At 44.1% G+C, this 65,178-nt stretch overlaps 2 protein-coding genes and 1 pseudogene across 2 annotated transcripts; 1 reads left to right on the forward strand and 2 right to left on the reverse strand.

Annotated features, from left to right (window-relative positions):
- Nucleotides 1-17,113: 17,113 nt before the first annotated feature.
- Nucleotides 17,114-20,984, reverse strand: LOC134395789 (vomeronasal type-2 receptor 26-like; annotated as a pseudogene).
- An 11,077-nt stretch (nt 20,985-32,061) lies between these two features.
- Nucleotides 32,062-34,040, reverse strand: LOC134396394 (zinc finger protein OZF-like). The gene has a single exon (XM_063122877.1). It carries the CDS (start codon nt 33,911-33,913, stop codon nt 32,354-32,356), a length of 1,560 nt encoding a protein of 519 aa, XP_062978947.1. The 5' UTR covers nt 33,914-34,040; the 3' UTR covers nt 32,062-32,353.
- Nucleotides 34,041-46,285: 12,245 nt separating this feature from the next.
- Nucleotides 46,286-60,726, forward strand: LOC134395790 (zinc finger protein 850-like). Its single transcript, XM_063121951.1, has 3 exons — nt 46,286-47,583; nt 57,194-57,245; nt 59,195-60,726. Exons 1-3 carry the CDS (start codon nt 46,369-46,371, stop codon nt 60,517-60,519), a joined length of 2,592 nt encoding a protein of 863 aa, XP_062978021.1. The 5' UTR covers nt 46,286-46,368; the 3' UTR covers nt 60,520-60,726.
- The last annotated feature ends 4,452 nt before the right edge of the window (nt 60,727-65,178 follow it).

Consider the following 65,178-nt stretch of genomic DNA (forward strand, 5'->3'; position numbering starts at 1 on the left):
AAAGTACAAAAAAATATATAGCCAGACAACGTATGTCTAAAGCCAACTTTTATATGTTTTCCTTGAAAGGGACCAGGAGGAATCCTTGAATGCTACAAATGGGAGTAATTTAGAATGTTTAGAGCAACAACAGTGTCTTAGCCATCAATCCTATGGTGCATTCAAATGGGGGGGAGGGGATCCAAGAAATACAGGCAGAAATTCAACTGGGAAAGGAGGTATTCCCATTTATATATGATATGGGGTAAGGCAGGTGAACATCTGCCTGCATTGATAGGAGCTGGGAAGGGTCCTTGGGCCCACCTAAATGGAGTAAGGGACATTATTCAGGGCAACAATCTTGAATGGGCCTTGAGTCATGGAGAGCGATGAAAGATGGGACAACTTCACTTGCCTCCAGGAAATACAGGCAGAAATTCTCCTGGGAAAGCTGGCAGGCTGCTCAAAAGAATGAAAAGAAGCAGCCCCTACATGGTTTGCCACCTCTGCATACATCCCACAGCCCCTTCTTCATATTTCCGCATGGTTTACTTGCTTTGGGAGAAGGAGAATTTCATGTGAACTTTCTGGCTCCTTAGAGAGACCCTTATTCCAACATTTCACTTCTTCTTGGTGCTTGATTGAAAAGTATATTTTCTTAACTTTTTTTTTTGTAAACCACAGATACGCACACACACACACACACATACACACACACATGCAAATATATATATATATATATATATATATATATATATATATATATATATATAATAAAATTCAACAAATGATTAGAATGCAACAGAACAATTATCAACCAGAAGCATCCTTCATCCTTTGCTCAAGACTAAGATCTCACAAGGGCAAACATTTATAAACAAACTCTCTGTTCATAATTATTTATTTATTTTATTTTTAAATGTTATTTATTGAAGCTTGTTTCTCTGCCTACTTCATCAAGTTGGTTGAAGGGAAAAGTTTCAGACCTGCAATTCTCATCATGTTGAGCACTTAAATGGCTTTTCTTCCAAAAGAGTTTAATTAAGGCTTGTAAACATTTCTTACTGTCTACACCTGAAATACCAGCAGAGGTATTTGTCCAGAGGAGGGCAACCAGGACGAGCAGGGGTCTGGAAAGAAAGCCCTATGAAGAGAGACTGAAAGAACTGGGCATGTTTAACTTGGAGAAGAGAAGATTGAGGGGAGACATGAGAGCACTCTTCAAATACCTAAAAGGTTGTCCCACAGAGGAGGGCCAGGATCTCTTCTCGATCCTTCCAGAGTGCAGGACACGGAATAACGGGCTCAAGTTAAAGGAAGCCAGATTCCAGCTGGACATCAGGAAAAACTTCCTGACTGTTAGAGCAGTACAACAATGGAACCAGTTAGGGGTGTGCATGGACCCCCCACTCCGCTTCACTTTCAGATCCGCCATTTTTCGGATCGGGCCGCTCCGCCGCGCCCCCACTCCGCCTATGCCCACTCCGCTCCGCTCCCTGCTGGAACCACGGGCTCAATTGAAGACGCTGATGGACCACGGACGGAGGCAGGTAAGGGAGAGGAGGGGGGGGGTTTACCAGGCCCTGCTGCTGTAGCTGCATGGGCGACAGCGACAGTGGCAGGGCCCGGTAAACCCCACTTACCTTTCCGGCGGAGCTCCGGATCGAGGCGAAGGATCCGCCTTCACCTCGATCCTCTTCGCCACGCTCCGCCGGCCCCCCAATCCTCTTCGCCTCCGCCTTAAGGGCAGGCGAAGCCCCCCGCTCTGCTTCTAATTTGCCGGTCCGATTAGAAGCGGAGCACATCCCTAGAACCAGTTACCTAGGGAGGTTGTGCGCTCTCTCACACTAGAGGCCTTCAAGAGGCAGCTGGGCAACCATCTGTCAGGGATGCTTTAGGGTGGATTCGTGCATTGAGCAGGGGGTTGAACTCAATGGCCTTGTAGTTCTCTTCCAACTCTGCTACTCTATGATTCTGTTATATGGGAGGATCGAAGAAAAGATCTTGGATATTTTAAATTTTTTAAAAAATGCACTTATCTAGAAATTGAGAAAAAATATTAACATTGATCACCATAATAACTGAACTAGAACTTTAAAGAAATCCTTCAATGCTTAAATAAATGCATAAATAAATAAAATATGTTTTTACCCACATTGTGAAACCAGCTGGGCCATTTCACAGCATCCTGGTCAATGGTGAAGGTGATGTCTGAGGATCCCTTTCTCTCCAGACTCCCAACGGTCCCTGAATGGATGGACTTATTGGGAAGCATCACATAGTTCACGATGTCAAAGTCAGCTGCCAGGTCATCATTTTCGTCCAAGTGCACTCCCATCCTGGAGGTATTGTAAAACTGAACATTTCCCAGGAAAGGGTGAAGCTACAATGGCAAAGGAAATTATCAGCATGGAGCACTTGATTGTGCAATTGTGACCCAAGACTACTCGCTGGCGCACATGACTTTTAGACCAGGGTGGGCAGAAAGTAGCTCTCCAGATATTTGGGATTTCAACCATTGGCCATACTGGCTGGGGCTTCTGGGAGTTGTAGTTCAAACATTGGGACATCTGCTCACGTGTCTTTTATACATGATATAGATATGTGGTGGTGGGTTTTTTTTAGAAAAAATGCTTTCTGGTTCAGCGTACACTTAACGATGATGACGATAATAATAATAATAATAATAATAATAATAATAATAATAGTAATAATATCATCTATTTCTCACCCACCTCTCCATTTTGATTGAGGCAGGGAACAACAGTAAATATAAAATACATAAAACAGAATTAAGAACATCATATACATTGTTAAAACATCCTAAAAACCTTCTAAAAACATCCTAAAATTCCCCTGGGTAGGCCTGCCAGAAGAGATCAGTCTTGATAGCTTTCTTGAATGCTAGTAGACTGTCAAGTTTATGAGTTTCCTCCGGCAGGCCATTCCATACTTGTGGTCTAATGCTACAGACCCTGTAACATTCTAGATACTGAAAGACCTAGTTGAATTGAAGTTATCGATGCAATTTTATATCCTTAAAAAACAACATCCCCTCAACGATCAGAATGGGGTGCAGGTCTTTTCAAGCAGCAGATTCTGGGTACTGTTATAGGGACAGAAATGCTCAGTTGTGCATAATATTCTCGGTTCATGAGAACATCAGAAGAGCCTGGCTGGATCAGACCAAGGGTCCATCTTGTCCATCATTCTGTTCACAAAGTGGCCAACCAGCTGTCAACTTGGAACCCACAAGCAGGACCTGGGTGCAACAGCACCCTCCCACCCAAGTTCCCCAGCAAATGGTGTATGTAGGCTTTTATACTATTAATGGGACTAATTCTGCCAGACACCTCCCTTGGGAGCTGTGCCAAATGGCCAGAAAGTTTGCAGCAAAATCAGCACAGGGGGAAAAGTGCTTCTGCTATGGGGTGGTATATAAATGTAATAAATAAATAAATAAATAAATAAATAAATAAATAAATAAGACTAGGCTGAGCATTGAACATTCATTCCTCCCACCTCCCCTACAAACACACATTCATTCCTTAAATTTAGGTGTCGCTTCACCCTGCAAAAGCAGTCGGCAGGCAACTTATACAAAAATCCCTAATCATTGTAGCAAAGTTCGTTGTCCAAATAGGTAGGACAGTAGATATGTCTTTCCCTGGAAAGAAATTGGCAACCAGTCTAGCTGAGTCAGAACCAGTTAAAAACAGCACAGACACCCTTTTTTGGGTGGACACCATTTCAATCCGGGCTTGCATTGAACCTCTGTTAAAGCTCTTGCAGAAAAGAGGAAAGTGGTTGATAGGAACCAGATGTCAGCAGAACCAGATAGACAGAAGAAGTCGGGGGACAGAGCAAGTGAGGGGATGGATCCTATCTCATCTCCCTACTGATTCCAACAGATTCTTTTAAGGCTAACTACAAAAGTAATGATCACATAGCTGAATATCCTTAGGAGACCAGGCCTCAACCAGTATGGGGGTTGGACCACACAAACTAAAGACAACCAAGCTCATACTTAAATCTCAGTCTCATCTGCTCTTTGTTGGAGCAACATATAGAAAACCCTATTTGGATTTCTGTCCCAGCACCACTTGGTGTTTTCCACTGAGTCGATTTCTTCCCATGCCTGATTGTAATTTGCAATGGAGCCACCTTCATGGAAAGAAAGAATACCTGCCACGGCTGGAGCTTTTTGCCTTCCTCTCTGCCTCCACCCTCCAAAGCCATCCGCTTGGATCTGGACGTGTACGCCGCATTTAAGGCATGTGCTAAGGCTTGGACAGTGTGGTAAATGCTGTGGGTATCTTGGGAAAGGCTCGCATCAAGGAGATGCTGAGGGAAACCTTCTAGATTCTCTTTCACTGTGAACTGGCTCCGGCCTTTCACAGATAATGCATGCTTTGAATATGCAGGATAAAATCTTTTATTTGGACCTGAATCCATCCCAGAAGCAACCAGAAATGGCCTAAGAAGAAATTGTGAAAATGGCATATTCTTACGTTTTCTTTGGTTCTCCATTTTTATTAAAAATGATAAATAACCATGCATTTCAGGGTCCACTAGAGACCTCTCAAAACACATGGTCAAACTACTGTAAAGCAAAGCTGTTGTGATCCAAACTTTCCCTGAAATTGGTTGAAAGACTTGGTTTACTATGCCTTGCATAAATGATACATCCACGTAGCACTGAGCTGCCCCATAGTAAACAAACACATGGACTTTGATGATGGAAAATGTGTTCTTGTGTAGCCGCTTTTGCAACAAGTCACCTGAAAAGTCAGCTGACCATATGATGGTTTCTGAGAAAACCACACAAACGCCACTCTTGATGAGCACAGGTGTCAAGGTGTTTAGGAACCTTTCTCCATTGTCAGTGTCTGAAGCAAAGAGACCAATCCACGTCCACCTGTAATGAAGGAGCAATTTAACAATCCCCAGGTAATCGGGTTCTTCCTTTGGGACCCACCGGTAGAGAAGAGGGAACAGGGTTTTGTCAAGACCATGATGAATGGAAGCATAATTGACCTGGTAGGAAAGGAAGAGATGTAGGAGTTGTTTTGCTTTCAGGTCAATGGTGAGATAAAATATATTCATTGAAAAGTTTTAATAATTTTAAAACTGCCTGTCATTCTGATCAGCAGTATTACTGTACAGGGAGAGCAATATAGCACAGTCCCTCTAAACTGAGAGCTTCAGCTATTGGGCAGTATAGAAATGCAATCAATCAATCAATCAATCAACTCTAACCTGAACCACAAACCCACATCCTCAGAGGATTCTAAACCCTTGTTCTCATTTTTGAATGAATAACTTTTTATTGTTTCGCAAACATTTCTAACATAAAAACATTACATGAAATAAAGACATCTGGGGGGAGGGGGGCAGGAATAACCCCTTGTTCTCAGAAGAGGTTCCAGAGTTAATATGTCAGGGAGAAGATTTGGTCACTGAAAGTCATCACAAGGCTTCCGCCTCTCCAGGACCCAGTTTTCCAGAAATAACCCAGACCCCTGAATCCAGAGGAGGCTGTACGGCCATCGTCAGACTCAGAGAACTCAGACCATGAGGTCACTAATTTATTTATTTATTTATTTATTTAATTACATTTATATACCGCCCCACAGCCGAAGCCCTCTGGCCGGTTTACAACAATGTAACACAGTGACTCCCAAATCCTACTTACAGCTCAGTTTTAATTTGGTGATTGTTGGAGCTACGTAGAAACAACCCTGGTTGACCTCCTGCCTCCTGCCCAAAGCAGATATTTCCATGTTGCTAATCTATCTATCCTGCCCCAACTTACACAACAGATCCTTCCTAAATATTGAACTCACAGTTGAACAAGGCAACAACAAAGCCCTTCATTATTAGTTTTATGCCACCTTTACTGGGACTCAGGGTGGATACAAGATTAAAATATATACAATTAACACATATGAATATTAATTTACAAAATTTAAAAGAGAATTAAACCCTCTATAATATTAAAATATTTAAGAAATCTAAAAAAAAGCAAGTAACAATTAAGAGAGTTTCCCTCATTGTCTTAAAGGATGCAGTAAAACATCTTCAATGTAATGCTCTGATGACTCACTTGTGGGGACATTATTCCCACACAAAACCACCATCCCTTCTTCTGGGGATCCTAGGGGGTTCTCTACACATTCTTCCTTGACACTGGAATGAGGACTGGGTGACCATTACTGAAATCATAGAATCATAGAATCACAGAATAGCAGAGCTGGAAGGGGCCTGCAAGGCCATCGAGTCCAACCCCCTGCTCAATGCAGGAATCCACCCTAAAGCATCCCTGACAGATGGTTGTCCAGCTGCCTCTTGAAGGCCTCTAGTGTGGGAGAGCCCACAACCTCCCTAGGTAACTGGTTCCATTGTCGTACTGCTATAACAGTCGGGAAGTTTTTCCTGATGTCCAGCTGGAATCTGGCTTCCTTTAACTTGAGTCCGTTATTCCGTGTCCTGCAGTCTGGGAGGATCGAGAAGAGATCCTGGCCCTCCTCTGTGTGACAACCTTTCAAGTATTTGAAGAGTGCTATCATGTCTCTCCTCAATCTCCTCTTCTCCAGGCTAAACATGCCCAGTTGTTTCAGAGGTGCTTCTCCTCTTCACGAACTCTGGCATGTTCTCTGGCCAAACTGTGATTTGTTGCAGACTTCATTCTTACCTGGGGGATTTTGTAGATGCCCAACATATTTGAAATATGAATGGAGGTGTCTGTGTCAGCTCCTTCAGTAAAAACCAGCAGCTGACTCCCTCGTCCACAGTTGTAGTTGGGAACATTTGCCAGCCCAGGAGAGAGCAGGTCTAGCAAGGCGTCGTAAGTCATTCTGGGATTGCAATAGTTCTCGTTGATGTTGTAGCCCAGGGTGACATTGGGTAGGAGCCTGGGATTCTGATTGATCTCTTGAATGGCAACCAGGAAAGACAAGAGATTCCAGTATGCACTTTGGTCTCCCATCCTGCAACAAGAAGTACTTCATAAGGTCATTGCCCATTTTAAAACTTTTACACCAACTTTAAAATCACTATACTATTATTATTATTATTATTATTATTATTATTATTATTTATTTATTTATTTATTTATATCGCACCATCAATGTACATGGTGCTGTGTAATTGTCAGCCAGCTTTACTGGCTGACAATTACTGCTTTATAACACCAGCCTTATGCTGTGCAATCACTGCAAATTGCAAGCGAAGGACTCTGAAGTTTTCCATCTTATAATCTGTTTTTATTGTGAAGTACTCCCATCCATCCTGCTTTAATTGTGCTTCAAAGGCAAAACTCTCACTGTATTTTGCTCCTAGTTTTCGAGCCTACCATCTGTTGTTTTCCAAGCGGCCACTGGGGCGCAGGAGCAGGATTTGAAGAAAAATTAAACAAATACTCACTTCTGTGTAAGCTTTAAAGATAAAGACATCAAAATTGGCACAGTAATAGATATTGAGGAGAGCTTTAAGCATATCAAATTTGAAATGGATTGGGTCATTCCATTGATTTGTTTTAATTAGGGTGACCATATTTTGGAAACCAAAAAGGAGGACAACATGGCCGCCCCCAAGGGGGTGTGTCCAGTACCAAGGGGGCGTGCCCACCCGAACATAGCCTTGGACACATGTCTGATTTTACAGCACACATATAAGACAAATCTGTTCTACATAACATCTTAATGTTAAAATCACTGAAATAAAGAACAAGTGAGAGATTCAATATATCTGAAATTAACTTCACTCACTCCTGCTTTTGTAGGTTTTGCTGTACTTTGAAGCTTTTGCTATACTCTCTGTGTTACATTCTCCCCTTCCCTCAAATATCTTTTCTGACTGTATCTTCACTCATTGCAAGCTGCTGCTGTTGTTAACAGGGTTTGCTACTGGCCCCAGATCTGTTTCAAATTTGGTATGGCTAAAGCTCTACCTAAAAGCTATCATGGTGCCAACTTTCAGCTCTTTATCTTTAAAAATGACAGTTTAAAAAATAATAATTTTAAAACCTCATTTTAAAAAAAATTCCTAAAAAATCAACGGATGAACGGATCTGTTTCAAATTTGGTATGGCTAAAGCTCTACCTAAATCTTATCATGGTACAAAGTTTCATCTCTTTATCTTTAAAAATGATGATTTTAAAAATAATAATTTTAAAACCTCAATTTAAAAAAAATTCCTAAAAAATCATTGGATGAATGGAGCTGTTTCAAATTTGGTGTGGCTAAAGCCCTTCCTAAGAGCTACCATTGTGGCAAGTTTCATGTCTTTATCTTAAAAAATGACAGAGTTAAAAGCATTTTTGTTAATTCCCATTAGAGCTGCTCTTTGAAAAAAAAATCCGGATTTCCCCTCCCCCTCCCAGATTTGCCATCAAAACCCGGTCATATGGCCACTCTATTTTAATTATTCTTTTTACATTTCCCCCCTTAAATGCATTTCCTGGTATTCAAAGGATCTAGGCGCCCAGTAGCAGCAGCAACAACAACAGCAACAGCTTTGTGCTGCAGGGGACAATTCGAGGGAAACAGGATGAAGCTTTTAGTTTCGTGGGTGAAGTATAAAGTAGGGGTGTGCACGGACCCCCTGATCCGCTTCTCTTCCAGATCCGCAACTTCCGGATCGGGTCCGCTCCATTCTGCTCTGCTCCGCTCTGCCTATAGTCCACTCCAGTTCGCTACGAAGCTCCGGATTCGGATCGGAGCTCCGCTTTCCCCCCCATAGGCTTGCATTGAAATCCAAAAAAGTCTACAACTTTTTTTCTGTTAAGGTTAGAAACCTCAAGTTTGGCACCATGACACCTCATGGACGTATGCACACGCATGCCAAGACTCAAGCAAATCCAAGCATCCCCTGATTTTCGGGAAATTTTTGAAAATCGGACACCCCATTTTCAGACATGGACTGTACTCCGACATTTTGACAGATAAAAACTTGGAAGCAGGCACCCTCACAGGTGCCATCTAGATCCACATTCATGGCAAGTTTCAAGCAAATCCCATCATCCCCTGATTTTTGGTGGGGCTTTAACCTCTAACGCATCACCCGTAACCCCAATTCACACCCCTTTTGATATCTCTGTCAATTTTCACGTTAGAAACCTCAAACTCAGCACCATGATAGCTTATCCATGTATACACATGCATGCCAAGACTCAAGCTAATCCAAGCCTCCCCTGATTTTGGGGGAAATTTTGAAAACCAGACACCCCATTTTCAAACCTGGGATTTGCTCTGACACTTTGACAGATATTTTTTTTGAAGTGGGCTCCCTCACAGATGCCATCTAGATCCACATTCATGGAAAGTTTCAAGCAAATCCCATCATCCCCTGATTTTTGGCGGGGCTTTAACCTTTTAACTCACCCCAAATCAAGTCCCATGCTAGAACTACGTCAATTTTCATGTTAGAAACCTCAAGTTTGGCACCATGACACCTCATGGATGTATACACATGCATGCCAAGAATCAAGCCAATCCAAGCCTCCCCTGATTTGGGGGGAATTTTTGAAAATCAGACACCCCAGTATCTCAGGGATTTGAAGCTGCAGACAGCTCAATGGGGGCATTTCAAAGGAAATCCCAACATGCCATGAATTGAGGAGTAGATAAACCTATATGAATCTTCTTCCACACTTGAAAAATTGATTTGGAACTTCAAAATGTCTAAGTGAGCGCAGGAAGGACTTATCCCCTGAGTCAAAGCAACACACACACAAACCATCCCTGCAAGGTGGGCAGGGGAGGAGGGAGAGAAGGCAGGCAGGCAGCAGACATTTCTGGGGGCACAAGGAAGTGAGCCAAGGATAGTTTCAAAGCCAGTAATGCAAACCATCCCTGTGAGGCGGGAGCAGCACAGAGAGATGCCTTTTCTTTTGCATCCCATAACTAGGAGGCTAGGAGGATAAGAGTAAAGCTTTGTGATCCTTGCTTCAGAATTGATTGATTGCACTGTGATCACAGCCATTATTAAACAACAACAACAATAGTACCGTTAATAATAGCAGTACTAATTAATATTAATAGCAATAATAATAACAACAACAACAACAACAATAAGGAGTTGAACCACAATGAAAGCCTGCCTGACTTCACTGAAGAGGAAAAGCCAGGAGAGCTTGGGCTATAGGGGTGTAAATATAAAATGGAATAAATAAATAAATAAATAAATAAATAAATAAACAAAGGAGGGGTGGAATCAAAAGCAGCAGTGTTGCTGAATAAACAACAAGAATTTTTTTTAAAAAGTCTATGTCTGTCTTTTACCAGTAAGAGGAAAGTGGATGTGCCCAGGGGGAGGGGGATATGCCAATTTTTGACTGGCCCTAAGTAAGTACCAGTCTTAAGAAGCTACCTGCCACTTCAACTCATGACAGGCATTAGCTTCAGTCTCTCCACTGGGTTACTCTTTGGAGGGCTCTGATGACCCTCCAGGGTGGGAGAGTGTGTGCACTGGGCACGTCCACATGCCCTAGGGGACCTCATCCCCTTGCACCACATCTATTCAGTTGTTCACCAAGGTTAGGGTGGGTAGCAGTGCTGTGTTTCCTATCTGTTATTTATTTGCTTAGTATATGATTTCAGGTTGTGTTTGTGCATTTGGTGGGGCTACTGTTTTAAAAAACACTGGGAAAAGTCCATTCAGACAAAGAAAGAGAAGTTTCCCAGTATCCCAAGTTACTAGTATCCCATTTTGCCTATCCCCTCCTCCAACTTTGGGATCATGTGATCATTAATCTGCCTCTCAGCACTTCAAAAAGGTACCTCTCCCGCTTTTTTTACCCGATTTTTTAAAAAAATATAGCAAGCAAACCGCACCATGCAGAGAGCAAAGAGTAGGCTCAAAATGACCCCCAGCCATGACTCTCTAAACACTAGAACTTTCTGAAAGATAGCTTTAAAAACAACACAGTTATCCCCTATTCTTTTCTGCAATGCAATCCTATGGGCAAAATGATCCAAAATGGCGGGCGGAGCACTACGTGAAAAGAGAAGCGCTTCTCCTATGGCCGCTTCTCTTCACCGTGCTTCTAAGTAGGGGTGTGATCCGCTCCGATTAGGAGCGTAGAAGCAGTAGCGGATTGGCCTGCTCCGCCTTACCCAGAGGCGGAGTAGGAGCGGACCGCGGACCCCAAGAAGCAAGGCGAAGAGAAGCGACCATTTTTCAGAGCTCCTAGTTCAGGCGGAGCGCTCCGGTCGCCATCTTGAAAACATTTCGCCATAGGATTGCATTGCGGCAAATAATCGCGGATAACTACGTTCTTTTTGAAGCTATTGTTCTGTAAATTCTTGTGCTCAGAGAGTCGTGGATGGGGGTCATTTTGAGACCACTCTCACCTCTCTGCATCGTGCGGGTCGCGTGCTATATTTTTTTGAAAATTGGGTCAACCGCGCGGCTCAAACGGCGTTTTCGGCTTTTCGCCCATAGGATTGCATTGAGGGAAAGACTCGGGCATAACTGGGTTGGTTTTTAAGCTATCGTTCTGAAAATTCTTGTGCACAGAGAGTCGTGGATGGGGGTCATTTTGAGACTACTCTCAACTTTCTGCGTCGTGCGGGTCGCGCGCTAGAAGTTTTTAAAAAATCGGCGGGAAAAATACCTTTTTCAAAGGGCTGAGGGGCAGAGTCAGCTCCCGGTGATCACATGATCCCAAAGTTAGAGGAGGGCATAGGCAAAACGGGTAACTTGGGATTCTGGGAAACTTCTCTTTCTTCATCTGAACGGGCTTTTCCCAGTGTTTTTTAAAACAGTAGCCCCACCAAATGCACAAACACAACCTGAAATCATATACTAAGCCAAGAATAAGAGATAGAAACACAGCACTGCTACCCACCCTAACTTTGGGGAACAACTGAAAAGATGTGGTGCAAGGGGATGAGCTCCCCTAGGGCATCTCATCGTGGACGTGCCCCCACTCTCTCCTGCACTGGAAGGCCATCAGAGCCTTCCAAAGAGAGTAAAACGGTGGAGCAATGCCTATCATGAGTCGAAGTGAGCGTTCATTTCTTAGTGGTGGAGCGATGCCTATTATGAGTTGAAGTGAGCGTTTACTTCTTAATCTCAGAGCTGTTGGTGGCTGTCTTGAATTGAACTGGCAGCTGCTTCCCCCTCCCCCGGGCACATCCCCCTATTGCTGATAAAAGACAGATATAGCCTTTTTTAAAAAAAATCTTCTTGCTGTTTATTGAGCAACACTGCTGCTTTTAATTCCACCCCTCCTTTGTTTATTTATTGATTTATTCCATTTTATATGCATTACTGGCTTATCCTTGGCTCACTTCCTTATGCCCCCAGAAATGCCAGCTGCATGCCTGCCTGCCTTCCCTCCCTCCTCCCCTGCCCACCTCGCAGGGATGTTGTGTGTGTGTGGCTTTGACTCAGGGGAGAAGTCCTTCCTGCGCTCAATTGGAGTTTTGGAAGTTCCAAATTTTGCAGGTTTAAGCCCCGCCAAAAAACAGGGGATGATGGGACTGCCTTGAGTCTCGGCGTATGTATCCCTGGATAAGCTGTCATGGTGGTGAGTTTGAGGTTTTTTTTTAACGTGCAAAATTGACGGAGCTATGGAAAGGGGTGTTTGATTTTCATAAATTCCCCAAAAATCAGGGGATGATGGGACTGCCTTGAGTCTCAGCGTGCGTATGTATCCCTGGATAAGCTTTCATGGTGGCATGTTTGAGGTTTCTAACGTGCAAATTGACGGAGCTATGGAAAGGGGTGTGAATGCGGTGCCCGATTTTCAAAAATTCCCCAAAAATCAGGGGATGATGGGATTGCTTTGAAACTTGGCGTACGTGTGTATACCCCCATGAGGTGTCATGGTGCCAAACATGAGGTTTCTAACTTGAACAGAAAAAAAGTTGTATAATTTTTTAGCTTTCAATGCAAGCCTATGGGGGGGAAAAAACAGAGCTCCGATCTGGATCCGGAGCTCTGAGCGGAGCGGAGCGGAAGTGGGCGGAGCGGGGGCGGGGCGGAGCGGCCCGATCCGGAAAATGGCGGATCTGCAAGTGAAGCGGAGCGGGGGGTCCGTGCACACCCCTACTTCTAAGGGTCCGCGGTCCGCTTCTACTCCACCTCTGGGCAAGGCGGAGCAGGCCAATTCGCTTCTGATTCTCCGATTTTAATCGGAGCAGAGCACATCCCTAGTATAAAGTGTTGGTTATTACCTTTAAAGCCCTACATGGTTTGGGTCCAGGTTACAATCTCCTCGATCCTCCCAGAGTGCAGGACACGGAATAACGGGCTCAAGTTAAAGGAAGCCAGATTCCAGCTGGACATCAGGAAAAACTTCCTGACTGTTAGAGCAGTACGATAATGGAATCAGTTACCTAGGGAGGTTGTGGGCTCTCCCACAATAGAGTCATTCAAGAGGCAGCTGGACAACCATCTGTCAGGGATGCTTTAGGGTGGATTCCTGCATTGAGCAGGGGGTTGGACTCGATGGCCTTGTAGGCCCCTTCCAACTCTGCTATTCTATGATTCCATGATTCTATGAATTCTGTTCTTATGTCACATGAATCGAATCTATTTAGTTGCCATCTATTTGATTCATCTGTTTTTTCTGGACAGTTCAGATCTTCTTGATCTGTTCTATCTTAGAAAATTAAACAAAACAATTATATTAAAATACTAATAAGCACCTTATTAAACATCCTAGCCAAGTTCACAATATATGGGTGTAGGTTTGTAAATACAATTCTTTTTTTTTAATTTTACCCAGAAAGCAAAGGAAGAACAATGAAAAGGGGAAATAATTGTTTCATGCACCAGAGGAAGTTTTGAGTCTTCTCATTACTAATAAAACAGAATAACCAAATATGAGTCTTTCATAATGATACTGGATGGTGGAACCAATTTTCTTGTATCTGGACTTGTTCTTATAAGGTTAATAGCACATCACCTGGATGAAGTCACATTTTTACTATGCTCTTTTTTTTTCTTTAAAAAGGTATGTTGGTTTCTTTAAACTTTTTGCCTGAACCGGACATCTCTAATTCTCGTCTCCTATTATCACAATGTAAATGATTGTCAATCAATAAAGTCTTTGATGCTTGGAATATTCACATCTTCTCTCTATGAGCAAAGGATTCTGAGTCATCAACGTTGTGCTTAGTACTTGAACATTTCTGCCAATTTTCTCTCAGTCAGACAGCCACGCTTTTCTAGATCTCTCTGTCATATATTTATTTATTTATTTATTTATTACATTTTTTATACCGCCCAATAGCCGAAGCTCTCTGGGCGGTTCACAAATATTCCCTGTCCTCCTTTTTATATGGTCACCCTATAGCTACATGTTGATCTTTTTTCATTAGAAACTAAAAATATAGGTTTAGCTCCCACAAATACAAAACAGAAAACAGCACCCTCACCCCAGTTTTGTCCCATTAGAGCAAACTGTCAGGAAATGCCACAGATCTCTAGTTTTATTAACTGGAGATGCACAGTTGTGCATCAGGAAAGTGAAGGATAGACATCCCTCCTCAAATGCAGAGGTGTGTGTGTGTGTGTGTGTGTGTGTGAGAGAGAGAGAGAGAGAGAGAGAGAGAGAGAGAGAGAGAGAATGAATGAATATGGGTGGATGGTTTCAGCTGGAAATTTTAAAATCAATTCCTAAAAATTCATCTAATGAAAGAGTGTGTGTACATGTGTGTCTATCACTCACCTCCCTAGACTCTTGGGCCTTAGCTAGACCTAAGGTTTATCCTGGGATCATCCTGGGGTCATCCCTGTTCATGTAAATAACACACAGGATATCCTGGGATAAGGCAGGGATGACCCCGGGATGATCCCGGGATAAACCTTAGGTCTAGCTAAGGCCTTGGTTAGCCAGCACCCCAATTCCTCCCTCCGGAGATCTTTATAGTTTTATAATATACATAAAAATAGCATAAGCAGTGTGGTGTAATGGCTGAAGTAACAGCATATGCTGAGTTTTTAACTGACTTGAGAATAATTGTCTTAAATGGATATTGAGTTTTTTATACTTTTGGTGGTTTCTAATTTTGTATATCTTTTTTTAATGTTCATTGTTTTTAACTTTTGTAAAAACGCCACAAAGCTCTGGCTATGGGGTGGTATATAAATGTAATAAACAAATAAATAAATAAATAAATAAGTGTTGGACTCGGAGTCAGGAGATCTGGGTTCTAGTCCCCACTCGGCCATGGAAACCTACTGGGTGACTCTGCGCCAGTCGCAGACTCTCAGCCCAACCCACCTCACAGGGTTGTTGTTGTGAGGATAAAATGGAGAGGAGGTGAATTATACACACCAACGTGGGTTCCTTAGAGGAAAAAAGGTGGGAAATAATAAAATAATAATAATAATAATAATAATAATAATAATAATAATAATAATAATGCAGTATTTATTCCTAAACATTCCAATCTCCAATCCCACAAAATGCACCTATTGCCTGTGCAAGGATCATTCATCATAATGGATAAACTAGAAGGCTAAGCCTCAGGTTGGCCCAAGTGCGCTTGAGGGTTTAAGACAGAACCTTTGCATTACCCCAGATTACACTAAGGCCATAGCTGGACCTAAGGTTTATCCCTGGATTGTCCAGGGGTCAAACCTGTTCATCTAGGTGACACACAGGGGATCCAGTGCTCAGGCAGGGGCGAACCCTGGATGATCCCAGGATAAACCTTAGGTCTAGCTGTGGCCTAAGAAAAGCTTTCCCCGTGACACTGTACTAACAAGCCCTGATAACCCCACCCTGACACATATTCAGTAACACTGCAAGCAAGAAAAATCCCTTCGAAGTGTCTATAAAAATATGTGACTGTACTGTTTTCTTCATTTTCTCTGCATTTTCTCTGTGGTGCCTGGTTCCAAGCAAGAAAGTTACTACTATTACTGCATTCAATCCATTGCAGCAAAATTACTTACACCTTCAGTGTGATTCGGGGAGGGTTGTGGAAATCAAGTCGTTCAAATTTAATGTGAATTGTAGATGTAACACCACTAATGAGGTGGTCTCCAGGCTTGTAATAATTCAGTACACCTGGTTTATCCCTTATCAAGTTCAGTGGGCACTTTGGCTTCAGCATCCGAGGAGCTGCACAGGGTGGAAGCAGCAGCAACAGCAGCAGCGGCAGCAGCGGCATAATTCTGGGTCTGCCTGCTATAGTCTCTGCAAATGTGACGGCTGATTTCAAATTGATAAGCAGTTAATTGGACAAAACCCAGAGTCCCTTGTTTGAGCAAAGATCCAGCAATTTCCCAAATACAAGGATGAAATCAAACCTCACAGCCGCATAGCCTCTGCCTGTGCGTAATCTCAGCAGAAAGGCTCAGTGGCACACCAGGTCTTCATATGCACCAGTCCTTTCCATCTTGTTTGAAGACATTAGCTCACGCTTCTCTCGATTCTGATGGTTATGTTATTGTTCTCAAAGTCAACCTTTAGGGAGCAAATCCCTCGAGATTTGGAAAGCTGAAGGAGAAACAACCACCACTATCATTTTGATAATAGGTCCATCAGCGCTCCAAGTTCGTGGAGTCTCTTGTGTGACTCCAGGTGCAAGGATGGAGAAAACAGGTTTGCAAGAATATACTGACACAGAAGGGTGGAAAAGTTGAGTTGGGCCTGCACTTTGTTGGAGAAACACCATGTTGGGAGCCATTCTTTTTGGGTGCAGATGACCACTTTATTTATTTATTTATTTATTTGACATTTCTATTCCACCCAATGGCTGAAGCTCCCTGGGCAGTTCACAACCAACACTGGGCTTATATTAGTGACCCCGGAGCATGTGAGAGAGATGGACAAACCTTACCTTGGTAGCTGCCCGTGGCCCTCCAACACTGTCGAGGTATTGATTAATTTTCCAGAGTGTGCGCTGACTGCGAAGTACTGGAAGCACACTGGTTGCTAGCTTTTAAGTCTTACTTGAGGAATAAATCAAGTACTCGCGTCTGCTTTATCAGTAAGAAACTTTTACTGACAATAGATAATTTCTTTACAAAATGGTCATAGAATATTTACAGCCTCTTCACCAAACAAAGATAATAACGGTAGCAACCTGACAGCAACTTAACAATAAAACCTGACAACAAGATGTCTTTAAACATGGACATCTTAAATACATTTTCCCCTTGGCTCAATTAACCAATTGTCTCTTTTACAAGTCTTGCAAGTAGACCAGAAAACTGCCGTGCTCCGGTCTGGACTCCTGCTGGCCGAGACAATTTTGCCAAGCGCACATTTAACTCCTTAAAGTCCTTTTCTTTCTTCTGTGGATAAAAATATCCCCAAGAGAGATGGGATGGCTGTTCCCTGGCATCATAGATCACTCATTTCGCTCGCTATAGCTGTGGACAACACCAATTTCTGGGCAGGTGAGGGGATCAGAGAAGATGTTTGCTCTCAGCAGGCGTGTTGGGGAAGTGTACAACTTTCCTTCCCTGCATACAGAGCTGTGTCTGGGGGAAGAAAGCGTTTGCATGCATGACAAAGTGTGCGCGCTTGTAGGGCTGTCCGGGGAGTCCAAGACGGCATGGGATCCAGGTTCGGGGGACAGGAGGGATGGAGAATAAGCCTACCATTGCATCTTGGGGCCAATAGCTTGCAGTCCATGCTGGAATCCATGCTGGGAGCAGATTCCAAAAATGAAAAGGACATTGGCAAAATCCGATGGCACCTCCTGTTTTCCTCCTTCGACGGTTCTATATCGCTTACCTTTACAGAAGGCCGCTGTTCTGCTGAAATCACAACCTGACAGATGTAGGGCAGTTTTTACACATGTTCAAAATCAGGGATATGGAAAACAGAACGCCAGAAGAGCCATTCTGGACCAGACCAAGAGTCCGTCTAGTCCAGCATTCTGTTCACACGGTGGCCGACCAGTGGCCCACGTGAAACCCCAAGCAGGACATGAGTGCAAAACCACTATCCCATCCAAGTTGCCCAGCAACTGCTCTCTGTAGGCTTACTGCCTCTGATACCAGAGAGAGCACAGAGCCAGCACAACTAGGAGCCGTTGACTCTTGGTAGCGCCCAGTTCTATAAAGTTGGCACTCCTGCATGCAGAAGCAAGAGTTATGCCAATTAGAGCAGAAGCTCTTAGATGAGCCCTGTTCTTTTGGTTAAAATCCATCTTCCAACAATTGTCAGAGATTCTTTTGATGACATTGGCCGAGGAGGGCTCAGTCTCATGGATGCATAGAATGCAAGGGGTTGTAATGAATCTGGGATTTTCAGTACCCCTTCTCTTATCCCCCTCTTGTGCAAGCACTGAGTCATTACTGACTCTTGGAGGGACGCCAGCTTTCGCTGATGTTTTCTTGGAAGCCTTATAGCGGGGTGGTTTGCTGTTGCCTTCCCCAGTCGTGATTATCTTTCCCCCAGCTAACTAGGTACTCATTTTACCGACCTCGGGAGGATGGAAGGCTGAGTCGACCCGGGCCGGCTGCCTGAAACCAGCGTCTGCTGGGATCGAACTCAGGCCGTGGGGAGAGTTTCAGCTGCAGAAACTGCTGCTTTACCACTCTGCACCACACAAGGCTCATTCTCTTATCCCAGGGCCATGATAAAGCTAAAACCCTGCTATTGCAAAGATTAAAGGATATAGAGATGCAGGCTCAATCAGAAGAGCTTAAGTCCTGTAAAACTAACCCTTTCTATAATTCTTTAACACCATTTTATTTATCTCTACCAAGTTATCTGGTGGATATACCCAACATTAAATTGAGGATAATCTTTACACAGGCAAGACTAAATGTTCTCCCTTTAGCAGTTCAGCTAGGACGATATAAGAGATTACCAATTACAGATAGAGTATGTGGATGTAATGCAGTCTCTATCGAAGACTTAATTCATGTTTTGCTTGAATGCCCTGCTAAAATCGCTGAAGTGCTCCTCATCACATGCTAAAGTTTGTCATTTGTTATCAGATGCAAAAAAAATTGTTTCTTTTAGAGTGTCAAAATTTTAACTAAGTCTATGCAGGTAGGTTCTATACAAGGCACGAAGGGTTTGGGTAGTGACCCTTTTTATGATGCTCAATTATTTTTTATTGTAAACTGTTCTCTTTTATAACTTATGTATAGTGGCTAACTGCTTGTAACACAATAAATTGACTGAGTTCTCCTCCAGTATCCAACCCCCTTTTAAAGCCATCCAAATGGGTGGCCGATATGCGATGTGGAGGAGTTCTTACTTTCATTTTCTATTGGTAGGAGCAAATCACACATCACACTCCTTTCACTGCTGGTATCTTTGTATATCTAGATCTATGCTAGCTCTCAGCACCTCTAGCTAATAAGGGTCTTGAGAACCTGGAAATTCTTGTTCCTTCCCAAGATCCCACATCCTTCCCATTGCTGTTCTCAGAAGCAGAGTTGAGAAAGGTGAATCAAAGAGTCTGCTCCACCCTTGAACTGCAGCTCCTATGGGCTTTGGCCTTGCTGGCTGGGAATGGTGGGAGTTGCATTCCAACACCGCTGGAAGGCTCCTCCCTATCTGACAACCTGCAGCAGAGGTTCTACCAAATGAAACTGAAAGAGCAGGACAGGTGGGAGCAGGATGAGTTCAAGACTGAATAAGTGTTCACAATGCATTGGGGGAGCTTTGAAGCATGTTCAGTAGCACTCTCTGACTGTTTCAGTTGTTCATGAGAAATTCAAATGGATAAGCAGCGGAATTCCATTTCACATGTTAAGTACCCGGTCAGTGTCCAACCATACACAATTACAAGCTTACATTTGTGGCACTAGAGGAATCAGTGGTTGCTTCCAATGGGACACTCCCCGCTACTCATGGCAGGAGCAAGAAAGACATGTGGGCATTCAGAGACTCAACAGGAGCACCGACAAACAATTTGGGGACTAAAGATGGAAGAAGAGGCTTTGGAGCAACTGGTATACAGAGGAATGACACCTCTGTTTCTGGAGGGGGGAAATTACAAGCCACCCATGAAATTAAAAGGGCCTGTGACCATCCCAGGGTCACCATGCATTCACCTCAGTCAGATGTGACCAAATGCTTTTGCGATATGTATGTCGAGAAGAGAGACTTGATGTTATTATGGTTACAGCTTGAGACAAGTAGTTTGTATTTGTGAAAGCCAAGGTGGTTCCAGATAACCAAACTGAAACGAATGTAGTCAAAATCAAATGCCATCTTCTGTTTTCATCCTTAGATGTTCCTTTGCATTCATTTCAGGCCTGAATATAATAATGTAGCACTTGGGAAGAAAGATGCAGCCCAATAACCCAGCACTGGAGGCCAAGATGGAGAAGACCTGCACAGCTTCCATGTATTTCCCCTTGGTGCTCAGGTAGGTGGGCACAAAGGAGACCCAGACACTGCAGAAGACCAGCATGCTGAAAGTGATCAGCTTGGCTTCATTGAAGGCCCCAGGCAGCTTCCTGGCTAGGAAAGCCACCGTGAAGCTGATGGCAGCCAGGAAGCCCATGTAGCCAAGGGCAGCATAGAACAAGGAAGCAGACCCTTCATTACATTGTAGTAGGATCTCTCCAGGCTGGGAGTTCTTGTCTGAGTCAGGATATGGGGAGAGATGCTCAGCCAGATGGTAGAAATAATATCTTGGACGCTGGAACAGGAAAGGACAATAGCATTGGTCAAACTCTTCCCCAGCCATCCCCTCACCCTGTTCCCTGGCTTCGTGGCCGGGAAGGCCAACACCACAGTGATCGTTTTGGCCATCAGAGAAGAGACGGCAACTGAGAAGATGATGCTGAAGGCTGTTTGTCGGAGGAGGCAGGTCGCTTTCCTTGGCCGGCCAATGAAGAGGAAGGAGGACAAGAAGGAAAGCAGGAGAGATATGAGGAGAACGTAGGAGAGGTCCCGGTTGTTGGCTTTGACTATGGGAGTTTCTAGGAATTTAATGAAGATTCCTAAGACCAAACCTGTAGTTACAGATAAGAATAGGGCACAGGAAACCAGGATAATCCCCAAAGTTTCTTCATAGGAGAGGAAGGTTATAATTTTGGGGACACATTCATTCCGGTCCATGTTGGGATGACGATCTTCTGGACATGCAGTGCAAAGTTCTGCATCGGTGGGGGGGGAGAAAGAGTGATGTCCAGCGTCATTAAAAAACAAACATTTTCTTTTTGTGATGAAAAATGCAGGTGTTGTGGGGTGGAGTCACTGTGGCATTACACCCCACAAGTCAATTCCAAATGTATGTCTGCAGTTTGTAAGTCTGTGGTTTTTAGAATGTTGGCCTGAGTGGGCGGAGTTAGAATGTCTTGGGAGGGGGGAGGAGTGATATATAAGGGAATGATTGAGGGGATGGAGAGTTCTTGTTCTTGTTCTTGTGCTTTTCAGGAAAGCTTTTATTATTTGTTAGGGACTCTTAGAGTCTGTAGTGCTCTCTGTATTTATGGTACTTAAGTTCTGGGAAATTTGAGGGTCAGTGTAGTGAGTGGTGTCTTTAGAGTGTGGTGTGCACGTAGTGGAAGTATATCAATCAATACTGAGAATAAAGAAAGCTCAAGCGTGATTGTGTGAGAAAAAGGAAAGCCCGAATGTGAATGAGTGACCGGATTGTATGAAAGGTTTCAAAAAGGTTTTTAAATGTTGTTATTTGAAACAAAGCTTATGAACTTTTAAAAATAAATTTTGATTGTTTGTTTTAAAACTACCACAAAAATCCCACGTGTCTGTTTGGCGTTTATCATCTTAAGTTTACACATTCAGCACCCACTCTGACAATCATTCACCTAAGCAGATATAACTCACAGCACATTATTATATATATTAAAATCCATTCTCCATTTTAAACCCCTTTCTCCACTTAGTTTGGAGGAAGGTGGGTTTTATCCCTTGCCTCAGGCGTACCAAGTGGTGGTGCTTGGCTTGAGCAGGGAGTAGCCTCGGCCGGGTCTGGTGTTCAGAGCCTGTGTCGCCCCATAAGAAGTGGTGGCAGACGTGAGGTCTGGTGTTCAGAGCCTGTGTTGTGGCAGTCACCTAAGCCAATGATGGTGGAAAGTTCAGGAACTATCTCGGTGTAGTAGGAATGTGAAGCTGTGAGAAGAAGGAGAAACGAATTCTCAGGATGCTGAAGTTTATTATGGTTTTAATTTTTGTGAACCACCCAGAGAGCTTTGGCTATTGGGCGGTATAAAAATATAATAAAATAAATAGATAAATAAATAAATAAATTCATTCTTCATCTACAATGGCTTCTGAGGTTCGTCTGAGGCCCAGCATTGGGCAAAAGGCAGGATATAATAATAATAATAATAATAATAATAATAATAATAATAATAATAGAGGAGATGTACAGGAGGCTTTGTATCATGTCATTGCCTAAGGGAACGGGCATACGCACAACACTAGGCACGTCTTCTGACTTCTGCAGGGAGGTAGCAACCCTTCTTGCTCACGAGAAACAGCCCTCCTACCAGGTCTTCTTTGCGCATGAAGGGACCCTTTTCTGGGAGCGACAGCTTTCCTGGCAAAGGCGAGTCCTCCAACAGAGACTGTTTAGGCATAAGCTTTGTGCCTTCTGATCCTCCTGTCTACATGTTACTTGCATTTGTTTATATTTCTATGCCTGAGAGGGGGGGCATTCAGAAGACACCTTAAACCAGGGCTTTAACCATGGTGATTAAGCCAGAAAGCTGTGCTTTGTTTAGAAGACAGTTTAAACCACGGCTTTAACAATGATAAATAAAGCTTTTTGCCTCATTCACCGTGGTTAAAGGCATGGTTTAAGGTGTTTTCTGAATGGGCCCACAGTGTGTGTGCATGTACAATTGTTGGAATCCCCACCTCAGCCATCAGTATCTCTCCCTCCCATCCTGATCATCAGCCCAGGGAAGCCTTCCCCAACTTGGAGCCATTCAGGTTGGGAGAGGCTGGTCCAGGCTACCTGCGTGATCGCCTTCTCCCTTACAATCCGCCCCGCACACTCAGGTCCTCTGGGAAGAATCTACTTCAGTCAGCAAAGACTAGGCTGACAACCATAACCCAGAGGACCTTCTCTTCTGCTGCTCCCGGAATGTGGAATAGACTGCTGGAGGAGACTCGTCAGCTTGACAGTCTTTTAGCATTCAAGAAGGCTGTCAAGACTGAGCTCTTCCGGCAGGCCCATCCAGTAGAATTTTAGGATATTTTAGTATGTTTTTAGGATGTTTTCAAACAATGTATACCGTGTTTTTAATCAGAATTTTATGTTGTTCCCTGCCTTGATCCAATCAGAGAAGCGGGTAAGAAATAAATTATTATTATTATTATTATTATTATTATTATTATTATTATTATTATTATTATTATTGGTCCTGCACTGCCTTATAGGCCCCTTCCAACTCTACTATTCTATGATTCTATTATCAATTAGCAGTTACCGTGATATAATAACATTGTGGTTTTTGTCATGGCAATAGGATGGAAACACTCTGGACCATCAAATAGCAACGATTCCAAAGTGCAATCCTATGCATCTTTAGAGAAGAAAAAGGCCTACAACTCCCAGAGTCCCCAGGCAGCTATGCTGGAGTTTTAGGATATATATTTTTTTGTGGTCAAAACATTCAAAGGATATTGGCGTTAAGTGATATGTGCCACAAATGTGTTGCAAAAGATGTTTACTGAAGAAAAGAGAGCAACCCTTCAAGATACGTCATGATTGAAGATCCGAAGGGAATCGTCAATGACCTCAGTTTCATTTATTTTTAAACCAGTTTGGTCCTTTTCAGCAAAAGCAGTCGCCGAAGGGACTTAGAAAGCATTAACACAGCAGACAGTTAAGAGAACAATCCTAAAAAATAAAATGAGCAGCAAAGTGTTGGATCAGGCGAGCTTTGAGGTTCATCCCACTTCTAAGAAGCAGCTGGAATTTTTTTAAAAAAGATTGTCTAATGAGAGAAGCAGTTAATAACATAAGAAGACCTAGGCAGGATCTACACTACTGCTTATAGTAGTTTATAATGGTTTTGACAACTGTTCAGGCCCAGGACACATTACAAATACCGTTTTCGTACCGTTTTTAAAGTGTTGTATTCTGCTTGGTGTAGGTCTGGCCCTGTTTTGGCTGATACAAAGGGTCCACCTAGTTCAGCATTCTTTTCATACTGTGGCCTTCTAGCTGCTCACAGAACACCCACAAGCAGGACATGATCATCTATAAAGAAGCTGAAAGCACTGGTCCCAATAAATCCTTCACTGGAAGAATTGATCTAGGGTGACCATATGAAAAGGAGGACAGGGCTCTTGCATCTTTAGAAAAGGGAATTTCAGCAGGTGTCATTTGTATATATGGAGAACCTGGTGAAATTCCCTCTTCATCACAGCAGTTAAAGCCATACTAGAGTGACCGGATTTAAAAGAGGGCAGGGCACCTGCAGCTTTAACTGTTGTGATGGAGACGGAATTTCACCAGGAAGGAATCTACACGTCGATTCGAAGGCGCACTCCAGACGCAGGCAAGCGCCCAGAAGCTCCACATGTAGACCATGCCTTTGAAAGGCAGGAAAAGACGCCTTTTCTATTCTCCTCAGTTCTCAACGGGGAGATTCCCAGCTGCTGTTGATCAGCTCAGGATTCTAATACTGAGCGCGCTTACACGTGAGTAAATCCTGTTGAACCCAATTGGGCTTCTGAGTAGACATGTATATAGGATTGCCTTGCTCGTGTCAGGTGTGTGTGGGGTCAAAAAAGAGGGGCATTTCCCTTAAAAGGCAGGAAATGTCGCTATTTTGGAGTTGTGATTGGCGACAGCATAAATTACCAGTTCTCCTGGTCGCTGCTGCTGCTGCCGCTCCCTCCCTCCCTCCCTCCCTCTCTCCCTCCCTCTCACACACACACGCTGTTCAACCAGCCACCGCCTCCCCTCCCACGCCCTGGTCTCTCCACAGTAACAGCAGAGCAGCAGCGTTGCAGGTGAAGAGACTGAAAGAACTGGGCATGTTTAGCCTGGAGAAGAGAAGATTGAGGGGAGACATGATAGCACTCTTCAAATACTTAAAAGGTTGTCACACAGAGGAGGGCCAGGATCTCTTCTCGATCCTCCCAGAGTGCAGGACACGGAATAACGGGCTCAAGTTAAAGGAAGCCAGATTCCAGCTGGACATCAGGAAAAACTTCCTGACTGTTAGAGCAGTGCGACGGTGGAATCAGCTACCTAGGGAGGTTGTGGGCTCTCCCACACTAGAGGCATTCAAGAGGCAGCTGGACAACCATCTGTCAGGGATGCTTTAGGGTGGATTCCTGCATTGAGCAGGGGGTTGGACTCGATGGCCTTGTAGGCCCCTTCCAACTCTGCTATTCTATGATTCTATGAATGTGAGGAGTTTCCCGGACGAGCAAGGCAATCCTATATACATGTCTACTCATTGGGTTCAACAGGATTTACTTGCGTGTAAGCGCACTCAGTATTAGAATCCTGAGCTGATCAAAAGCAGCTGGTTATCTCCCCGTTGAGAACTGAGGAGAATAGAAAAGGTGTCTTTTCCCGCCTCTCAAAGGCAGGGTCTACACGTGGAGCTTCGGGGCGCTTGCCTGCGTCTGGAGTGCCCCTTCAAATCGGCGTGTAGATCTGGCCCAGGTTCTCCACATATACAGATGACACCTGCTGAAATTCCCTTTTCAGTACAACTGTTAAAGATACAGGAGCCCTGTCCTCCTTTTCGTATCTAATCAGCCTAATCATACATTCCTAATCTTTGCTTTGTGTGATTTAGCCAGTAAAAGGACCTCTCATCACGTTCTAAGCCTGCCAAGTTTGCTTAGGAGTCTTTAGTGGGGGACTTTGTTAAAGGCCTTTTGGGATTGCAAGTAAACAATGTGTGCTGGATCACCCCTGTCCACAATCTTATTGACACTCTCAAGAACTCTAAAATGTTAAGAGTGACATGCCGCGTTGATTCTTTTTCAACCGTGCTTGTCCTTGCTTCATCTTTTATCACCGCTATTTGGCTCAGTTCCTCAGACGCCCTTCCTGTAATCGGTATTAAGCCTGCAGAAATAAAGCAATCTTTATTCACTGTCTAATGGATGACTGAGAAGAGATTCAATGACCACCTCCACATTGAGAAAAGTGACTGAGACATCCCTGGCTCAGGGATTTGTCTAGTGGGCTAGTAATTCAAGGCATAAAAGAGGCAGCTGGACAACCATCTGTCAGGGATGCTTTAGGATAGATTCCTGCATTGAGCAGGGGGTTGGACTCGATGGCCTTGTAGGCCCCTTCCAACTCTGCTATTCTAGGATTCTATGATAATATGTCTTACATTCTTAGGCAATAGCTGAGGTTGCTTTAATGGTAGGTGTGAAGGAAATCTGAGTTAATCAGTCTTATTATTTATTATTTATTTATTTATTTATTTATTTATTTATATAGCACCATCAATGTACATGGTGCTGTACAGAGTAAAACAGTAAATAGCAAGGCCCTGCCGCATAGGCTTACAATCTAATAAAATCATAATAAAACAATAAGGAGGGGAAGAGAATGCCAACAGGCACAGGGTAGGGTAAGCAGGCACAGGGTAGGGTAAAACTAACAGTGTAAAGTCTGCACAACTTTACACTGTCTTTCCCAAGGGTTCGCTCAGGGGTTCTCCAGTCCTGGGCTACCCCCCCTCTAAAACTCCTCGTTGTGGAACCGGCAGTTTCTCGAACAAAAAACACTCAGACACACTCGGCTAACCAAAGCAGGGTTTAATACGTAGACACGACAATTAACAAGTAAGGCTTTGGTCTGAAATAGTTACAAAAGAATAAAAGAAAGGGGGGAATCAAGGGAGGGGGGAAGGGAAGAGATGAGGTCGATTGGTAACAGATATCACTCACCACAATTCCAGCTAAAAAACATGCAACCACGCCACTAGCCCCCCCCCCCCACCTTTGGCCAAACCGTGGCAAGCTTTGTCTTAGAAAACCAGAGACTAAAACATAACAAAAGCTAACTTCTCTTAAGCACCTTAGCTGGGTTGCTCCTGACGTCCTTTGCCCTCAGGCCGAAGACCTTCTGAAGCCTAATCTAATTAGCTCTTTTATCCCTCTGTTCTCCTGCTGTACCACCCCTCCTCCCTGATGAGGGTGTTTGAACTTCTTCCCACACTAGGTCTAATTAGCTCAACTAAGAGATAGCATACAGGTGCGAGGCCTCTAACTGGCCTCGAGACTTCGGAGCAACTCCGGCCCCCGGAAGGCCTCACTCCCACTTTCCCACCACATACTAAGCTGGGTCCGGGCGCCAGCCGAGTCATAAACACACTCACCAGATGCCAGCCATAAGCTACATCAACTAACCTTTATCTACCCATCCTCACTATGATTTACTACCTAACAAGAAAACAGGTATAATTCAAAGCTCACAGCACTTCACACTCCTTAGTCCTTCACAGTAGGGTGACCCTATGGAAAGGAGGATAGGGCTCCTGTATCTTTAACAGTTGCATATAAAAGGGAGTTTCAGTAGGTGTCATTTGTATATATGTAGAACCTGGTGAAATTCCCTCTTCATCACAGCAGTTAAAGCTATACTAGAGTGACCAGATTTAAAAGAGTGCAGGGCACCTTCAGTTTTAACTGTTGTGATGAAGAGAGAATTTCACAATGTTCTCCATATATACAAATGACACCTGCTGAAATTCCCTTTTCAATACAGTTGTATAGAAAAGGGAATTTCAGCAGGTGTCATTTGTATGCAATTCCCTCTACATTGCAAGAATTAAAGTTCCAGGACCTAAACTAGAGTGACCAGATACAAAAGAGGGCAGGTCTCCTGCAGCTTTAACTGTTTTCATGAAGAGGGAATTTCACCAGGTGATGCATGCATACCAATGACATCTGCTGAAATTCCCCTTTCAATACAACTGTTAAAGATACAGGAGCTCTGTCCTCCTTTCCACAAAGTTAGGGTGACCCTATGAAACAGAGGGCAGGACTCCTGTATCTTGTTACGTGATGTGCTCTCATTAGACCTGTGTACAAACTTGCACACGTGCTAATGAGACTTACACCCGCTTATAAGGAATCTTTTGACATTGGCAACAGAGTTTCTGTGGCTAAGTAAGGCGATTCTTACTCAAGAAATTTACAGCACTGAAGGCCATAACACCACAATGGCACAGTTATTGAGGTTGAAACAAATACAAAGGCACAAGCTAGTTATTATTATTATTATTATTATTATTATTATTATTATTATTAATTTATATAGCACCATCAGTGTACATGGTGCTGTACAGAGTAAAATAGTAAATAGCAAGACCCTGCCGGGGAAATTAGCTGAGCAAGTTGAGGCTTAGAAGCATTTTCTAGACTGAAAAATAGACTTTTTGAGACTTAAGAGCATACACACAGAGACAGCAGGGGAAAGAATAGAGGGAATCTTTAAAGGCAATATACCTTTCCTTGGGCTGCAGCCCTTTCCTGTAGAACAGAACTGGGGAGCATTGCAACTCTTGGTTTTAGATGAAGAGGAAAAGAATACAGCGAGGCAAAGCACTCACACATGGCAGCTTGCTCTCGCAAGCTGGAATGTGTAGTATGCTCTTTGTTTCAGGTTCAAAAGAGAGCGAGCGAGCTAGCATGCCTCTTCTCCCAAACTTGAGGGGTTTTGTACGATCTTATCTAAAGATCCACTTGCTATGGGAACAAAAGAGGGTGATTTGGGATTATGGCTGTACTGGATGCAACCTGGTGTTCAGCAACAGGGCTGCATTAGCAAGTGTATGACCAAGTATGACTCTTGCCATCCAGCATTCATATTTTGCTTAGTTTCACCCCTACCTTTGTCTCTGGGGAATGCATTTGAAGAAGTCTATCAGGAAATAGTTACTTGACCCAGGCCTTTTGTGAATGCTATCATTAAAAGTGGAAGGCAAAAGGAAGAGGGGCCGACCAAAGGCAAGATGGATGGATGATATTCTGGAGGTGACAGACTTGACCTTGGGGGAGCTAGGGGTGGCGACAGCCGCTGGGGCTGGTCCATGAAGTCACGAAGAGTCGGAAACGACTGAATGAATAAACAACATCAGTCTGTAGGTGGGGTTTTGGGTTGTTTCAAAATGGAGTCCGTACTGCTCACAGAAGCTACTTTGTAACAATCTTTAACAGTTGCACAGAAAAGGGAATTTCAGCAGGTGTCATTTGTACATATGGAGAACCTGGGGAAATTCCCTCTTCATCACCACAGTTAAAGATGCAGGAGCTATACTAGAGTGACCAGATTTAAAAGAGGGCAGGGCACCTGCAACGTTAACTGTTGTGATGAAGAGGGAATTTCGCCAGGTTCCCCATATATACAAATGACACCTGCAGAAATTCCCTTTTCAGTACAACTGTTAAAGATACAGGAGCCCTGTCCTCCTTTTCACATGGTCACTCTACACATAGTGACCCCATTTAATGGATTTCCTGGGAAGACTGATGTAAGCAAAGCAGCTCACCAGAAGGACCGAGTCTTCAGGCTCAGTTCAGGCTGCCACCTACAGCTGCAGTAGGATGTGGTTTTCTAGAGGAAGTTTGTGGCCGCCCGATTCCGAGAATCATCAGCCATACGTACGCAAACGTACTCACCAATCTTAAAATAAGGTAAGGTACCTTATGACATGCAAATGTCAAAATAAGAATTAAGAATTTGAGAACATGAATGAGTAGAAGGCAACTCGGAGACACATGTCAATGAATTCCGGGTGACGAGCATTAAACAGAACGGTCAAGTTGACCTTTATGGTTTCCAAAAACAACGTGTTAAATTAAAGCTCCCATCACTTGACCCAAAGAAGTAGGGCCAGAAATACGTTCAGGTCAATTGGATAGTTATTTGCTACATTTGGATCAAGTCACAAGACTTCTCTGCTCAGGCATCAACCCTGGGAGGAGCTCAAAGGAACTCAGGGCTCTCTGGCAGCACAGAAACAACAGGGGAAGTTTTTCTGTCGCCTTTCAGCCCCACTAAGCAAGGAGGAGGAAGCCAAACCGTTCCTTGCAGGCTTCCAAAACAACCCCCCCTTCTCCCCATTCTGGGCAGGTGAAAGTGGCCCTGATGCCACCCCACAGCAAAAAGGCCCTGAGCCCACCGAGGGGTCATTTAAGGCACAATCCGATGCAGGTTTAGACAGGGGATAAAACGTCCTACAATTCCTGGCTGGGGGATGTTGGGAATTGTACTATTTATTTATTTATTTATTACATTTTTATACCGCCCAATAGCCGAAGCTCTCTGGGCGGTTCACATTGTAGGACTTTTTCCATTGTAATGCATTGCTTTGTTCCCTTATCCTTTCCATGGTCCATCCACAGAGGTGGGCTTGGGAAGGCAGAAAGAGGGAGACCCTGGCTATTCCTTTGAAACGGCGCCCAAAGCCCCCCCCCCTTGCCCTAGGCCTGGTGGCATCAAACTCGGAACAGAACGAAAAGCCTTTTTTGGGTGTGTGGGTGGAGGCACCCCCAAAGTAAGGGAGGCAGTTCATTTCACTTGCAGGTTTTTCAAGGGCAAAATGGTAAACTTTCTAAAGTGCTTGTAAAAATAAAAATATTTAGGTAGGGTGACCCTATGAAATCTCCCACCAATCAGCTTCATGGGAGGAGCCATTTGGGTTCTAGTAGAAGGTGGCAGGGTGCTGTTGCACAATGTCCTGCTTTGTTGGGTCCTGGTTGAAGGCTGGTTGGCCCCTGGGTGAACAGAGTGCTGGACTAGATGGACCCTCGGTTTGATCCAGCATCAGGGCACTTCTTATGTTCTTAGTATTATGGAGAGACATTATGGAATGTCTCTCTACCCACATTCTCCAGACCATGTATAATTTTGTACACCTCTATCATGTCTCCCCTCAGCCTCCTTTTTTCCAAGTGGAACAATCCCAGCTGTTGTATCCTTCCCTCCTAGGGGAGATGCTCCATCCCCTTCATCATTTTAGGGCTTTTATACATTGTTATTTTATTGAATGAAAGAGAATGCAACTATTTCTATAAAAAAGGAAAGCCAGTCCTCCAACTGAAGCTCTGTGTACAATAGTAATTTAAAAATAAAACAGTATAGTAAGAAGGAAGAATACAATAAGGCCCAAAGTACTGTAATGAAAAAAAACATCAAACTGTTGGTAAAAGTGTGTCCACTGATTTTATTTATTTGTGGGTTTGTTTGTTTTAAAAGAAAGCTTGCTCTCACAGGAATTCTTTAAAATTTTCCAGCTGAATTGTTTGAAATCCAGCAAGTTTTGAGTAGCAGTATTGCTTCTAAGAAGGTCTGATAATTTTATGGTGCCTTGTGAATGTGCAACCATTGAGCCTTTTCAGACAACCTGCTAAACCATGGTTAGGCAGCTATTCGTTTTGCAGCAAATGCTTAGTATGTTTGAACTGTGGTTACAACTGTGGTTATTAGGGCTGTGCTCCGCTTCTCCTTGGACCAGAGAAGCAGAAGTGGATTGGGGTGCTTTGCCTCCCCTTAAGGCGGAGGCGAAGAGGATCGGGGGAGCAGCGGATCGAGGTGAAGGCGGATCCTTCGCCTCGATCCGGAGCTCCGCAAAAATGGTAAGGGGGTTTACTTGTCCCTGCCGCTGCTGCCCATGCAGCGACAGCGGCAGAGCCAGGTAAGGGGGCAAGGGGGAGGGGGGTCTTACCTGCATCCGTCCGCGGCCCCGCGGCTGCTTCAATTGAGCCCGAGGACTCAAACAGAAACACCAGACCTGGAAGCAGCCGCGGGACCGCGGACGGACGCAGGTCAGGGGGAGGAAGAAGGGGGGTTTACTTGGCCCTGCCACCACCACCTGTGCGGCGACGGTGGCAGAGCTAGGTAAGGGGGCAAGGGGGAGGGGAGTCTTACCTGCGTCTGTCATGGCCCATTGCCGGCTTCACTAGAGCCCGCGGCTCAACCCGGAAGTGTAGGCCGCAAGCGGGGCCTACAGTTCCTGGTTGAGCAGCAGGCTCTAGTGAAGCTGGTGGTGGGCTGGGACGAAAGCAGGTAAGGGGGAGGAGTGAGGGGGGCCTTACCTGGCACCACCCCCCACCGCTGTGGAGCTCCAATTTGGAGCCAGAGCTCTGCAGCGGCGCGGACCCTAGGTGGATCAAGGTAGGGAGGAGCGGGCCCAATCCACAATTTACGGATCGGGAGTGGGGCGGAGCAGGGGGTCCGGCAACAGCCCTAATATTGATATCCAGCCTTTTTCCCAGTACTGAGATTCATGACAGTTTACAAAATTAAAACGTGTACAATTAAAACTACAAAAGTTTAAATGAGAATTAAACCTACAGTAAAATTAAAAACATGTTTAACATTTTTAAAAACAATGGTTTGGAATGGTTCAGAAGACACGCTAAGCCAGAATGTTTAGCTCAAAATGATTAACCATTTGGCATAGGGTGTTGTCCAAACAGGATCTTTGATGAGATGCAACACATGTGCCTCACCCAAAGCTCTCTCAACATTCTAAGCGCATGTCTACACTAGCCCTATATTCCGGGATAGTGCCTGTGTATCCAAAAACCACACAGGGGATCCCAGGCGCAGGCAGGGACGATCCGTCCATTTTCTTGGGATAACCCTTAGGTGTAGAAAAGGCCTCCGCATTTACATGGTTCCTGTGCTGATGAGAAGTGAGGCTTCTGCTCTGACTGAAGCTCTTTCCACACTCAAAGCAAGAATACGGTTTCTCCCCTCTGTGGATTCTTTGATGTGTAGAAAGGCTTGTACTCTGACTGAAGCTCTTTCCACATTCGAAGCATTTATATGGCTTCTCCCCCGTATGAATTCTCTGGTGAGTAGTGAGGGATGCGCAAATACTGAAGCTCTTTCCACATGTCAAGCATGTATAAGGTTTATCTCCTGTGTGAATTCTACGATGCACAGTCAGGTGTGAGTTTTGACTGAAGGCCTTTCCACACTCCAAGCATTTATATGGTTTCTCCCCTGTATGGATTCTTCGATGAGAATCAAGATGTGATTTCTGTCTGAAGCTCTTCCCACACTCCAAGCATTTGTATGGTTTTTCCCCTGCATGAAGTCTCTTGTGTAAAATAAGATATGAGCTGTAACGGAAGCTCTTTCCGCACTCTAAGCACTGGCATGGTTTTTCCCCTGTGTGGATTCTTTTATGTAAAACAAGACCTCTGTTTGAACTGAAATTCTTCCCACATTCTAAACATGTATATGGTTTTTCCCCTGTATGGATTCTTTGATGTTGAGTTAGGCTTTGGCTAGTACTGAGGCTCTTTCCACACTCCATGCATTTATATGGTTTCTCTCCAGTGTGCACTTTTTGATGAGAAGTGAGGGCCGGTTTTTGAATGAAACTCTTGCCGCATTCAAAGCATCTGTACGTTTTCTCCCCTGTATGAATTCTTTGATGTGCAGTAAGGTTTGCTTTTCGATAGAAGCTCTTTCCGCACTCCAGGCATTTGTATGGTTTCTCCCTTGTATGGATTCTTCGATGAGAAATAAGATGTGGTTTCTGACTGAAGCTCTTTCCACACTCCAAGCATTTGTATGGTTTTTCCCCTGTGTGGATTCTCTTATGTAAAACGAGAACTCTGTTTGAACGGAAATTTTTCCCACATTCTAAACATGTACATGGTTTTTCCCCTGTATGGATTCTTTGATGTTGAATTAGGTTCATGCTGTGGCTGAAGTCCTTTCCACACTCCATGCATTTATATGGTTTCTCTCCAGTGTGCACTTTTTGATGAGAAGTGAGGGCTGATTTTTGAATGAAACTCTTGCCGCATTCAAAGCATCTGTACGTTTTCCCCCCTGTATGAATTCTTTGATGTGCAGTAAGGTTTGCTTTTCGACAGAAGCTCTTTCCGCACTCCAGGCATTTGTATGGTTTTTCCCCTGTGTGGATTCTCTTATGTAAAACGAGAACTCTGTTTGAACTGAAATTTTTCCCACATTCTAAACATGTACATGGTTTTCCCCCTGTATGGATTCTTTGATGTTGAATTAGGTTCATGCTGTGGCTGAAGTCCTTTCCACACTCCATGCATTTATATGGTTTCTCTCCAGTGTGCACTTTTTGATGAGAAGTGAGGGCTGATTTTTGAATGAAACTCTTGCCACATTTAAAGCATATGTACGTTTCCCCCGCTGTATGAATTCTTTGATGTGCAGTAAAGTTTGCTTTTCGACGGAAGCTCTTTCCGCACTCCAGGCATTTGTATAATTTCTCCTCCATAGGAATACAGCAGTGGGCATTAAGTTTTGATTTTGAACTGAACGTTTTTCCACATGAAGGGCACTTATCCTTTCTTGTTCCACTCTGACCTTCTTGCTGGATAGGGATTTGGCAGAAGCCATCACCCTGGCTAAAAATGGCTTCTTTCCTCCCATTCTTGCCTTGATTTGACTCCTGGCTCCGTGATCCATCTTGGGCCTCAAAGGTCTCTTCCTCTATTTTGTCCTGCTTTGCTGTTCTTGTTGCGACCTGGTGTGTCTCTTGAGAGTAACTGCTCTGTCCATCACCTGCAGAGAAAGGCAGAGGGAATTGATCATTGAGAAACGTAATTGAGAAATGTAGGCCATAATTTATGGAGGAAGCTAGGGTTGACCCAACTTCCCTGCAAGGTAGGCACTTGGACCAAATGTCTAGATTCCCAGGCAGGCCCCTTCTGAACCCTGTCCCCAACCGGGAAGAGCCAGCCCTTAAAACCATTAACCTCATTCTAACACCCGCCGCAGCCATGGCCAGTCTTCCCAAGAGTATTGAGACACTTAAAACATAAAACAACTAACTTAGCCCCGAGCAGTGTCTCCCAGATCTTCCACCTAATACACGTGTAGCCTGCAGGAAGATGGCGAGTCTCAGCTACTGGCCTCTTTAATCCCTTGCCAGTTGACAGGCCCTGTGACCCATCTCCACCAACCAATGCCCTTCCCGGGCCCCTGGCACCCCCTCCAGGAGGAGCGAGACCCACTCCATGGAAGCATTCTTTCCCACAGCTGAAACAGATCAACATCCCAATTAACCCTAATAACCCCCCAGGTGCTGTGGTGGGAGTTGGAAATGCAGGACTGGGTGCAACCCGACCTTGAGAACGCTTTCCAACTCACTCCTTCTGGCTCAGAGACCTGGGCCAAGTTGTTGTTGTTGTTGTTGTTGTTGTTGTTATTATTATTATTATTATTATTATTATGTATTTATATAGCACCATCAATGTACATGGTGCTGTACAGACTAAAACAGTAAATAGCAAGACCATGCTGCATAGGCTTACATTCTGATAAAATCATATTAAAACAATAAGGAGGGGAAGAGAATGCACCAAACAGGCACTGGGTAGGGTAAAACTAGCAGTATAGACAGTTTGAACACAGTAATTCAGAAAAGACCTAGCTGAGCAGAACAAGACCACATCCATCATGGGCTGCCCTTCATATAATCAATGTTCAATGAGCAGTTACTATGAACTAATAACATTGTGGTTTCTGACAGAGCAATGGGATGGGAACACTTTTGGCCCTGGTGGTATTCCAAGGGTGTAATCCTTCACATCTAAGCTCTACATCTCCCAGCATGCCCAAGTCAGCTATGATAGCTGGGAAATGTTGGGAGACTGAAAGAACTGGGCATGTTTAGCCTGGAGAAGAGACGATTGAGGGGAGAAATGAGAGCACTCTTCAAATACTTGAAAGGTTGTCACACAGAGGAGGGCCAGGATCTCTTCTCAATCCTCCCAGAGTGCAGGACACGGAATAACGGGCTCAAGTTACAGGAAGCCAGATTCCAGCTGGACATCAGGAAAAACGTCCTGGCTGTTAGAGCAGTACGACAATAAAACCAGTGACCTAGGGAGGTTGTGGGCTCTCCCACACTAGAAGCTTTCAAAAGGCAGCTGGACAACCATCTGTCAGGGATGCTTTAGGATGGATTCCTGCATTGAGCAGGGGGCTGGACTCGATGGCCTTGTAGGCCCCTTCCAGCTCTGCTGTTCTATGATTCTATGTTTATTGGAGAAAAGAGAACAGCCCTTCAAGAGATGTCTGAATTGAAGATTCAAAGGGAATCTTTAATAACATCAGCTCCATTCATTTTTAAATGAAACCATTCATCTCTTAAGGCTTCCTTAGTGGCATATTTCATTTGTTTAACAAGTGCTCTTCAACATTTTTATTAACGATTTGGACGAGGAGGTGCAGGGAACGCTTATCAAATTTGCAGATGACACAAAATTGGGTGGGATAGCTAATACCCTGGAAGACAGAAACAAACTTCAAAGTGATCTTGATAGGCTGGAGTGCTGGGCTGAAAACAACAGGATGAAATTGAATAGGGATAAATGCCAAGTTCTACAATTAGGAAATGGAAACCAAATGCACAGTTACAAGATGGGGGATAGTTGGCTCAGCAATACTACAAATGAGAAGGATCTTGGAATTGTTGTAGATCACAAGCTGAATATGAGCCAACAGTGCGATATGGCTGCAAGAAAGGCCAATGCTATTTTGGGCTGCATTAATAGAAGTATAGCTTCCAAATCATGTGAGGTACTGGTTCCTCTCTATTCAGCCCTGGTTAGGCCTCATCTAGAGTATTGCATCCAGTTCTGGGCTGCACAATTCAAGAAGGACGCAGACAAGCTGGAGCGTGTTCAGAGGAGGGTAATCAGGATGATCAGGGGTCTGGAAAGAAAGCCCTATGAAGAGAGACTGAAAGAACTGGGCAAGTTTCGCCTGGAGAAGAGAAGATTGAGGGGAGACATGATAGCACTCTTCAAATACTTAAAAGGTTGTCACACAGAGGAGGGCCAGGATCTCTTCTCGATCCTCCCAGAGTGCAGGACACGGAATAACGGGCTCAAGTTAAAGGAAGCCAGATTCCAGCTGGACATCAGGAAAAAACTTCCTGACTGTTAGAGCAGTACGACAATGGAATCAGTTACCTAGGGAGGTTGTGGGCTCTCCCACACTAGAGGCATTCAATAGGCAGCTGGACAACCATCTGTCAGGGATGCTTTAGGGTGGATTCCTGCCTTGAGCAGGGGGTTGGACTCGATGGCCTTGAAGGCCCCTTCCAACTCTGCTATTCTATGATCTGCTACTTGTGGTCAGTCCAGAAGACCTTTGAGATTCATCCCACTTATAAAAGGGAGCTGGATTTTTTTTGCGGGGGGGGGGGGGTATATCTGTTGATAAATAGGATATTCCTGTATATGTAATGAATTTTATTTCTGTTCTCACAATGTTATTTTTTGTTCTATTTATTTATTTATACTTATTTATTTATTGCGCTTGTATACCGCCACATAGCCAAAGCTCTCTGGGTGATTCACATAAGATAAAAACACTTTAAACTACATACAATGTCAAACTACATACCTACGGGATCGCTTTCTCCCGTACAATCTGACCCGCACACTCAGGTTCTCTGGGAAGAATCTACTTCAGCTAGCAAAAACTAGATTAACAACTGTTACCCAGAGGACCTCCTCTTCTGCTGCTCCCAGACTGTGGAATGGCCTGCCGGAGGAGATTTGTCAACTTTACAGTCTTTTAGAATTTAAAAAAGCAATAAAGGCTGATCTATTCCGACAGGCATATCCAATGAAATTTTAGAATGTTTTCAGGACGTTTTAAAGATGTGAGGTATGTTTTTAATGTATTTTTTATATCATGTTTTTATACTGTTGGTTTTATACTTTGAGTGGTTTTGTTTTTTGTGAACTGCCCGGAGAGCTCGGCTATTGGGTGGTACAAAAATGCAAAACTATGAGCCTAAAAAACAGACCCAGGCTCATTTTGTTGATATTCACAATAAACCCCCCCCACCCACCCCCAAAAAAGTGTAGTAACTGATCAGACAAATGGACCATCTAATTCGGCATTCTTTCCAGACTTTCCAGATTAGCTGCCCACGGAAGACCCACAAGCAGGGCATGATCATTTTTGAAAAAGTTGGAAAGCAGTAGTCCTAATAAATCCTTCACAGGAAGAATTCGTTACCTTTTCGGAGGCTGTGCTGTTTCTTTTTCAGCCGGGTTTGTCCTTCCTTCATCTTTTAGAACCACCATTTGCCTCTGCCCCTCAGGTGCCTGTCCTGAAAACAGTATTCATGACCTGCCAAAAAAAAGCAACCTTTATAAACTTTAAAAAGGATGACTGGGAAGAGAGTAAATACCTACCTCTGCACTGAGAAAAACCACTGAGAAATTCCTGTCTCGGGGATTTGTCCAATGGCCAAATAATATGGCAAGTTAAAGCTAGGGTGACCCTATGAAAAGGAGGACAGGGCTCCTGTGTCTTTAGCAGTTGCATAGAAAAGGGAATTCCAGCAGGTGTCATTTGTATATATGGCGAACCTGGGGAAATTTCCCCTTCATCACAACAGTTAAAGCTGCAGGTGCCCTGCCCTCTTTTAAATCTGGTCACTCTAGAATAGCTCCTGCAGCTGTAACTGTTGTGATGAAGAGGGAATTTCACCAGGTGCGACATGCATACAAATGACACCTGCTGAAATTCCCTTTTCTATGCCAGTGTTAAAGATACAGGAGCCCTGTCCTCCTTTTCATAGGGTCACCCTAGTTAAAGCTCCCATCACTTGATCCAAAGAAGTAGGCCCAGAAATACCTTTAGAAGATGCTCAGGCATCAACCTTGAGAGGAGCTCAAAGGAACGCACGGCTCTCTGGCAGCATGGAAACAACAGGGGAGGTTTTTTTCTGTTGCTTTTGAGCCCCACTAAGCAAGGAGGAGGAAGCTAAAGGGTTCCTTGCAGGCTTCCAAAACAACCTCCCTCCTCCTCCGTATTCTGGGCAGGTGAAGGTGGCCCTGATGCCACCCCACAGCAAAACGACCCTGAGCCCATCGAGGGGTCACTTAAGGCACAATCCTATGGAGGTTTAGACAGGGGGAAACGTCCTACAATTCCTGGCTGGGGGATGTTGGGAATTGTAGTCCTTTTTTCCATTGAAACATGCAGTGCTTTGTTCCCTTATCCTTTCCATGGTCCGTCCGGAGAGGTGGGCTTGGGAAGGCAGAAAAAGGGAGAACCTGGCTATTCCTTTGGAACTGCGCCCAAAGGTCTCCCCTTGCCCCAGGCCTGGTGGCATCAAACTCGGAGCAGGACCGAAAGCCTTTGGGGGGGGGAGGGAGGCACCCCCAAAGTAAGGGGGCAGCTCATTTCACCTGCAGGTTTTTCAAGGGCAAAACTGTAAACTTTCTAAAGTGTTTGTAAAAAATATTTCGGGGGAGCTAAGCTGAGCGAAGGAAGAGAGATGCTTTTGAACTGTGGTGTTGGAGGAAAATGCTGAGAGTGCCTTGGACCGCAAGTAGATCAAACCAGTCCATACTCCAGGAAATAAAGCCAGGCTGCTCACTTGAGGGAATGGTATTAAAGGCAAAACTGAAGTACTTTGGCCACATAATGAGAAGACAGGAGACCCTGGAGAAGATGGTGATGCTAGGGAAAGTGGAAGGCAAAAGGAAGAGGGGCCGACCAAGGGCAAGATGGAGGGATGATATTCTGGAGGTGACAGACTTGACCTTGGGGGAGCTAGGGGTGGCGACAGCCGACAGAAAGCTCTGGCCTGGGCTGGTCCATGAATTCACAAGCGGAAGCAACTGAACGAATAAACAACAAAATGGGATGGGGGGCTAGACCCCTCTCTTCGACTCCTGGCTTCACTCCTGGGTTGCGCAAATCTCAAATTTCCTGCAGAGATGCAACCGGATCTTTGGACCCAGACACCCCCTTTTCTCTCTGATTTTTCCCTGGGCAGGAGACCCGGACCCAGGCGTGGCTGGCGGGAGGATCGCGCAATGCAAAATTGCAACTCTGGGCGCATTTTTTTTTTTTTTTGCAGCTGGTTGCATGGAAAACACCCACCGGGAAGGGGGCATCTCCCACCCAGGGACTCCCCACTCTTTCTCCTTCACTCACCCAAATGTTGCGCCTGGAATTCTTCAGCTCTATCTCCGGGAAACGCGCGAGGGGGCCGATCTCCAAGCGCGCCTTGCAGAGACACAGGGGCGTGGGGGGTGGGGGTGGATGAAATGGAAACAGACGTCACTTCTGGCTTCCTTTGCACACCAGGCAGGAGCCCCGCACTGTGCGGGAGGAGCTGCTCCATAGACCATATCTCTAGGATGCTCCGGTCCCTTCTCTTTGCATTGGGCGCTCTCCGAAGAGGCCGCGTTCGCTCAGTTCATTTGCCTGTTGGAGGACTGAGTGGCAGAAGCGTCTCCTCCTGCAGCGACACTTCCGGCTCCTGAGCGAACGCGGCCTCTTTGGAGGGCGCCCAATGCAAAGAGATGGGACCGGGGCACCCTAGAGATATGGTCCATAGAGCAGCCCTGAAGTCGGCTCTTCCCTGGTGTTCTTAGGGATTCAGAAGCGAGGTCTGTTTGCATTTCATCCCCGCACCTGGGTCTCTGCAAGGCGCGCTTGGAGATCGACCTCCTCGCGCGTTTCCCGGAGAAAGAGCTGAAAGGCGGGCAAGAATTCTATGCGCAACGTTTGGGTGAGAGCAGGAGAAAGAGTGGGGGTCTCTGGGTGGGTGGGAGGAGAGAACCCCCCCTTCCCGGTTGGGGTTCTCCATGCAGCCAGCTGCAAAGTGCGCCCTGACTTGCATTTTTGTATTGCGCGATCCTCTTGCCAGACGCGCCTGGGTCCGGCTCTCCTGCCCAGGGGGTGGGGTGGCGATCTGGGAGCAAAGATACCACGGCAACCCAGAACTGTAGCCAGGGGTTGATGCGAGGGTCCCAGCCCCCTCCTCCCTATTTATCTCCCCTCTAAAAATCGTTACAAACACAAAAACCGTTTATCATTTTGTCCTTAAAAAGCCTGCAAGTGAAATGAACTGCCCCCTTGGTTTTGCGACGCGCCCCGCCCCCCAAAATCTTTTAGGCCGGCTAAGGGCCTGATGCACTCCTCTGTGCCCCCCATCTGGGTCAAGAGGGACCTTTGTGCGCCATTCAAAAGGTGCCCTGTTCTTTCCCAAGGTGTGCAGAGCAATTGACCAGGCTTCCTCTTTCTGCCTGCCCATTCCCAAACCCAGCTCTGTAGACGGACCATGGAAAGGATAAAAGGGAAACCTTAGGCATGTTGCGACGGGAAAAACCCTACAATTCCCCGTGATTCCCCAGCCAGAAATTGTAGGACTTTTTTCTGTCTAAACCTGCTTTGGGTTACGCCTGAAATGACCCTTCAGTGGGCTCAGGGTTGTTTTGCAGTGGGATGACATCAAGGCCACCTTCACCTTTGGGACAGAGGCTTCCCAGAATAAGGGGGGGGAAATTATTTTGGAAGCCTGCAAGGAACCCTTTGGCTTCCTTCTCCTTGCTTAGTGGAGCTCAAAGGCAACAAAAAAACCCCACCCCTGTTGTTTCCATGCTGCCAGACAGCCCTGAGTTCCTTTGAGCTCCTCCCAGGGTTGATGCCTGAGCAGAGAAGTCTTGTGCGTTGATCCAAATGTAGCAAATAACTATCCAGTTGACCTGAAGGTATTTCTGGGCCTACTTCTTTGGGTCAAGTGATGGGAGCTTTAATTTAACACGTTATTTTTTGAAACCATAAAGGTCAACTTGACCATTATTTTTTATGCTCGTCACCTGGAATTCATCGACATGTGATTTTATTAGATTGTAAGCCTATGCGGCAGGGTCTTGCTATTTACTGTTTTACTCTGTACAGCACCATGTACACTGATGGTGCTATATAAATAAATAATAATAATAATAATAATAATAATAATAATAATAATAATGTGTCTGAGCAGAGAAATCGTGTGATTTGATCCAGATGTAGCAAGTATCTATCCAGCCGATCTAAAGATATTTCCACGCCAACCTTCAGGGTGAACCTTCTTGTAGCACAAACCAAAACCACGCAAAGTGGGGACAATGAAAATCTGTTAAAACCAACTCCAAAACTGCATAAAAGTAAAGTTTTCAAATTAAAATAAAGATGTGAAGATATTACTTGACAATAAAAACCAACAGTTGTTTTAAAGAACAGGATAAGCAAATGGGTACTGAGCATTATTATTTATTTATTTCATATTTATTGAATTTATATAACGCCCCAAAGTCAAAGCTTTTTACAAAGATTAAAATAAATTTTAAACCGTGGTTATGTATCCAGCATGGTTAGGAATGGTTCATTCCTAACCATGGACATTTTTAGCCTGGAGAAGAGAAGATTGAGGGGAGACATGATAGCACTCTTCAAATACTTGAAAGGTTGTCACACAGAGGAGGGCCAGGATCTCTTCTTGATCCTCCCAGAGTGCAGGACATGGAATAACGGGCTCAAGTGACAGGAAGCCGGATTCCGGCTGGACATCAGGAAAAACGTCCTGACTATTAGAGCAGTACAACAATGGAACCAGTTACCTAGGGAGGTTGTGGGCTCTCCCACACTAGAGGCCTTCAAGAGGCAGCTGGACAACCATCTGTCAGGTATGCTTTAGGGTGGATTCTTGCACTGAGCGGGGGTTGGACTCGATGGCCTTATAGGCCCCTTCCAACTCTACTATTCTGTTTCTATGACACACTAAGTCATGGTTCATACAACACTATGCCATAATGTTTTGATCAAAATACATAACCACCAAGGTTGGTTTGTTGTCTGAACAGGGTCACACAATATTACATACAGAAATATCAAGATAATCTTTCTTTCTATCACAGAGAGGCCTTCTACCTGGAGACTGGGAGACTTTAAAATCTAAAACTTACTCTGGTAAGGGGTTTATAAGCAACCAGGCCTTTCACACCCTTACAATCATAGAACAGTAGAGTTGGAAGGGACCTACAATGCCATTGAGTCCAACCCCCTGCTCAATGCAGGAATCCACCCTAAAGCATCCCTAACAGATGGTTGTCCAGCTGCCTCTTGAAGGCCTCTAGTGTGGGAGAGAACACAACCTCCCTAGGTAATTGGTTCTATTGCTGTAGTGCTCTAGCAGTCAGGAAGTTTTTCCTGATGTCCAGGCGGAATCTGGCTTCCTGTCGCTTGAGCCCATTATTCTGTGCCCTGCCCTCTTGGAGGATCAAAAAGAGATCCTGGCCCTCCTCTGTGGCACAACTTTTCAAATATTTGAAGAGTGCTATCATGTCTCCCCTCAGTCTTCTCTTCTCCAGGCTAAACATGCCCAGTTCCTTCAGTCTCTATTCATAGGGCTTTGTTTCCAGATCATCCTGGTTGCCCTCCTCTGAACACGCTCCAGCTTTCCTGCATCCTTCTTGAAGTGTGGGGCCCAGAACTGGACGCAATACTCAAGATGAGGCCTAACCAGGGGTGAACAGAGAGGAACCAGTACCATGTGCGATTTGGAAGCTATACTTCTATTAATGCACCCCAAAACAGCATTTGCTTTTTTTGCAGCCACATCATACTGTTGGTTCATATTCAGCTTGTGATCTACAACAATTCCAAGATCCTTCTCATTTGTAGTATTGCTAAGCCAAGTATTCCCTATCTTGTAACTGTGAATTTGTTTTGTTTTTCCTAGGTGTAGAACTTGCCATTTATCCCTATTAAATTTCATTCTGTTTTCAGCCCAGCACTCCAGCCTATCAAGATCCCTTTGACGTTTGTTTCTGTTTTCCAGGGTATTAGCTATCCCACCCAATCATCTGCAAATTTGATCAGCATTCCCTGCACCTCCCCATCCAAGTCATTAATAAGAAATGTTGAAGAGCACTGGGCCCATGACTGAGCCCTGTGGTTCCCAACTCGTTACCTAGGGTGACCCTATGAAAAGGCGGACAGGGCTCCTGTATATTTAATAGTTGTATTGAAAAGAGAATTTAAGCAGGTGCCATTTGTATACATGGAGAACCTGGTGAAATTTCCTCTTCATCACAACAGTTAACACTGCAGGTGCCCTGCCCTCTTTTAAATCTGGTCACTCTAGTATAGCTCCTGCACTTTAACAGTTGTGATGAAGAAGGAATTTCACCAGGTTCTCCATATATACAAATGACACCTGCTGAAATTCCCTTTTCCATGCAACTGTTAAAGATACAGGAGCCCCGTCCTCCTTTCCATATGGTCACCCTACGTTACCTCCCTCCAGTTTAAGAGTTCTTCTGCTAGCTCTTTCCTTACTCTAGGATGCAGTTCATCAGCCCCAGGAGATTTGAACCTAAGTCTATTCCCCTCCCCCCGCCCCCCAGTCATCTGTATATCTTTTTGATGAACATACCCAGGGCTTTTGAAATGGAATATGTTCTCACCCCGTGTTCATTGCTCAAATAACTCTTTGGGCCAAGTGATGGGGTGTTACTTCGACCTTTCATTTTGGAAAATATCCAGGTCAACTTGGTCATTATTTGTTATGCCTGTCACCAAGAATTCATTGTGAATATACTAGTGTCTCTTGAATTCTCTTCCCTTTCGTGCAATTGCTCCTTTTTACTCATTCTTATATTCAAATTCTTAATTCTTTTTCATTGCTTTGTTTTGGCAGGCCTTGAATACTGTTTTCAGGACAGGCACCTGGGGAACTGAAGCAAATAGTGGTGAGAAAAGATGAAGCAAAGATGAGCCCGGCTGAAAAAGAGTCAACGTGGACTCTGAAAAGGTAAGTCATGTCTCAGTAACCTTAGAGTTCTTGAGAGTGTCCATAAAGATGTGAATAAGGGTGATCCAGTACACACTGTTTATCCGGACTTCCAAAAGGCTTTTGACAAAGTCCCTCACCAACGTCTCCTGAGAGAACTTAGCAGTCCTAGAGTAATAGGAGAGGTCCTCTCATGGATCAGTAACTGCTAACGAACACAAATCTGAGAATAGGAATAAATGAACAGTTCTTCCAGTGAAGCATTTATTGGGATCACTGCTTTCCAACTTTTTCAGAAATGGTCATGCGCTGCTTGTGGGTCTTCTGTGGGCCACAGTCTGGAAAGAATGCTGAATTAGATGGTCCATTTGTCTGATCAATTACGGCACTTCTTAAGTTCTTAAGTGCTTCCCTGCTGAGTTGGGTTATTCTGGCTCCATCTTATAAGTGGGATGAACCTCAAAGGTCTTCTGGACCAACCACATGCTGCTAATTTATATTTGATTTTGTCGCCTAAAGTGTCTGCTAGGTGTTATTACTTTCTAACTGACTTCGCCGAATGCATTCACTAAAAAGTAGCACATCAGTTTAAAAATGAATGGAGCTGATGTCATTAAAGATTTCCTTTGAATCTCCAATTCTGACGTCTCTTGAAGGGCTGCTCTCTTTTCTCCAGTAAACATCTTTTGCAATTATTTGTGGCACTCATAGAATCATAGAATAGCAGAGTCGAAAGGGGCCTACAAGGCCATCGAGTCCAACCCCCTGCTCAATACAGGAATCCACCCTAAAGCATCCCTGACAGATGGTTGTCCAGCTGCCTCTTGAAGGCCTCTAGTGTGGGAGAGCCCACAACCTCCCTAGGTAACTGTTTCCATTGTCATACTGCTCTAACAGTCAGGAAGTTTTTCCTGATGTCCAGCTGGAATCTGGCTTCCTTTAACTTGAGCCTGTTATTCTGTGTCCTGCACTCTGGGAGGATCGAGAAGAGATCCTGGCCCTCCTCTGTGTGACAACATTTTACGTATTTGAAGAGTGCTATCATGTCTCCCCTCAGTCTTCTCTTCTCCAGGCTAAACATGCCCAGTTCTTTCCATCTCCCTTCATAGGGCTTTGTTTCCAGACCCCTGATCATCCTGGTTGCCCTCCTCTGAACACGCTCCAGCTTGTGTGCGTCCTTCTTGAGTTGTGGAGCCCAAAACTGGACGCAATACTCTAGATGAGGCCTAACCAGGGCCGAATAGAGAGGAACCAGGACCTCACACGATTCGGAAGCTATTCTACTATTAATGCAGCCCAAAATAGCATTTGCCTTCTTGCAGCCATATCGCACTGTTGGCTCATATTCAGCTTGTGATCTACAACAATTCCAAGATCCTTCTCATTCGTAGTATTGCATAATTTAGGATGAATTCATATGCATATTTAGTAACAAAAAAAGAGGAGCTTATAACTCCCAACATTCCCCAGCCACCATAGCTGCCTGGGGCATGCTGGGAGTTGTAGGATTACACCCTTCGAACAGTTTTTATTTTATGGTCCACCAGAGCAACCACAAGTGTTTCCATCCCATTGCTCTGTCAGAAACCATAATGTTATTAGTTCACAGTAACAGGTAATAGATCACTGATTGCAGCCTCCGTTTCACAATTGCATTTATGAATGATCAGTTCTCTCTTTCTATTTCTACAGATAATGGACAGGACAGTTGTGATTCCGAAATGCCACATCTGATCACACCAAGAACACCAAAGCAGGGCAAAATGGAGGAAGAGACCTTTGAGGATGAAGATGGATCAAGGAGGCAAGAGTCAAATAAAAACAAGAATGGGAGGAATAAAGGCTATCCTAGCCAGGCTGATGGCTTCAATCAAATCCTAATCCAGCAAGAACATCAGAAGGGAAAGAGAAAGTATAAGTGTCCTTCATGTGGAAAAATGTTCTGTTACAAATCAAACTTTAATGTACACTGTAGAATTCACACAGGCAAGAAACCATACAAATGCCTGGAGTGCGGAAGGAGCTTCAGTCAAAAAGCAAACCTTACTGCACATCAAAGAATCCATACAGGTGAAAAGCCATACAGATGCTTGGATTGTGGTAAGAGTTTCATTCATAAATCGAGCCTCACTTGCCATCAAATAGTGCACACTGGAGAGAAACCATATAAATGCCTGGAGTGTGGAAAGGACTTCAATCAGAAACCACACCTTACTTCCCATCAAAGAATCCATACAGGTGAGAAGCCATATAAATGCATGGAGTGTGGAAAGAGCTTCCGTCAGAAAGAACACCTTACTTCCCATCAAAGAATCCACACAGGGGATAAACCATATTCATGTTTGGAATGTGGGAAGAATTTCAGTTTTAGCACAGGACTTGTGTTACATAAGAGAGTTCACACAGGGGAAAAACCATATAAGTGCTTGGAGTGTGGAAAGAGCTTCAGTCACATTGGCAACCTCACTTCCCATCAAAAAGTGCACACAGGAGAAAAACCATATAAATGCATGGAGTGTGGAAAGAGCTTCAGTCATAGCCAAAGCCTAACTCAACATCAAAGAATTCACACAGGGGAAAAACCATTTACATGTTTGGAATGTGGGAAGAATTTTAATTCCAGCTCAAGCCTCATTTTACATAAGAGAATTCACACAGGGGACAAGCCATACCAGTGCTTGGAGTATGGAAAGAGCTTCCATCACAGCTCATACCTTACTTTACATAAGAGACTTCATGCAGGGGAAAAACCATACAAATGCTTGGAATGTGGAAAGAGCTTCAGTCAGAAACCACACCTTACTTCCCATCAAAGAATGCATACAGGGGAGAAGCCATACAAATGCTTGGAGTGTGGAAAGACCTTCAGTCAAAACTCACATCTTACTGTGCATCATAGAATTCACACAGGAGAGAAACCTTATACATGCTTGACATGTGGAAAGAGCTTCAGTAATCGCACATACCTTACCTGCCACCAAAGAATCCATACGGGAGAAAAGCCATATAAATGCTTTGAATGTGGAAAGGGCTTTAGTCAGAGTGCAAGCCTTTCTGTACATCAAAGAATCCACAGAGGGGAGAAACCGTATTCTTGCTTTGAATGTAGAAAGAGTTTCAGTTGTAGCAAAAGCCTCACTTCTCATCAGGAGAGAAACCATATAAATGCTTAGAATGTTGAAGGAGCTTTCGGTGGAGGACACACATTGCATCTCATGAAAGACCCTGTTCAGACAACACGTTAAGCCACAGTGTTTAAGAGTTTTTAGCTAAACATTATGGCTTAGCATGTTCTGCAAAAGGGTTTGTGGCCTAACCATGGCTTAGCGTGTTCTCTAAAAAGGCCCAAAGGATGCTCATAAAAGAGGCATCATAAAACCATCAGACCATCTTAGAAGCAAAACTACTTCAAAACTTAGAATTATGGAATAGTAGAGTTGGAAGTGGCCTACAAGGCCATCGAGAACCCCCCTGCTCAATGCAGGAATCCACATTAAAGCATCCCTGACAGGTGGTTGTCCAGCTGCCTCTTGAAGGCCTCTAGTGTGGGAGAGCCCATGACCTCCCTAAGTAATTGGTTCCGTTGTCATACTGCTCTAACAGTCAGGAAGTTTTTCTTGATGTCCAGCCGGAATCTGGCTTCCTGTAACTTTAGCCCATTGTTCCGTGTCCTGCACTCTGGGAGGATCGAGAAGAGATCCTGGCCCTCCTCTGTGTGACAACCTTTTAAGTATTTGAAGAGTGCTATCATGTCTCCCTTCAATCTTCTTTTCTCAAGGCTAAACATGCCCAGTTCCCTCAGTCTCAATTCATAGGGCTTTGTTTCCAGACCCCTGATCATCCTGGTTGCCCTCCTCTGATCACGCTCCAGCTTGTCTGCGTCCTTCTTGAATTGTGGAGCCCAGAACTGGACGCAATACTCTAGATGAGGCCTAACCAGGGCCAAATAGAGAGGAACCAGTACCTCACGTGATTTGGAAGCTATACTTCTATTAATGCAGCCCAAAATAGCATTTGCCTTTCTTGCAGCCATATCGCACTGTTGGCTCATATTCAGCTTGCACCCAATAGCTTCGGCTATTGGGCGGTATAAAAATGTAATAAATAAATAAATAAATAAATAAATCTACAACAATTCCTATTTCTTCTGTTCTTTTTGAACAAGTGTGTGTGTACAGGTTTGTGGCTCTGCGCGTCAAAGCAATGCCACCTAGCTTGTGCCAAATTTTAGTAGACAGGAAATAGGAATCTGTAGTGAATTCTAAATTTGAGGTTTCTGGGATATTTTTAGTAGTGCCAAATTTCCAAAATCCCCCCCAAAGCAGTGCTTTGCTATTTCCCCCAAAAGGTTTATTTCCGGGACGGTATAAAAGCCGGAACGTAACGGAACAGGCTGGAACACCACCATTATATTAAAAAACCATACCAAAAACAGTGGCATGTGTTAGCAACACTTGAAAACAATATTTTAGGACTAAAACCATACCAATATTATATCACTATTAACCCCAGAACTCCCAAAACGACGTCCGGAACAGAATGGGATGGCCGGAACGGCCACTAGGGAACGAGCGATATTAAGCAAACTCACCAGTCATGCATAACTAAATGGCAGGGTTGCAATAAGCCACAAAAGTTGCCCCGAAACCACGTTCAGATACCCGTTCCGGGCAAAAACGCGTATTTATTTATTTATTTATTTATCATACTTATACCCCGCTCCTCAGCCAAAAAAGGCTCTCGGAGCGGCTTACACTTAGCAAAAAAGACAGTCCCTGCCCTCAGGCTTACAATCTAATAAAGACATGACACACAAGGAAAAGGAGTCAAGGAGGGAGGGAGGGAGGGAGGGAGGAGAGAGAAAGAAAGAGAGAGAGAGAGAGAGAGAGTCCAGCAGGAGCAGGCCCCGATGTTACTTCTGCCTGCTCCTGTCCCCTCGGTCTTTCTTCTTCCCCACAGGGCCAAGATGGCAGTTTGCCCTGTGGGGGGGGGGGAAGAGTCCAGCAGGAGCAGGCCCCGATGTTACTTCTGCCTGCTCCTGTCCCCTCGGTCCTTCTTCTTCCCCACAGGGCCAAGATGGCAGTTTGCCCTGTGGGGGGGGGGGAAGAGTCCAGCAGGAGCAGGCCCCGATGTTACTTCTGCCTGCTCCTGTTCCCCTCGGTCCTTCTTCTTCCCCACAGGGCCAAGATGGCAGTTTGCCCTGGGGGGGGGGAGAGTCCAGCAGGAGCAGGCCCCGATGTTACTTCTGCCTGCTCCTGTTCCCCTCGGTCCTTCTTCTTCCCCACAGGGCCAAGATGGCAGTTTGCCCTGGGGGGGGGGGAGAGTCCAGCAGGAGCAGGCCCCGATGTTACTTCTGCCTGCTCCTGTCCCCTCGGTCCTTCTTCTTCTCCACAGGGCCAAGATGGCAGTTTGCCCTGGGGGGGGGGAAGAGTCCAGCAGGAGCAGGCCCCGATGTTACTTCTGCCTGCTCCTGTCCCCTCGGTCCTTCTTCTTCCCCAGAGGGCCAAGATGGCAGTTTGCCCTGTGGGGGGGGGGAAGAGTCCAGCAGGAGCAGGCCCCGATGTTACTTCTGCCTGCTCTGTCCCCTCGGTCCTTCTTCTTCCCCACAGGGCCAAGATGGCAGTTTGCCCTGTGGGGGGGGGGGGGAGAGTCCAGTAGGAGCAGGCCCCGATGTTACTTCTGCCTGCTCCTGTCCCCTCGGTCCTTGCGCAAAGTGGGCCATAACAGCAGCTTCCCAATGAGATAAGTGAACCAAACTCACCAGGTGCACATGACAAGGTGGGACAAATATAGAAAGCTCCAAAAGTTGCCCCAAAACCACGTTCAGATACCCGTTCCGGGCAAAAATGTGTATTGCGCAAAACGGGCCGTAACGGCAGCTTCCCAATGAGATAAGTGAACCAAACTCACCAGATGCACATAACTAGGTGGGACAAATATAGAAAGCTCCAAAAGTTGCCCTGAAACCACGTTCAGATACCCGTTCCGGGGGAAAACGCGTACTGCGCAAAACCGGCCGTAATGGCAGCTTCCCAATGAGGTAAGTGAACCAAACTCACCAGATGCACATGACAAGGTGGGACAAATACAGAAAGCTCCAAAAGTTGCCCCAAAACCACGTTCAGATACCTGTTCCGGGCAAAAATGCGTATTGCGCAAAACTGGTCGTAACGGCTGCTTCCCAATGAGGAAAGTCAACCAAACTCACCAGATGCACATGACAAAGTGGGACAAATATAGAAAGCTCCAAAAGTTGCCCCGGAACCACGTTCAGATACCCGTTCCGGGCAAAAATGCATATTGCGCAAAACGGGCAGAGACAGCAGCTTCCCAATGAGGTAAGTCAACCAAACTCACCAGACTCATATTACTAGGTGGGACAAATATAGAAAGCTCCAAAAGTTGCGCCGGAACCCGTTTATTATGCAGTCTCTGGAATTAAATGGGTCTACAACTAGTATATATAACTTTGGAATATCGGACGTTATGGCGAAGGACATCTGGCTCTTTCACACCAACATACACAGATCTCATTGGATATTAATAATTGTTTTCTTCAAGTGGAGAATTATTTTGTATCTTGATTCCACACATACTATTGCCACAAAGTACACTGACATGCTTCAAACATTTATAGAGATGCAGTCCACTTCTCCTATCGATTGGTCAGAATGGACCGTTCATGCACCACTTCATATACCAGTTCCAAAGGACTCTTACAACTGTGGTGTTTTTGTATGTCTCTTTGCACATGTACTACGCAGTGGCTCACCTGTCCCTTTCCCAGCAGACATGGTGCCTGTACGGCAATGGATTGCAAATGAACTTCTCAAGCACAAATCACTTCTTCCATGGCCAAGTTTAATGCAGAGACAGCAGCAGAGAATAAAGAAGCAAATAAATCAGAGAGAAATTAAGCAATTCAATAGTCCTGTTTCTAGAAAATCACCCAAAGGAACATTCTCTACAGTTCTTATCTTCAGCAATACAACAGTATTACACTTCATCTTGGTCTTTGTGCTTAATGGGTGATCAGTGCAAGAAACCCAAGGAGGACACCATGGTTCTGTGCGAGGGAGCATGTCAGGACTGGTACCATCTCTCTTGCCTTGAGATAAATCAAGCTTCTCGTGGTATATTCAAATGTCCAAAGTGTTGTGAGAAATGAATAATCTACACTGTAGGCAAAAAATTATGTTAACAGGTGCTATATGTTAGCATTTACATTTACACACACACACACACAGAGAGAGAGAGAGAGAGAGAGAGAGTATATAGATAGATATTATGTACATTGTTTTTGTTCTTACTGTTTGTGGTTATTTTTCTTGTATTCATGTTTTCATAAAGAATATGACTAAAGAAGCGTATATGTTAATAAAGCTTCAGAACATCACAGCCAATGACAATGGGTTATACTGAATCAAACAAATGGTCAACCTAGCTCCCTCTTATTCACATGGGGCTAACTTATTCAAGACACCTAACATTCAATTAAAAGCTGTGTGATTGGCTTTTAAAAATAAATTCCATGTTTGGGGAGGGGAGGGGTACCTGTCAAGATTGTGGAATGTGGGCATTAACACTTTGTCTCCTGGTGTGATAAGGGTGACCAGATGACCCGGAAAACCCAGGAGAACTCTGGAAGAACGGAGATCTCCAGGGCAACCGGGACTGGCACCCAATTTCCTGGGGGAAAGGGCTGAGGGGGAAGGCCTCCATCAGCCCTGGAAGGGGTTGGGGGCCGCGTTTTTGGACTTCCTGGAATGCAGCCTCCAGTACTCCCATGGTAATCCTCAAAAGACCTGGGCTTTTTTGACAGAACATTTTTATCCCACCCACGCATGGTGAACTACAATGGCCTTTCCCAATTTTGTAATAACCCTGTGGGATAAGTTAGGTTGAAAGATGTGAATAGCCACAGGTCATTGTAAGCTTCATGATAGAATGAGACAGGCCAACCCCAACAATGCCATCATAGACTGATATTTTAAGCACACTATCAAACCACATGACAACTATGGGCTTCTGTAGGAAACCATCTTTGCAGAACTTCACTCTGGATTCTGAGAAAGTTTATTAAATGTTCCAGTTAGTACAATGAAAGTAGTTTATTTGATTGCATTCACACACATAGAAGTTGCCTTTCGAGGCAATTTCCCGACATTAGATAATGCCTCATTTTCCTCACCCATAATTTTCTTTTCCAGCTAATTTTGGGAATATGAACTACGGCCCGGAATGGGTAACAGAACCTGACTTTCATGGAAATTTCAGAGGTTATTATATCTGTCCCTTCTAGTAATGTGCTTCTGGTGAGTTTGGTTGACTTACCTCATTGGGAAGCTGCCGTTACGGCCCGTTTTGAGCAATATGGGTTTTTGCCTGGAATGGGTATTGGAACCTGGTTTCGGGGCAACATTTGGAGCTTTTTACATCTGTCCCACCTAGTAATGTGTGTCTGGTGAGTTTGGTTGACTTACCTCATAGAGAAGTTATCATTACGGCCCGTTTTGAGCAATACGGACTTTTGCCCGGAACGGGTATCTGAACGTGGTTTTGGGGCAACTTTTGGAGCTTTCTTTCTTTGTCCCACCTAGTTATGTGCATATGGTGAGTTTGGCTCAATTATCTCATTGGGAAGCTGCCGTTACGGCCCATTTTGCGCAATACACATTTTTGCCCGGAACGGGTATCTGAACGTGGTTTCGGGGCAACTTTTGGAGCTTTTTATATTTGTCCCACATTGTCATGTGTATCTGGTGAGTTTGGTTCACTTATCTCATTGGGAAGCTGCCGTTACGGCCCATTTTGCGCAATACGCGTTTTTGCCCGGAACGGGTATTTGAACGTGGTTTCGGGGCAACTTTTGGAGCTTTCTTTCTTTGTCCCACCTAGTTATGTGCATCTGGTGAGTTTGGTTGACTTTCCTCATTGGGAAGCTGCCGTTACGGCCCATTTTGCGCAATACGCGTTTTTGCCCGTAATGGGTATCTGAACGTGGTTTTGGGGCAACTTTTGGAGCTTTCTATATTTGTCCCACCTAGTTATGTGCATCTGGTGAGTTTGGTTGACTTTCCTCATTGAGAAGCTGCTGTTACGGCCCATTTTGTGAAATACGCGTTTTGCCTGGAACGGGTATCTGAACGTGGTTTCGGGGCAACTTTTGGAGCTTTCTATATTTGTCCCACCTTGTCATGTGCATCTCGTGAGTTTGGTTGACTTTCCTCATTGGGAAGCTGCCGTTACGACCTGTTTTGCGCAATACGCGTTTTTGTCCGGAATGGGTATCTGAACGTGGTTTTGGGGCAACTTTTGGAGCTTTCTATATTTGTCCCACCTAGTTATGTGCATCTGGTGAGTTTGGTTCACTTACCTCATTGGGAAGCTGCCGCTACGGGCCGTTTTGCGCAATACACGTTTTTGCCCGGAACAGGTATCTGAATGTGGTTTCGGGGCAACTTTTGTGGCTTATTGCATCCCTGCCATTTACTTATGCATGACTGGTGAGTTTGGTTGGTATTGCTCGTTCCCTAGTGGCCGTTCCGGCCATCCCATTCTGTTCCGGATGAGTTTTGGGGTTAATAGTGATATAATATTGGTATGGTTTTAGTCCTAAAATATTGTTCTCAAGTGTTGCTAACACATGCCACTGTTTTTGGTGTGGTTTTTTAATACAATGGTGCTGTTCCGGCCTGTTCAGTTCCGTTCCGGCTTTTACACCGTCCCCCACACACACTTATTAAAAAGTCCTGTTTCTCTGGGAACCAGAGCTGCGGTCGGCTCTTTCCTGGTGTGCAAAGGGAGCCAGAAGTGACTCTGTTTGCATTTGATCCACGCACTTGGAGATCGGCCGCCTCGCGCGTCTCCCAGGAAAGAGCTGAACCGGGGCAAGAATTCCAGGCGCAACATTCGGGTGAGAGCAGGAGAAAGAGTGGGGGTGGGTGGGAGGAGAACCCCCCTTCCCGGTGGGTCTTCTCCATGCAACCAGCTGCAACGTGCGCCCGGACTTGCATTTTTGCAAGGCGCGACCACTCCCGGGTCTCCTGCGCAAGGAAAAATCGGAGAGAAAAGGGGGTATCTGGGTGCAAAGATGGAGGAGACCCATAGGTTTATCCATAGGTGGATAAACCACTTATAAATGTTTTTAATTGCGTATTTCCTCTTATCCAGCCACATGACGCTTGGTTTGTATCTTTTTCCCCGCTTACTCTATATTTTCTGATGTTATTCTTATAACTCGTAGTATGATCTCTTATGTGCCCGAATTGTATCATAGCTAAGCGTTCTTCCCCCCCCACACACACACATTTATTTTTTGTAAGCCAATCAGCTTCCTAGAGGCGTGTTCCTTTTCTTTCAGCAGCTGTAGTTGCATGCTGGTTTTTTTTGCACATTCTTGCCTCCTGTTCCTCTTTGCATGCAGTTCCGTTTCCAGTTCCCGGAGGATCGAGTGTTTGTAGAGGATTTTCAAGGTTAGTTTGGTTTATAGTGTCTACTACCTTACTCCTGTGCAACGAAAAAGTCAGCTGTCCTGCCCAAACAGTGTGAATTTGAACGCAGCCCCAGAAAAAGCACAGCCTCCGGAGGAAGAGAATGGAAGAAAAGAGGAAGTGAGAGGAACCATAAGCAGAAAAAACCGTTAAAAGATACATTGTGTGGCCCAGATCGCTGCATACCTACCGGAGAAGAAAACTGTGAGAAACGTACTAATAACTAGGACACACTCCCCGTACAGTCTTCAAAATGTTTTCAAAGTGTCATATCCTGCTTAGTGTAGGAGTGTGTCCTGGCCCTCAAATCGTTGTCGCTACTGTTATAAACTGTTTTAAAGCAGTCGTGTAGATCCTGCTTACGGATGTTTAAAATCGGTATAACATAATACGTTTACTGACTGACAAAACAACTTATCATGTATCAGTGTAGATCTCCTCCAGGTTGCAACTCTGCAGGAAATTCGAGCTTTGCACAACCCAGGAGTGAAGCCAGGGGTCGACGAGAGGGTTGCTAAGCCCCCTCCCCTTTATTTAGTTTTTTAGCTCCCCCTAAACATTTTTACAAACTCATTAGAAAGTTTACCATTTTGTCCTTGAAAAACCTGCAGGTGAAATGAACTGCGCCCTTTACTTTGGGGGTGCCTCCCCCCCAAAAGCTTCTTGTCCTGCTCTGAGCTTTATGCCACCAGGCCAGGGGCAAAGGGAGGGGGGGCTTTGGGTGCTGTTTCAAAGGAATAGCCAGGGTCTCCCTCTTTCTGCCTTCCCAAGCCCACCTCTCCAGACGGACCATAGAAAGGATAAGGGAACAAAGCAATGCGAGTTTCAATGGAAAAAAGGACTACAATTCCCAACATCCCCCAGCCAGGAATTGTAGGATGTTTCCCCCTGCTAAATTTGCATTGGATTGTGCCTGAAATGACCCCTCGGTGGGCTCAGGGTCTTTTTGCTGTGGGATGGCATCAGGGCCACTTTCACCTGCCCAGAATGGGGAAAAGGGGGGTTGTTTCGGAAGCCCGCAAGGAACCCTTTGGCTTCCTCCTTCTTGCTTATAGGCTCAAAAGCAACAGAAAAAAAAACTCCCCTGTTGTTTCCATGCTTCCAGACAGCCCTGAGTTCCTTTGAGCTCCTCCCAGGGTTGATGCCTGAGCAGAGAAGTCTTGTGAGTTGATCCAAATGTAGAAGATAACTATCCATCTGATCTAAAGGTATTTCTGGGCCTACTTCTTTGGACCAAGCGATGGGAGTTTTAATTTAGCGTGTTATTTTTGTAAACCTCAAAGATCGACTTGACCATTATTTTTTATGCTCGTCACCCAGAATTCATTGCGGATGTACATGTTATCTCTTGATTTGTCTTCCCTTCGGTGCAATTGCAACTTTTTACTCAGTCGTATTTTCAAATTCTTAATTCTTTTTCATTTATTTATTTATATATTTATTTATGTTTGGCATTTGCATGTCACAAGATGTCTTACCTTATTTTAAGAGAGGTAGAGGAGAATATTCTCAGTTGTCTTCCCAGTAAGTCCATCAAAGCAAATTCAGCTGTTGTTGTTGTTTAAAGGGATACTGTTGTTTTATACTGTTCTTTTTACATTTTTATAGTTTTAGATTTTGTATACTTTTTAAACTTTTGCAATCTGTCCAAAGAGCTTCGGCTATGGGGTGGTTTATGGGGTGACCCTATGAAAAGGAGGACAGGGCTCCCGTAACTTTAACAGTTGCACAGAAAGGGGAATTCCTGCAGGTGTCATTTGTGTGCATGTCGCACCTGGTGAAATTTCCTCTTCATCACAACAGTTAAAGGTGCAGATACCCTGCCCTCTTTTAAATCTGGTCACAGTATAGCTGCAGTATAGCTCCTGCAGCTTTAACTGTTGTGATGAAGAAGAAATTTCACCAGGTGCGACATGCATACAAATGACACCTGTTGAAATGCTCTTTTCTATGCAACTGTTAAAGCTACAGGTGCCCTGTCCTCCTTTTCATAGGGTCACCCTAACTTAGGCCTTAGCTAGACCTAAGGATTATCCCAGGCAAATAGAGGGGTCGTCGCTGTCTGCTCCCGGGGTCCCCTGTGTGTCATTTGGATACACAGTGATGATCCCGGGACAATCCCAGGATATAAGCCTGTTGTAGCCATGGCCTTAGTCTCTTCCCAGTTATCCTTTAGAAAGTAAATATAGTTTGATTTGTTTCAGCAGGCCTTAAACACCGTTTTCGGGAAGGGAGTCTGGGGAACTGAGGGAAATATTAGTGACAAAAGATGAAGCAAAAAAGAGCCCGGCTGAAAAAGAATCAACTCGGCCTCCGGAAAAGTAAGAAATGTCACACTAACCATTCAGAGTTCTTGAGGGTGTCAATAAACATGTGGAAAGGGGTGATTCTGCTGAATATGAGCCAACATTGTGATGTGGCTGCAAAAAAAGCAAATGCTATTTTGTGATGCGTTAATAGAAGTATAGCTTCCAAATCACGTGAGGTACTGGTTCCTCTCTACTCGGCCCTGGTTAGGCCTCATCTAGAGTATTGCGTCCAGTTCTGGGCTCCACAATTCATGAAGGACGCAGACAAGCTGGAGTGTGTTCAGAGGAGGGCAACCAGGATGATCAGCGGTCTGGAAAAAAGCCCTATGAAGAGAGATTGAAAGAACTGGGCATGTTTAGCCTGGAGAAGAGAAGATTGAGGGGAGACATGAGAGCACTCTTCAAATACTTGAAAGGTTGTCATAGAGAAGGAGGGCCAGGATCTCTTCTCGATCCTCCCAGAGTGCAGGACACAGAATAATGGGCTCAAGTTAAAGGAAGCCAGATTCTGGCTGGACATCAGGGAAAAAATCCTGTTAGAGCAGTACGACAATGGAACCAGTTAACTAGGGACACGTCAGGGCAAAGCTATTAATAGGCCCGGGCCAATGGGAAATGTAGGTCCCATTTCAAACCACTTATTAAGTATATTTAATCAGTTCTAAATACATATGAACTAGAACGATTTATAAATAAGGCAATGGCAAGCACTTTTATTCAAGATGTGTATAAGACATCACTTCTTCACATTCAGAAATGATTTATGTGCTTTTCTTTGGGCAAATTCATCTTCAAAAAACAGAAAAATCAAGCAACTTTGCCCAGGGGGACTTGGAGTAGGCTCCACTGCCCCCCACCCCGCCTGCCCAGCCCTGCCTAGGGAGGTTGTGGGCTTTCCCACATTAGATGCCTTCAAGAGGCGGCTGGACAACCATCTGTCAGAGATGCTTTAAGGTGGATTCCTGCATTAGCAGGGGGTTGGACTCGATGGCCTTATAGGCCCCTTCCATTTCTGCTATTCTATGATTCTGCATTGTTTATTTGGACTTCCAAAAGGCTCTTGACAGAGTCCCTCACCAAAGTCTCCTAAGCAAACTTGGCAGTCATGGAATGTGAGGAGAGGTCCTCTTACGGCTCTTTAACTGGCAAAATCACACAAAGCAAAGATTGATTGATTAATTACATTTATATACCGCCCCATAGCTGAAGCTCTCTGGGCGGTTTATGGGAATAAATGATCAATTCTTCCAGTGAAGGATTTCTTGGGACCAATGCTTTTCAACTTGTTTCTAAATGATCATGTCCTGCTTGTGAGTTTTCTGCGGGCCGTTGATTGGCCCCAATGTGACAAGAGTCCTGGACCCTTTATCAGACCCAGCGCTGAACAACTTATGTTCTTAACTGCTTCCCTCATTAGATGATTTTAAAATAATAATAATAATAATAATAATAATAATAATAATAATAATAATAATTCCAGCTGCTTCATGGAAGTGGATGAACCTCAAAGGTGTTCTATTTCACCCTCTGCTGTTCTTTTTTTTTTTTAATATTGGTGTTTAAAATGTCTGCTGTGGGTTATTGCTTTCTAAGTCAGTTCACTGACTGCTTCACTGAAAAGTTTCAAAATAAATGGAGGTGGAACCATTAGTGATTAAATAAATCCCTTTGGAGCTCCAATTATGTTGTCTCTGGAAGGGCTGCTCATTTTTCTCTAGTAAATGTCCTTTGCAGGTCATTTGTGGTACTTAAAATTTAGGATGCAATCCTAGCCATGTTTAGACAAAAAAAATGTTCTGCAGCTCCCAGCATTTTCCAATCCACTTGGAGCTGTAATGCTTCTTCTTTTTTAAAGATGGATAGATTTGCACTCTTAGCACAGTTGGTCCACCAGGGCTACTAGAAATGTTTCAATTGCCATGTTGGAAACCACAACTGATCATTCTTTCTACCTGTTCTAGCAGGTGATGGACAGAATAGTAATTGTTCCCAGGAACCATGTCAGATCACATCGAAAAGAACAAAGCAGGACAAAACTAAGGAAGGGATCTTTCAGGATGAAGATGGATCAAGGAGGCAGGGGGACAATCAAGATGAGAATGAGAGGAAGGAAGCCATTTTTAGCCAGGCTGATGGCTTCAGACAACCCCCAATCCAGCAAGAACACCAGAAGGGAAAGAGAAAGTATGAGTGTCCTTCATGTGGAAAAAAGTTCTGTTTCAAATCGAAACTTAATGCACACTGCTCTATTCACACGGGGGAGAAACCTTACACATGCTTTGAGTGTGGAAAGAGCTTCAGAGACACTTCAGGACTAACTTCACATCAAAAAAACCACACTGGAGAAAAACAGTATAAATGCATGGAGTGTGGAAAGAGCTTCAGTCAGAGAGAAAAACTTATTATACATGAAAGAATTCATACAGGGCAGAAACCATACAGATGCTTTGAGTGTGGAAAGAGCTTCACAGACACTTCAGGACTATCTTCACATCAAAAAATCCACACTGGAGAAAAACCATATAAATGCATGGAGTGTGGAAAGAGCTTCAGTCATAGCCATAGCCTAACTCAACATCAAAGAATCCACACTGGAGAAAAACCATATAAATGCATGGAGTGTGGAAAGAGCTTCAGTCATAGCCATAGCCTAATTCAACATCAAAAAATCCACACTGGAGAAAAACCATATAAATGCATGGAGTGTGGAAAGAGCCTCAGTACTAGCCAAAGCCTAACTCAACATCAAAGAATCCACACAGGGGAAAAACCATATACATGTTTGGAATGTGGGAAGAAATTCAGTTTCAGGGTAGGCTTCATTTTACATAAGAGAATTCACACAGGGGACAAACCATACAAGTGCTTGGTTTGTGGAAAAAGTTTCAGTCAGAGCTCACACCTTTCTTCCCATCGAAGAATGCATACAGGGGAGAAGCCATATAGATGCATGGAGTGTGGAAAGGGCTTTAGTCAGAGCTCACACCTTAAAGTGCATCTTAGAATCCACACAGGAGAGAAACATTATACATGCCTTACATGTGGAAAAAGCTTCAGTAATCACACATATCTTATTTGCCATCAAAGAATCCATACGGGGGAGAAGCCATATAAATGCTTTGAATGTGGAAAGAGCTTCAGTCAGAGTACAAGCCTTTCTATACATCAAAGAACCCACACAGGAGAGAAACCATATCCTTGCTTTGAGTGTGGAAAGAGCTTCAATCAGGGTTCAAGTCTGACTTCTCATCAGAAAATCCACACAGCAGAGAAACCCTATAAATGATTAAAATGTGAAAAGAGCTTTCGGTTTAGCACAGGCTTTGCACGTCATCAAAGAATGCATGAAGAGGGGGCACCATAAAATGATCAGATCATCTTAAAATCAACCATAATATATCAAACCTTGCTGTATTTCCAGAAATTCAGCTAGAATAAACGAATTCCTATGAGATGAATCTTGCTTAAAAAATATTAAAAATCAGAGGACATGCTATTATACATAGTTTGATCTTTTGTTTGATTACACTATTTCAGTTCTGATTATATCCCTTATTATTACTGTGATGTTTTATCTTGAAATGGCTATTGTGTACAAAGTGACTTTCATGTTCTGTATAAATCATTCCATTCTGTTTTAATCAATAAAATAATAAAACACAATCAACAATTTCGTAGTCTGTGAAAGAAAAGAACAACCTGGAAAGAAGAGAAACATGTTTTCAGGACGCAAAATCCTGACGCCTGGCCATATGTTCCGCGGTCTCGGGATCATCCCCCCAAAGCAGTGCTTTGCTATTTCCCCCAAAAGGTTTTTTCCCCTTCCTGGAAAATGCTGGTGCGTTTGCTCACTATTTCACACGCACGCACGCACACGTTAAAAAGTCCTGCTTCTCTGGGAACCAGAGTTCAGTTCATCGCCCGTTGGAGGACTCCGAATGGCAGAAGCGTCTCCTCCTGCAGCGACACTTCCGGCTCCTGAGCGAACGCGGCCTCTTTGGACAGCGCCCAATGCAAAGAGAAGGGATCGGGGCACCCTAGAGATATGGTCCATAGAGCAGCCCTGAAGTCAGGTCTTACCTGCTGTTCTTAGAGAGCCAGAAGTGACGTCTCTTTGCAATTCATCCCCCCCCCCACCTCTGCACCTGGATCTCTGCAAGGCGTGCTGGGAGACCGCCCGCCTCGTGTGTTTCCCGGGGAAAGAGCTAAAGCGGGGCAAGAATTCCAGGCGCAACATTTGGGTGAGAGCAGGAGAAAGAGTGGGGGTCTGTGTGTGTGGGGGGGAGAGAACTCCCCTTCCCGGTGGGTCTTTTCCATGCAACCAGCTGCAACGTGCGCCCGGACTTGCATTTTTGCATTGCGCGACCACGCCTGGGTCTCCTGCGCAAGGAGAAAGCGGTGCAAAGATCCGGTAGCATCTCTGCAGGAAATTCGAGCTTTGAGCAACCCAGGAGTGAGGCCAGGGGGTCGATGAGAAGGGCCAAGCCCCCCCCCCCCCATTTCTTTTTAGCTCCGCCTAAACCTTTTTACAAACTCATTACAAAATTTACCCATTTTGCCCTTGAAAAAACTGCAGGTGAAATGAGCTGCGCCCTTTACTTTAGGGGCACCTCCCACCCCCCAAAAAGGCTTCCTGTTCTGCTCCGAGCTTGATGCCACCAGGCTTGGGCAAGGGGGGGTGTCTTTGTGCGCCGTTTCAAGGGAATAGCCAGGGTCTCCCTCTTTCTGCCTTCCCAAGCCCACCTCTCTGGACTGACCATGGAAAAGATAAGGGAACAAAGCAATGCGTGTTTCAATGGAAAAAAGTACTACAATTCCCAATATTCCCCAGCCAGGAATTGTAGGACGTTTCCCCCTGCTAAATTTGCATTGGATTGTGCCTGAAATGATCCCTCAGTGGGCTCAGGGTCTTTTTGCTGTGGGGTTGCATCAGGGCCACCTCCACCTGCCCAGAATTGGAAGAAGGGGGGCAGTTGTTTTGGAAGCCTGCAAGGAACCCTTTGGCTTCCTCCTTCTTGCTTATAGGCTCAAAAGCAACAGAAAAAAAAACTCCCCTGTTGTTTCCGTGGTGCCCGAAAGCCCTGAGTTCCTTTGAGCTCCTCCCAGGGTTGATGCCTGAGCAGAGAAGTCTTGTGAGTTGATCCAAATGTAGAAGATAACTATCCATCTGATCTAAAGGTATTTCTGGACCTACTTCTTTGGGCCAAGTGATGGGAGCTTTAATGTAGCGTGTTATTTTTGTAAACCTCAAAGATCAACTTGACCATTATTTTTGATGCTTTTTTTTTATTATTATTAAATTTTTATTCATTTTCAACACTATATAAAAATAGATAAACATTACCAAAATATAACTGAAACAAAACACAATAAGAAAAAAACACATCAAATATCTACTGCATACATATTGAATGATTGTTGAGTACAAATATCAAAAACTATTACATATACCTTATCATACTACAACATCTTCGTTCTTAACATAAAAGTGCACCCCCCACCTCGGGATCATTCTTGAGTCCAAAATCTAATCGTTTCTTCTGCTGGTGGTTTCCCACTTCCCTTAGTAAACACAAACACTAGGAACTGTTTCCAAATTCCTTCGAACTCATTTATTTTAGTTACGCCTTTTCTCCACTTAATATTACATGTCAGTTTATCATTAATGGCTATGTCCCAGACTTCTTTATACCATTCCTCAATAGAGTATTCCCCTTGGATCTTCCAGTTCCTAGCTACCATCAGTCGTGCTGCAACCAACAAATTCGATATCAGCTCTATAGTTCCTTTTCCACACTTTATATCTTCAAATAGTGACAGCAATGCTATTTTTGGTGTTTGTTCTATTTTCATTCCCACTATTTCTTCAATTTCTGAGAACACCATCTTCCATAATCTTTGTACATATTTGCATTGCCACCACATATGTAAATACGTTCCTTTTTCCCCACAACCTCTCCAACAATTTGCTGAATGTTGATCACTTATCTTATTCAATCTAACCGGGGTTAGGTACCACCTCCATAGAATTTTAAAATAATTCTCCTTTATTCTTACTGATAAACTTCTCAACACTCTTTGTTTCCATAGTCCCTCCCAGCTCTGTCGCCCTATTTGTATCTTCAAATCTGATTCCCAAACCATTTTCTCTGTATTCTCTCTAAACTCCTTCTCTAACAATATTTTATATATTTCACTCATTAATCCTTTTGAAACTATACTACCTCCTTTCCCTTCCTCCTTACTTACTACTAATTCTTCAAACCTCGTCATCTTTCTGCACATTCTATTATCTTTAATCCACTTTTTATTCCATTGTTCTAATTGACCATATTCTAGCCAAGATAGCTTCTTCTCCTTTAACAAATTTTCCATATCCTCTCTTGTTTTAATATCTCTTACCCAATCCTTTAATCTTATTTTATTTTTCTCTTTTAATATTTTACATAATCTACCCTTTAGATCCTCTGGGAAATTCTTTAACATTATTATCGGTGCTAAGGGAGAGTTGCTCGGAAGCAGCTTCCCTTTAAATTTACTCCAAATTTCCCATTGAGTCCTCAGGAGTGGATTATCTATACTTCCAACCCACTTTCTTCCTCCGTCTTTAAAAAAAACATTCTCCAAATTCATCTCTACCTTATTTATGGTTTTTTCTTCCATCCAATATAAATCTCCTACTCCCATAATTGCTTCTACAACATGTCTTAATCTATTTGCTACGTAGTATAATTTTATGTTTGGGAGACCCATTCCCCCCTTTTTTTGGCTTAGGTACCAATTATTTTTATTCACTCTTGCTCTCTTTTCTCCATTACAATATTTATTAATAATATTTTGCCAACTTTTTATCTCGGTTTCTGATATTTTTATAGGTAACATTCTAAATACAAAATTAATTTTAGCTAATATCTTCATTTTTATTAAGGCTATTCTTCCGAACCAAGATAAATTTAATCTTTTATATTTCTCCAATTTCTCTAATACCTCTTTCTTTAACCTCGTTAAATTTTCCTTTTCAAGATTCTCTAAATTTTTTGTAATTTTAATTCCCAAATATTTAATCTCATTCTTAACTTTCAATTCCATTCCCTTAAATTCCCAATCCTTTTCTTCCTTCTTGGTATAGTTAAACAACATCATCTCTGATTTAGACCAATTTATTTTTAACCCTGTAATTTCCTCAAATTCCCTCAACTGATATTTAATTCTTTCTAGTTTTCTTAATGGATTCTTAATGGTCAATAAAGTGTCATCCGCAAACATGTTTAACTTTATTTCCCTTACCTCTCCAATTCCTTCTAACTCTTCATCCTCCCTTAGTGCCTTCGCCAAAACTTCCATAACCATTACAAACAGGACCGGCGAGAGCGGACATCCTTGTCTTGTTCCTCTGGCTAGTCGTATCTTTTCAGTAAGTCCGTCATTTACCACCACTACCGCCGTATTTTGGGAATATAGCTGTTCTATTACATTTTTAAATTTATTTCCAAATCCCAATTTATCTATAATACTCTTTAGTGCCTGCCAGCTCACACAATCAAAAGCTTTAAAAATATCTAATGCCATAATACCTGCCTTAATATTTGCTTTTTTTATTACATTTATTACATTTAAAACTCTACCCACTAAATTATGCATATGCCTTCCTACCACAAACCCACATTGATCTGCTCCTATATATTCTGCCAAAAATTTATTTAGCCGTTTGGCCATAATAGATGTAAAAATTTTAGCATCCTGATTTATTAAAGAAATAGGTCTATAAGAATCGGGATTAGTCAAATCTTTATCTGGTTTTGGGATCAGAATTATCACTGAATGTTCCCATGATTCAGGTATCTTCTCTCCTGATAATATCCTATTATAAAGTTCCATTAATTTTGGAACTAAACAGTCTTTGAAGACCTTATAATATTCTGGACCCAAACCATCTGCTCCCGGT

Source organism: Elgaria multicarinata, chromosome 3 (assembly GCF_023053635.1).
Source record: "Elgaria multicarinata webbii isolate HBS135686 ecotype San Diego chromosome 3, rElgMul1.1.pri, whole genome shotgun sequence".
Classification (NCBI taxonomy): Eukaryota; Metazoa; Chordata; class Lepidosauria; order Squamata; family Anguidae; genus Elgaria; species Elgaria multicarinata.

Coding starts and splice junctions, on each gene's coding strand:
- LOC134396394 (XM_063122877.1), bottom strand. CDS start 33,913: ATGGAGTGTGGAAAGGACTTCAGCCACAGCATGAACCTAATTCAACAT.
- LOC134395790 (XM_063121951.1), top strand. CDS start 46,369: ATGTTCTGTTACAAATCAAACTTTAATGTACACTGTAGAATTCACACA. Junction 47,584..57,193: donor GCCTCACTTCTCATCAGGAG/AGAAACCATATA, acceptor TAGTGACAAAAG/ATGAAGCAAAAAAGAGCCCG. Junction 57,246..59,194: donor TCAACTCGGCCTCCGGAAAA/GTAAGAAATGTC, acceptor TACCTGTTCTAG/CAGGTGATGGACAGAATAGT.